At 44.8% G+C, this 54,590-nt stretch overlaps 3 protein-coding genes and 1 long non-coding RNA gene across 7 annotated transcripts; 2 read left to right on the forward strand and 2 right to left on the reverse strand.

The window, feature by feature from the left end:
• Positions 1–14,837: 14,837 nt before the first annotated feature.
• On the forward strand, positions 14,838–17,096 carry LOC136509407 (mitochondrial import inner membrane translocase subunit Tim9-like). 2 transcript variants are annotated; one of them, XM_066504216.1, is made up of 3 exons: positions 14,838–14,989; positions 15,108–15,228; positions 16,610–17,096. In XM_066504216.1, the coding sequence occupies exons 2-3, from the start codon at positions 15,134–15,136 to the stop codon at positions 16,794–16,796; spliced, it is 282 nt and encodes a 93-aa protein (XP_066360313.1). In that variant the 5' UTR covers positions 14,838–14,989; positions 15,108–15,133; the 3' UTR covers positions 16,797–17,096. The 2 variants fall into 2 exon arrangements, with proteins under 2 accessions (XP_066360313.1, XP_066360318.1); XM_066504221.1 differs by having other exon boundaries at positions 14,888–15,032.
• A 13,881-nt stretch (positions 17,097–30,977) lies between these two features.
• Positions 30,978–32,845, forward strand: LOC136509423 (AAA-ATPase At2g46620-like). The gene has a single exon (XM_066504228.1). The coding sequence runs from the start codon at positions 31,056–31,058 to the stop codon at positions 32,649–32,651; it is 1,596 nt and encodes a 531-aa protein (XP_066360325.1). The 5' UTR covers positions 30,978–31,055; the 3' UTR covers positions 32,652–32,845.
• A 2,062-nt stretch (positions 32,846–34,907) lies between these two features.
• Positions 34,908–40,131, reverse strand: LOC136509434 (uncharacterized). The gene is made up of 3 exons (XR_010772353.1): positions 37,500–40,131; positions 35,287–35,350; positions 34,908–35,171 (listed from the first exon to the last, which is right to left on the reverse strand). It is a non-coding gene; the product is annotated as an uncharacterized lncRNA (long non-coding RNA).
• Positions 40,132–43,464: 3,333 nt separating this feature from the next.
• LOC136450552 (uncharacterized) lies at positions 43,465–52,040 on the reverse strand. 3 transcript variants are annotated; one of them, XM_066451050.1, is made up of 22 exons: positions 51,681–52,040; positions 50,770–51,024; positions 50,577–50,701; positions 50,427–50,471; positions 49,945–50,026; positions 49,372–49,440; positions 49,027–49,197; positions 48,876–48,941; positions 47,932–48,000; positions 47,760–47,828; positions 47,238–47,296; positions 46,792–47,070; positions 46,341–46,543; positions 46,103–46,197; positions 45,985–46,029; positions 45,833–45,892; positions 45,531–45,632; positions 45,401–45,452; positions 45,285–45,322; positions 45,130–45,194; positions 44,446–44,497; positions 43,465–44,108 (listed from the first exon to the last, which is right to left on the reverse strand). In XM_066451050.1, the coding sequence occupies exons 1-22, from the start codon at positions 51,888–51,890 to the stop codon at positions 44,031–44,033; spliced, it is 2,289 nt and encodes a 762-aa protein (XP_066307147.1). In that variant the 5' UTR covers positions 51,891–52,040; the 3' UTR covers positions 43,465–44,030. The 3 variants fall into 3 exon arrangements, with proteins under 3 accessions (XP_066307147.1, XP_066307139.1, XP_066307156.1); XM_066451042.1 differs by having other exon boundaries at positions 45,285–45,325; XM_066451059.1 differs by lacking the exon at positions 45,833–45,892 and having other exon boundaries at positions 45,285–45,325.
• Positions 52,041–54,590: the final 2,550 nt, after the last annotated feature.

Consider the following 54,590-nt stretch of genomic DNA (forward strand, 5'->3'; position numbering starts at 1 on the left):
GATCGACGACGATCTGCGAGTCGCCCCGGATGTCGAGACGCTGTACTCCAAGTTCGATGGCGATCTGTAAGCCGTTGACGAGGGCCTCATATTCGGCTACGTTGTTGGAGGCGGCGAAATGGAGCCGAACCATGTAGCGCATGTGTACTCCGAGGGGCGATATGAAGAGCAGACCCGCGCCTGACCCGGTCTTCATTAGGGACCCGTCGAAGTATAGGGTCCAGCACTCTGTCTGAATTTGAGCTGGTGGCAGCTGGGTGTCGGTCCACTCTGCTACAAAAACGGCCAAGACCTGAGACTTTATTGCTTTTCGAGGCGCAAAGGTCAGGGCTTCCCCCATGAGCTCGATGGCCCACTTGGCTATCCTACCTGAAGCCTCCCGGTTATGGATTATCTCTCCTAAGGGAAAAGATGACACCACGGTCACTGGGTGAGACTCGAAGTAGTGGCGCAGCTTGCACCGGGCCAAGACTATGGTGTAGATCAACTTCTAGATGTGGGGTATCATGTTTTGGTCTTGGAAAGCACTTCGCTGATGAAGTAGACAGGTCGTTGGATGGGTAGGGCATGCCCCTCTTCTTGCCTCTCTACCACTACGGCAACGCTGACCACTTGGGTCGTTGCGGCGACGTAGAGTAAGAGGGCCTCGTCCCTAACCGGCGGTACTAGGACGAGAGGATTGGTGAGCAGTGCTTTGAGCTTGGCGAGGGCTTCTTCGGCCTCGGGGGTCTAAGAAAAGCGTTCAGATTTTCTCAAGAGGTGGTACAGAGGCAAGCCTTTTTCGCCGAGGCACGAGATGAAGCGGCTCAGGGCCATGAGGCATCCCATGACCCTCTGCACTCCCTTGAGGTCTCGGACTGGTCCCATGCTAGTCACGGCCGAGACCTTCTCCGGGTTGACCTCGATGCCATGTTCTGAGACTATGAATCCCAAGAGCATGCCCCGGGGGACTCCGAACACATACTTCTCAGGATTGAGTTTGATGCCCTTCCCTCTAAGGCATTTGAAGGCTATCTTTAGGTCGTTGATGAGATCCTCGGCTTTTCTGGACTTGACCATGATGTCGTCCACATAGGCTGTGACTGTTCACCCAATGTGGTCGCCAAAGACCTAAGTCATGCACCGCTGGTACGTGGCCCATGCGTTTCTAAGGCCAAAAGGCATAGTCACGTAGCAGTACATGCCGAATGGGGTGATGAAAGAAGTCGCGAGCTGATCGAACTCTTTCATCTTGATCTGATGGTAGCCAGAATACGCATCAAGGAAAGACAGGGTCTCACACCCCGAAGTGGAGTCAACGATTTGATCGATTCGAGGTAATGGGAAGGGGACTTTTGGACAAGCTTTATTCAAACCGGTGTAGTCTACACACATTCTCCATTTCCCATTTTTCTTCTTGACCAACACGGGGTAGCCAACCACTCTGGGTGGGACACTTCCTTGATGAACCTAGCCGCTAAGAGTTTCTGCACCTCCTCGCCGATGGCCCTACGCTTTTCCTCGTCGAATCAACGTAGGCGTTGCCTCACCGGTCTGGAGCCAGCCCGGATGTCCAAGGCGTGCTCGGCGACCTCCCTCGGTATGCCCGGCATGTCCGAGGGACACCATGCAAACATGTCGGCATTCGCACGGAGGAAGTCGACGAGCACAGCCTCCTATTTGATGTCGAGGGTGGCACTGATCCTCAGTGCTCGGTCGTCGGGGTAGGCGGGGTCGACCGGGACGAGCTTGATGGCCTCCGTGGGCTCGAACGCCCCCGCACGATGCTTGGAGTCAGGCGCCTTGCCACCGAGTCGGTCGAGGTTGGCGATGAGGGTCTCGGCCTTCGCGAGAGCCTCAGCGTACTCGATGCACTCGATGTCGTAGTCGTATGCATGTTCGTACATGGACTTAATCATGATGACGCCGTTGGGACCCGGCATCTTGAGCTTGAGGTAGGTGTAGATGGGGACTGCCATGAACTTGGCGTAGCACGGCCGCCCTAGGATGGCGTGGTAGGTTCCCCTGAATCCGACCACCTCGAAGGTAAGGACCTCCTTGCAGTAGTTGGAGGGGGTGCCGAAGCAAATGGGAAGGTCGATGCGTCCAAGGGGTCATGTGTGTTTCCCTAGCACGATGCCGTGGAAAGGTGCGGCGTCGCCCCGGAGCCTTGATCAGTCAATCTCTAGGAGCTCTAGGGTGCTGGCATAGAGGATGTTGATACCGCTGCCTCCGTCCATCAACACCTTGGTGAGCCGAGTGTTGCCCACGATCGGGTCGACAACGAGCGGGTACTGCCCAGGATTTGGGACATGGTTGGGGTGGTCCTCTCGATCAAAGGTGATTGCCTCCCGAGACCAGTCGAAGTATCGGGGAGTGGCCACCTTGACCGAGAAGACCTCTCAGCATTCCCTCTTTCGCTGACGAGCCATAAGGCACACCAAGGGTCCTGCCAAAGATCATGAAGGCGTTGTGCACCTCGGGGAACCCGTCGTCCTTGTCATCGTCCTGGTCACCTGGTGCCTTTCTAGCTTAGCGTCGTCGTCGAGGAGCCCGAGCCTAGCAGTACTAACACCGTAGCATAGAGTAATCCTCGAGGGTGTGCTTACCGGGCCCTGGTGGTATGGGCAGGGTTTCTTAAGCATGTCATAAAAGGGCCTAGGGGCCCCTAGGGCCTCGGGGATTCTTGCATTCTAGCGGCCATGACCAGATCGGCCATCGAGGACGGCCTACTTCCCCTAGCGACCCTTTTTCTTTCTTTTAGGGAGGTCGGGAACCGAGGCCTAGGGGCCTCATCCCTCCTGCTTCCCCTTGGCGTCATTCTCGGGGAAGATGGCCCCAACAGCCTCTTTCGCCTGAGGCGAAGTTGGTGGTGATGTCGAGGAGCGCGGCAGCCGAGCGCGGCACATTCTAGCCTAACTCTCGGACCAAGTCTCGGTAGGTGGTGCCAGGAGAGGAAAGCCTAGACTGATTTCTGAGTCACCGATGCTGGGCAACTCGATGCACTATTTAGAGAAGCACCGACTGAAGTCTCAGAGAGACTCGTCCAGGTTTCTGGCGACAGCTCTTAAGGTCCCAGGAGTTTCTAGGGCGCACGTATGTGCCCTGGAAATTCCTGACGAAGATCCTAACCAAGTCGCACCAGTCGTGTATCTGAGAGGGAGGAAGGTGCTCGAGCCAGGCTCGCGTCGAGTCTGACAAGAGCAAGGGGAGGTTGCGGATGATGAGTAGGTCATCGTCCTGTGCCACCTAGCTGACAAGCCAGACAGGTAATTAGCAAGCCAGAGTTCGGGATTGGTCTCGCTGCTATACTTCGTGAGGTTGGTTGGTTGTCGAAACCGGGCCAGGAAATGTACAGCGCGGATGGCTCTGCTGAAGACCCGAGGACTAGGTGGTTCAGGAGAGGGACTACTGGTCCTCTTCACTGTCATAGCGGCCACCTCAGGTGTGGATGGTAGCCTCGGGCGGGCCCTTCATTGTCGTGGTGTCGTCGCCTGCTGACCACCTCATGGTCTCCCTGCACCTCGCGTTGGTTGCCGAGGCGGTCGAGCTGCAAGGGGACCCTGTGGGCTATTGGAGCCTGAGCGAGCTCGGGATGAACCGAGGCCTCCCTATACTGCCGATGCGGTGCCGAGGGGAGGTCTGAGGCAGCCCCACGTCGCTGGGAGGTAGACCTCTTGGCCTGCTGCACCGCGGCGGTCTCGAGGAGATCCCGGAGCTCACCATGAACTCGTCGCCCTTCCATGGTAGAGGGCTCAGGCATCGCGCGCACTAGCATCGCCGCGGCCGTGACATTCTGGCTAGCGCAATTGAAGATTGGGGGACAATCGTCCCCTTCATTGTTGTTGATGCGGTGGTGCATGTCGCGAGCCCGCCGCCGAGCTCCTCTGCCATCACCGTGGCCCTGTTGCTCCTACTCGAGAGTGCTTCAGAGCTATTGCAGAAGAAGTCGATCTTGCTCGACCTTGGCCTGAAGCTCACGGAGCTGCTCCAAGTCTGGGCGTCGAAATTGTCCAAGGACAAGGTTCTCGTTCCATGCTACCGGTGGGACAATGCGTGAGGGCATGGCATCGCCTGTTCCCTAATGAAGCGGGGTACGATTGCCTACCCCCTCGTCCTCCTTGCCCGTGCTTGGCATCCCAAGTCCGACGTGGAAGCACTCACGAGAGGGATCGTAAGTATCTTCATCGTCAGAATTAGAGTAGCCAAAGCAATAGTCACTCGCGGCCAAGAAGCGGCGCATGGTTTCACGGTCGTGGAGGTCGGAGAAATTCGCTCTAGCCCATGCCTCATCCTCCTTCGAGGAGTCGGCGTGGGTGTGGGTCGACGTGGTGGTGTCGAAGTCGAGAGCGAAGCACTAGCGGCGTCCTGAGGGATCCGCGTGAGCGGAAGCGTAGGCGTAAGCATAAGAGGCGGCGGCATTTCTCAACCCGAAGGGGTATGGGGATGGTGCCGTCGCCGGGCTTTGCTCCGCCAGAGTTGGCTCCTCAGGGAGTGGTGGAGCGGAGCTTGGTGATAGGGCGTCGCCACGTGCCACCGGTGTTTTTCCCTTGTCCAGGCTCAGGCTAGATAGGTCCCCAACCAGGGACCTTGTGCCTACAGCTGGTCATAGGATACCGGTGGAGAGCGGCGAGTCGCCCTGGGTTCGCGTAGCGTCGGGGTGATCCTACTCGCGTCGTGCCTAGCGAGCACGGTGAGAGCGGCCGCCCGGGCGCCACTTGCGCCTGGGCTACCGGTGCGTGACATCGTCGTCGGTCGGTGGGGCTTAGGGCATGAGGAGTACCATGTCGTACTCATGCCCTAGAGACATGAACTCTAGGCTCCCAAACCAGATCACCATGCCAAGATGTAGCAGTCGTATGGGGTCTACCATCCGAAACTTGTTGGGATGACAAAACTGACACGCAGATACCCCTACCTGGCGCGCCAACTATCGGTGTTTCGGACCGAGGGGGTCCTCAACCAACCAGTGAATTTGTACTACGTGTTCCCAATCCCGGATGGTGATGCAAAGAGACACAAGGCTTATACTGGTTCAGGCAATCAGCGCCCTACGTCCAGTCTGAGAGATCGATCTTGTATTCCTTGCATCAGAGTGCTTGTAGTAGGGGGTTACAAGCTAGGTGAGAGAGAGAGCTAGTCCCAGGTCTCGGCGTGGAGTGGTGTGGGCCGCTTGAGACGTTGCTCTCATGCAGTGGAAAAGTGTGCGTGTTACAGAGTGTTGCTTGTGCACGCGTCCTCTCCCCTATAACTGGCCCAGGTTCTTTCCTTTTATAGTTGAAGGGGGGACAAGGATAGTACGTGTGCTAACTATATGGCATCGTGTGAACGGAGGCGACGTGTCCGAGCCCTGTAGAATGTTCCTGTGGTGGCATGCCGTCGGAGTGGTCCGTCCTTGAAGTACTAGGGCGACGTGCTAGTCATATCCGATCCTGTGCGTCATGGGAGCTCCAGGGCTACCTCGAAGCGAGCATGGCGGTCGACGTGCGGGTCACTGTAGATGACTACACGCAAAGCCGAGGCTCGGTTGTTGCCTGGGCCAGACCATCGTGGGGGGTCTCGGCAGACGTGTATCCCGAGGTAGCCGAGGCCCTGACGTAAAGTGCCGAGGCTCGGAGGAAGCGATTGATCTTGTGCGCTGATTCTGAGGCGATGATGACCCAGACTAGACTTCCCATGCCACATTGTCTTTGGGGCAGGGGTTACGGGGCACAGTGTAGTGCAGGCACTGATCGTGGGCACAGCGCCAGAACACAGTGGCCGGTAATCCCCGCCACACCTTGTCCTAGCCGGTATGGCATTGATGCGACTCCTTGTCCCGTCGGCCATTCCGTGGTGTCAAGCCATCGTCCGGCTGAGATCGCGGGAGTGGTTGACATATTAATTGGACATGACGTGCTATTGGGAAGACTGGTCGAGGCGGGAGCGACGGGTTATTGCTGAGCCAGCCTCGAGCGATATGGAGAATCGCTGTCTCGTTCGAGGCTGTACGCATGGGACCTCGGGCGAGACGGAGATTGGGCTCCTTGTCGAGGCCTCGCGCGATAGGCCTTGCACTGAGGCGGAGATTCGTCAGGGCGCCGAGACCTCCTGTGCGAGGCCTAAGGCGAGGTGGAGAGCCGGTGGGCTCGGACGGGATCGACGGTTAACCCACGGCTTACCTTCTGGCTATGTTGTTGATGGGGTTTAAGTGACTCTTTTGGTGTGCACTCAGGGGTACCCAGTTTTATGGTACCCGACAGATACCCATTCTGAATTCTGGATTCTGGAGTCTAGAGGTCAAAATAAGCCCAAATTAGCCCATCTCACCCACTGCCCCCTCACCCACTGCCCTCCGCCCGAACCTTTGTCCCCGACTCGGCACGGGAGCCGTTGCTGGGCACGGGAGCCACCGCCGCCACTCTCTCTCCCCGAGTGCACGAGAGCTACCGCCACCGCTCGCCCATGCTCAGGCACTACCGGAGCCCGAACCCTACCCCCACACTCGGCCACCGCTGCTCGCCCCTAAAAGGATCAAGATGCCCATGAGGGGGGGGGTTAATTGGGCTAATTCTAAATTTTCTTGCAATAATCAAATCCTATGGATAGCCCAATTAACCCCTTGTGCCTAGAAAAGTATTTCTATCAAATTAACACACAAAAGACTTGCAACCTATGTTCCAAACTTACTCTAGCATGGCAATTCTATGAATGTAAAGACAAGTATTGAATTGCTCAAAGTAAATACTTAAAGTAAATGCTCAAAGTAAATGGAGAGAGGAACACGGTGATGTTTTGCTGAGGTATCAGAGAGTCACCACTCCCCACTAGTCCTTGTTGGAGCACCCACGCAAGGGTGTAGCTCCCCCTTGATCCGCGCAAGGATCAAGTGCTCTCTACGGGTTGATTCTTCGACACTCCGTCGCGGCGAATCACCCAAAGCCGCTCACAACTTGAGTTGAGTCACCCACAAGCTCCGCTGGGTGAACACCAAGCTCCCAATCACCACCAAGCCATCTAGGTGATGGCAATCACCAAGAGTAACAAGCACGAACTCTCACTTGACCACGCGAAGCCTAATGAGAAGATGGATGCACACTTGTCTACTCTTGATTCACTAATGAGGTTTCACTCATGGATTCTCAAATCACAAACACCTCACTAGGACCTTGCTCTTCTTGGCACTCACAAATATGTTTCTCAGCTGTTGAAATGAGCAAAAGTGACTCCACACACGAGTGGAGCTTCTATTTATAAGGCAGCCTGAAAAACGAACCATTATGAGTTTCTGCGGGGTGACCGGATGCTCTGATCGTGTTGACCGGACGCTCCAGTCAGTTCAACCCACGAACCAGTAGTAATGAGTTGACCAGACGCTGGCAGGGTCCGGTCAGCACTGACCAGATGCGTCCGGTCGCATAAAACCCTTACTGGAACCTTACTGGACTCGACCGGATGCTGAACCCTCAGGGTCCGGTCAGTATTGACCGGACGCGTCTGGTCACACTTTCTCAAGTCTGGACCCTTACTGGAGTCGACCGGACGCTGGCCCTCAGCATCCGGTCATATTGACCTTCCAGCGTCCGGTCACACCAGACTTGTTCTCCTCGGTCAAATGAACTGACCAGACCCTGCGACCAGCGTCCGGTCGCACCGGAGCCAGCGTCCGATCAGTATTTGACCCTCCATTCACTTTCAACTCTTGATCATTTATGAATGAAGTTTGCTCCATGGGATCAAAGGACATCATAGGAGCTACCTAGAGCTAGTTTTAACAAGTGTGCACCACACCTAACTCACTAGACTCAACTAGGTCAAGCTACCCGTCCATACCCCCCTTAATAGTACGGCCAAAGGAAAAAACAAAGTCCTAAACTACTTTAAGTGTCTCTCCAACTCCAATCGACACTTAGAACTAGTCATCCTTAACCTTGTCGTCCATCCTTTGAAAACTGAAACGATTTCCATCGTAGGGGCATGACAACTTTGATTACCCGATTGATCTCCATTACCATGACCTAACTAAATTGCATCTGCAAAACACACGTTAGTCATAGTAATCTTGTATTGTCATTAATCATCGAAACCCAACTAGGGGCCTAGATACTTTCAGCCCCCACTCATCCGGAGCTCGAACCCTACCCTACCACCACCGCAGCAGCACAGGAGCCACCACCACCACCTCTTTCTACCCGCAGCACAGGAGTCGCCGTCGCTCTCCCACCGCCACCTCTCCTCCCCTGATCTACCCTCTCCTCCTCGGTTCCGGTTCTGAGCTTGCCGCATGGACGGGTACAACGGTGACGTCTTCTTCCACGGCGACGACAACGACCACGGTGATGGCCACAGCTACGGCAGCATCGACGCCACCAGGGACTTCCTGTCACAGCCGCTCCCCACCACCGGTAGCTATCAAGGCTACAGTCAGGCGTCCTTCACTGGCCCTGAATCCAGCCACTTCGCTTCTCCCTGTACGAGCATGGCGGCCCTCGACCTCAACTCATAGGGCAGCCAATGGCCGCCCATGGGAGGGTACCAGGGCCTCCTTCGCTTCGGTCTTCAAGGTGGAGATGTCGACGGGCCCAATGCCTCCCCTCTCGTTGGAGCCCACAGTGCAAGCCAAAGTGTTGGAGCTGGAGGTGTTGGCTTCCGTGCTCCTCGCAGCACTGGAGTTGGAGCTGGGTCCGGGTGCGCTACCTCGACATTCTCCGGTGGTGGATGTGGTAGTGGTGTGTCGGCTGTTGGTCATGGCGTGTCACAAAGAAGCCTCCACGGCCCACGACAGAAGTCTACCTCTAGCATGGCAGAAGGCTCCACGGCCCGCGATAGACGTCCTCGGGTGCCAGCCGTCGTAGAGGACAACTTCGCGTCCAACGCCTCCAACGACGGTGACGACGTCGAGATCCTACCCAACGCTCCAAGGGTATTTTTCTTAGCTATACCATTACATTCTTGCAATGTTGATATATGTGTAGTGTCTGCTCCTAGCTAGCTAGGTCATCATCAGGTGAGATATATGTGTAGTTTCTGATTTGATATATGCTCTTCTGTGGTTCACAATTTCACAGTACTAGTGTCGCCAACAATCAGAGTTAGTTGTTATCTGTTAGTGATTGTGCACAATGCCTGTAGCTAATCTTTCATTAGCTAATGCTGTATGCAGTCTCTCATGAACTGACAGTCTTTCATTGTAGCTAATACTGTGTCTAGTTATATATATTTCAGTCTATAATCCATGTATGGCTTGTAGCAATAGAGAAAAGAAGGGGAATACAGAGAGAGTGATTTTAATCTATAAGAGTGTCTAGTTATATATATTTCAGTCTATAAGAGTGTAGTGTTCTCTCACTGCTGTAATTAATGCTCTTAGTATGGTGGACTTATCTGGAAGAACTGGCATTGTTTTAGAATCATCACCTGGTGTATTCCTTCAGGTTGTTATGAAGTACATTATTGGAAAATACAGTCATTTAAGTCATTAGTTGTCTTGAGTAATGAAAGTGCTGCACATCTAAACATCCTGATCACTATCAATACATTCAATTTACTGAAAACCTTGTATTACTTACAACATGTCCTTATTGGGACCCTAACTACATCTGGGGTGATAAACCCAATAGTGTCCTGCCTTGATCAACCAGAAGAGCATCAATTACTATCGATCAGTTCATCAGTTCATCCATGCATATGTATGACTTTTGTGGTTGGCTAACACATATGCACACATATACATATATTTTAGGTTGAGTTCAATTTAAGATAATTCAGCCCTATTTATTTATTTTTTCCTGGAATAAAATAATCTAAACTGAAGGCTATGATTCTTCAGTATGATTCTTAGCTCAATTTTTCTTGTGCATGTTTTAGACTATTAAAAGTAGGGCTGATTGGAGTGAGGACAATACAGAGAAGCTGTGTATGATCTGGTGTAACCAGATTGACATTGGTAACTACACGAAAGGTATAATGACCAAGGCAGGAATGAGGGAGGTCATTAGGCAGTACACTAATGCTACTGGCAAAATGCACGATAGAGAACAGATAATGTTTAGGTACAGGCAGCTCAAGGCTCTGTGGCAATTTATAATGCAACTGAAGACTGACACAGGACTAGGCCATAACTCTGATGGGACTGTCATTACAGATGATGAGTGGTGGGAGTCAAAGACTAAGGTTATGCTCCAATCTTCTCTGTTCTTACTACACTATCCATGATGCTCCAATCTTCTCACACTACCAAGTGCTGTAGGGTAAGGTTGATTGGAAGAAGCTGAAACATGGATGGCCACATTACATGCCCCAGTTGGAGCAAATGTTTGAAGGTGTAGCAGTTGATGGTTCCACAGCTTATGTTCCTAGTGCAAGTGAAGAATTTGAGGAGGAGGAGCCATCACTAAATGTTCAGACCCCAGTCAGCAGTAATAGCAACAAGAGGGCCAGTACTGCTAGTACTTGTGCCTCTAGTCCCAACAAGTCCAAGTCCAAAAGCCAAGCTATCAAGCTAATGGACAAGGTTATCAGTGAGCAAACTAGGATTGGTGAAGACAGGAACAAGATAATGGAAAGACACGTTAAACTATAGGAAAGGAAGGCTGAAATGAAGGCAATCATGAAGAAAAGATGTAGGGAAGAAAAGAGAAAGGAAGAGGAAGATGAAGTTGAAATTGTGCAGCAGATGGCAAGGGACTGTGGTGTTCAACCAAATAATATAAGGCTATGGTACACTGTCCTGTAGATCTGCAAGGACAAGAAGACTATGACTTTCTTCAAGAAGATTGATCTAGATGCAAGGAAGAGGTTCATTGAATACTATTCCAATGTCAACAACTAGTCCTGTGTGTCAATGTCTATCATCCAGAGTCATGTGTGTGTCATTTTAACTATGTGATGTGTGTGTCATTTGAAATAAGTCATGTATGTGTGTGAACTAAGTGATGTGTGTGATTCGAAGTTATTCTGTGCTGTCAGTACTATGTGAACTAAGTCATGTATGTGATGTCAGTACTCACTATTTATTGAATACTTGCATGTATGTGATGTGTGTGTCATTTGAACTATGTGAATTAAGTCATGTATGGATGTCAGTACTCACTATTTATTGAATACTTACAGATTTAGTACTCGCTATTTATTCTGAGCTGCTTAAGTTATTTTGAATGGTGTCACTACTAACTATTTCATGTATTCAATTTGTCAGGTACTTGAAACAATAATGGATGTGAGCAGCTCAAGCAAGTCAAGTAGCTCCAGCAGTTCAAGTAGTTCCAGCAGCTCTGATTCAAGTGATGATGAAGTAACCAGCATGCTTGTGGATGATGAAGGTTCTCATTTAACTAGTGGCATGCTTCTTTTTGCTCTGCATACTGAAAAATATCTATCTAGATCAGAGTACAGAATACCATTGGTACCTGGGATAAAGTGGGTAGAGAGAAAGCTATCAAACAGAGAGAGCTGCTACAAAATGTTTAGGATGACCCCAACTTTGTTCTACAGACTCCATGAAAAGCTAGAGTCTTGTGGCCTGAAATTCACTAATAAGTGTTCCTCTATTGAAGCATTAGGAATGTTCTTGTGGATGGTTGAAGCACCACAGTCAGTTAGGCAGGCTGAGGATAGATTTGAGAGGCCACTAGGTACAATTCATAACAACTTCATGAAAGTGTTGAAATATGTTTGCAAGCTAGCTACAGAAATCATCTGCCCAAGGGACCCAAGTTTTAGTGATATGCATCCTAGATTGTAGAATCCTAGATTCTCTCCCTTTTTTAACAATTGTATTGGAGCAATAGATGGCACTCACATACTAGTAATCGTAGACAAGGATTTGATGGTTCAAGGTAACCGTCTGAGATACCTTGCACCGTTCAAGGGAACCAAATATCATCTTTCGGAGTACCGTGATGGCCTGGAGCCCAAAGGTAAAAATGAAATCTTCAACTTCACACATTCATCGCTTAGGAATGTGATAGAGAGGTGTTTTGGAGTACTGAAAATGAAATGGAGGATTCTGCTAGGGATCCCTGCTTATCCTCCACATGTCTAGACCAAAATAATTGTTGCTTGCATGGTACTACATAACTTCATTAGAGCTAGTGGATTATTGGATATGGACTTTGCACTTTGTGATCATGATGAGAATTACGTCCCACCTGAAGCGTCATACTCTCAGCCACAAACTACTCCAGCACCGTCAAGGGAAGATGCAGAAGTGATGAATGCGTTTCGTGAATCGATCGCTATTGGGCTATATAATCGTTCTTTGTAATCGCTCGCTGTTGCCACTTTGAACTTGGTCTGTTAGCTGTGTTTGTGAACTGTGAACTGTGTAAAACATGTGTAAACACATGTGAACTGTGAACTGGTTTGTGTAAAACTGTGAACTTTGAACTGTGAACTAGTTTATGAACAATTTAGTACATGTGAAATGTGAACTGTGTTTGTGAAATGCCCTTTGTGAACTGTTAAGCTGTGGTCGAATTTTATCAAAATTGTTTGATTTGTGGCATGGAAGAAGGCAACATCGACATTGTGAACTGTAGCTTTGTGAGCTGTTGATTGTTGACTTGCATGGAAGAAGCAGCATGCATGCTTGCATGGAAGAAGCAGCATGCAAGCCACTGTGAAGAAGCAGCGGCAACGTCCATGGTTAGAAGCAGCAGCATGCATGGTGCATGGGGATGAGGGCAAATCTGTAATATTTGTATTCTGAATTCTGGATTTTGGGTTGAACTAAACATGTGTATGAGATTTTTTGGATTCTGAAAATTGGATTGCCAAAAAAACAGAATTCTGGATTCTGGATTCCCACCGGAACTAAACAGGCCCTAAGCATAAATGCATCTGCCTATTCTAATCGATCAGTTCTGAAACTTAGAAAGTAAATAAACATATTGATACTTGGTTTCCAAACCTAATATTGCAAATGAAGTTATGCTTTGATGGATTTATCAGTCTCCCACACTTATGTGTCTCAGGACTTCAAAATGGGCAGTGTGACATTTCTGACGAGGCTGGCCACACAAATACTATGTACCAAACCATTTCCCATGGCACCAACCTGACATTGGAACTCTAGCAAATAGTTCCATCAAATCAAGCTACTTCCTTTTATTTACATTGCTCAGAAAAATTCCAGGTTAACAGACAGCAGCAGTGCAAACAAAGAACGATAGAATACAGATTATAGTCTAAAGTTGTCTCACCCTAATTCTGCCAGTTAAGTTAATAAGAAGTTCCAAACAAAGTATCAATATTTCTGATGGACAGAAAACATTATTTCGTATCTTAGTAAACATTTTGTCGATGTTCAGATCATCATTTTTTTTGAGGAACCATATACAGGTCCAGAACTCCATTTCAAAAGATGGAACCAAAAGTTATCATGCATAACTTATAAACTGATGTTACACACATGCATAAATTGGGGTAGCAAATGAAAAATAACTTATTTGTGAAGAAGATCCAAACATTAAAAATATCATGATGGTCCAAGTTCACAGCTAGGTGGCACTTAAAAATCACATCCTAGTTACCATTCAGTTCACTTACTTTTTGCCATGCACATATCATCCTTGCCTTCTCAATAAGATTATCCAGCTATGCATGCTGATCAAAGAGTTCTCTCTCTTTAAACATCCGACGAACATTAGAAGTGTACATTTGGTTTGTGAATTATGCTATCAAAAACTTGGTAGGTGTAAACGCACAGGCTTGCCAATGCCATCGACTTCCACAATACATAGCTACTTACTATAGTAGCAGTTTTTGTTATTCTTATTATCTCATGCTAGAAAGCTAGTGTCAGGTTTATAAACCCGAGGTCTCTCGCGGATCGACTTTCCAACAAAGGCTCGCCCCAAGCAGACAACACATAACTCATGGGCCGGTCCAAGTATCTAAACAACAGGCTAAAAGGGCGATCCAATCACCGACCGGAAGGTCTGGCCGGGAGGAGCGATGCCCGTTCTCCGACTCTGGTCCACCTCTCCGACCGGAGCGCTCACTTCGGTCTCTAGCCCGCCTCCGGACGGCCTCTCCGACTGTAAAGCCTGACCAAAGCACTACTTCTGACTCTGACCCCACATCTCTGACCGGGGTACGCCAAAACCCTGCTCACTGCTCTTCTCCGACTGGGACCAACCGACCGAGGACGCCCGCTCCGTAAGGACCAGGAAACGAACGAAGAAAGTAAGGCAGGGCGCACAAGTCAAACCGACCAGGGACCCCCACATGCCTCTGGGCATCGACAGTGTCGTGGGCGTCGGCTTTTGCCGTACCGGACGAACATAGTAAAACCCCTTGCATGCCTCCAGGTATCAACAGTGTGGCAGGTGCCGACGTCTGCCATACCCGAAAGAAGACAACACCACCTTCCACGTGCATCTGACATTCAACAGTATTATGGGCGCCTATCATCATCCTGTACCCACCGACGTGGGCAACAAAGCTAAGTAGCATACGTACTCTCTCTCTCTCACTTGTAAGGTCATTCCCTTTATCTATAAAAGGAGATGCGCTCTCTCCCAACAGGGTAAGTTGATTCAGATTCATCAGATCGATCAAGTTCATTAGTACACAACCACAGAACCGCCAGGTTTAAACCACAAGTACACGCTTGAACACTTAGCTCATAGCGGGGCTTCCGTTACTCTTGGCCTTTCCGACCGAAGCCTGACCGGACCTCTTGTACCCCCTCCCCTGTTTTTCTCTCTCTCTCGTTTGTAACGCCACTATAAACTTCGAGGACTCAGGAATCACCCTTCTTCGAATCAAACACACGCTTAAACTTTTTCATGCAGTAGCCATGCTTCGTGGTCGGGTGGCCATCGTGTCCGCCCGTTCCAGATCGCACGGGCCGCGGCGCCATCCAACCCCACGCGGCCCACCTGCAGCGACCTGTTCTCTCCGTTAGACCCTACCGCTGCTCGCGTCACCATCTCTCCGACTCACCCCTCTGTCCTCTCCGTGCGCCTGCGGCCGACGAATCTTCTGCCCTCCCCGGCGTCGGGTTCGGGTCGTCGTCGTCGGCCAGGTAAATCTGCCTGCTCCGTCTCCTTACCCCCACCCTACTCCCGGTATGGATCTCGGCTCTCGACGAGTTTCAGTTGGGTTGTTCGTAAGATTTGCTAAGATCCGTGGCGTTTATTTAGGTGCTTGATCCGTGGAGGCGGCGGCCATGGACAAGAGCATGCTCGGCGACCTGGACGGCCTCCCCGAGGAGGACAAGATGCGGATGGCCGCCATGATCGACCAGCTCCAGATCCGCGACAGGTTCGTGCCATACGAACGCACCCTGAATCCTGATGTTTACCGGTCCCTGCTAGTCTAGTTTTCGGTTAAGTTGAAACAGAACGCGCCCCTGTTGCTCGCGCGTAATAAGATTTTGAAGCGTGAATTGGGCTTTGTGCTCTCCTACCGCTGGTTTTCACTTGTGCGGAAGCGTGAATTGGGCTTTGTGCTCTCCTACCGCTGGTTTTCACTTTTCAGTGAAAAGTATTGCAAGTGATTGGCACACTTATGCAGCGCATTGCAACAGAAGCGTTTCGATAGGTATCCACTAGATTTGTGATATTGCAGTTTGCACCTTGTACGTTGCAAATCATGCGAATCAGTATATGATTCAACGATTTCTTTTGGTTGATTGAAATATAAGCATTGGTTTTGTAGGCGTCTGGCTGTGTATGACAAGCTGCTCAGTGATAAATACTTTAGTTTGCCCCTGTATTATTGGGATGAGCAATCGTGGTTGGGAATGGGAAGGTTATTACCTAGTCGAGCAGTTGAATGGAAGCTAACTGCTTTCATTAGATTCGGAAGGTGCCAAACCGTCTGGTGGATTGGTGCCCAGAGTTTGTCGACTTAAAAAATTGAATTACTTGGTACCCTTAGCTACTCCGGCTGTAAACAAGGTTCATGTGGGTCAGAATCGATAGTTCCAAGGCTTCTCTTTATCCCTTTCGTTTGTCTGTGAAGTCGGTTTTGTATATTCTGTATGCTAAGTTCTGAGTTCTGACACATTGGATTTGTTGGTTGGTGGTTCTAGGCTCAAGCCAAAACCTTTTATCGGTGATTCGCAACTGTTGCACTCAAAAGTCAAAATTGCTCATTCATTGATTCTAGTTTACAGCATTTTAGATACCTGGAAAGGGATGAATTTTTTCAAGGTGCGGATGCTGGAGCCAGAAATGCTAGTGTTGATATTTTGTTGTTTAACGGTAGGAGTAGGACTAGGTGTCATAATGCGAAGCTATTCAAAAGGGTGGAGAAATAAGGATGTGATGGTGGAATAGGATAATATTTCCTGTAGAATTAATGGATGATCCTTGATTTTGATTGTAGCAAATATTGTAATGCGTGACTTAATTTAATTGGTGTTTCCTGGAAATACTGAAATGCTTGGCTTAATTTTAAGTGGTGTTTCCTAGTAAATTTAGTCTTGCCATTTGTCTAAAAACTCCTGCAGATCCTGTTATGCTTGACTTTTAATTTCAAGTGGTGTTTCCTCATAAATTTGGGTTTACCTTTTTGTCTAAGTAATTAAAACCTCCTGCAAATGCCTGATGGTTGGCTTCACTGGTCCTTCACGCCTTCCGCATATATCTGTCAAATTGCATATCAAGAATAATCACATCTTTGCTCTATCACTTTGCAGTCTAAGAATGTACAATTCCCTGGTGGAGAGGTGCTTCACAGACTGTGTGGACACATTCCGCCGCAAGACCCTGGACAAGCAAGAGGAGTTATGCGTCCGCCGCTGCGCAGAGAAGTTCCTGAAGCACTCCATGAGGGTTGGCATGAGATTCGCCGAGCTTAACCAGGGTGTGGCCACGCCTGACTAACTGTGGCGGTTTCGTTGCGCCTACCAAGTTTCTAACCTTGGGGATTTTGTTAGCACAGATTTGTAATCCTAAAAAGATTTCGGCACTTCACTACCTGAGACATGCGGCCGAGTTAGGTTGCGTCTTGAACCAAATGCTGGGTATCAGATTGAATAAAATTGCCTTGAGTCACTGTATCCAAGGTAGATGCTGCATATCGTGGCTGATTCTGTATCCACTGATAGCTACATAGAAGTGTACTTCGTTTCATACTTGAGTCACCAGGTTTTTGAGCCACGTAAGTGCGTATTATTGCTTGTATGGTCAGATATTCTTTGTTGTGTAGGCATCATGATGCAAGATTTGTAGAGGCACGTTTCTTCATGCCGACTCTTTAGACACCTGCTTTCTTTGACAATGACAGCAAAGAATGCAGGGCTACTATGCACATGAGCTCAGCATGCCATTATCGGTGCAAGTTTCATGTAGTAAATGCTTTTGGCTGCCATGTAAAACCGAGAGATAAACTGCAGTGAAAGATCTTGTTTTGTTCATCAATCTAAACCGCGTAAATGAAACACTCTACTCCACTAAGAATATCCTCATGTCATGAACTGCTGCACATGGAATTGGAATTTAGATAGAAGAGCATAAGGACCTCCTGTAAGGAACCTTGTCATGATCTCATAGCAAGCTGCCACCGAGATGGTTGAGATGCGGACACTCCTACTCCAAACAACATTGCATGAAACGGCCGATGTAAGGAACCCCCTGCCTACCACACGGCAAATTCGACTCCGGCGGCTTATATAGGCTGCTGAAATTCAGAGATGGTAACCCCCTGCCGGCTGCCAGTTTTGTTTGTGGCAGCTGTACCCCCAAAAAGGCTTCAATTGTTCATTTGGCTGCTCATGAAAAGGATAATATTTCCTGCTGCGGAAACAGATTATCGACAGTGCTGTATGCGAAGTCTGTGAGCAAGAGGATGAATCCGCAGATCATGTGATCGTGGGATGTCCATTTGCAAAGGAGTTCTTGGCTAAACTTGGCATTGATCTGCCTATGGACACTTCCAACGTGGCAAGCGACCTGCACAACATTCAGCGCCCTGCAACCATCCCTCGGAAACACTTGAGCACCTTCATAGCGCTATGCTGTTGGCAGCTTTGGAAGCGAAGAAACAGGGAGGGTGGTTTTCAGGTCGGAGCGAACAAGCAAGCATCCGTCAGATGTCGACAGCGTGCGTCACTGATGCGAACCTTTGGAAGCTGCGGCTCCCGAAGAAGGAAAGAGCAATTGCTGAAATTTGGTCTGGTGTTTTCGGAGCAGCTATGTATGTAATACAAAAGTAAGAAGAACGAGTCGCAAAATGATGTAATTTGTGGGCATGTTGGCCTTCGGCCACCTTGTGCTCACTAGTCACTACCTGCTGCGTTCTCCGAGGCGTAGTGCCATGGGCGAAGCAGCGAAGGTGCAGGACTGCAGGTCGGTGCTGTCGGTAGCACTGTAGCCTAACCTACTGAAGCCGCTGCTTGTGTTTGGTTCAGACTTCAGAACTCACAAAAACGGCCTCGTGCCTCGTCGACGCGTCAGCCGTCAGTACAATGTTTGGTCGAGCATCATGTCGTCGTATGCCATGATGTGCGCAGAGAGCATCTTGAGCTCTTTTTACTTGTTTTTTTTTGCTCTTTGATCACTAGTGTTGGCATCAAGATTCGCATCTTGTCATCATAGTCAAAAGGCTGAAAAGCACAGCTCATCTTGAAGCAACGATAGGAATCAAGTTCAGTCGTTCGGTGTGGGCGATTGACAAATGCTCCCCCAACAAATTTCAGCTTCGATGAGATTTGTTGCAAGTGTTTTGTAATCAGGAGGTGAAGTGAAGCAAGGATAGGATAGGAGTCAAGTTCAGTTCAGTCAGTGTGGACGATCGACGCAGCCTGCCGGCGAGGCGAACAGGATGTTGGTTGGGTAGCGACGGAGCAGCAGCTAGCAGCTGTTTTTCTACCAAGCACCAAGCACCAAGCACCAAGCACCCACAAGCCACCAGGAGGTGAATCCGCCGACGAGAGTGTCAGGCTGCGGTACAGCAGCCTGCATGCATCAAGTGATCTGAAGAGGGTTCAGTTCTTAAAGCATGCATGCGCTCTCTTCCTCTTCCTCAAGTGTCAGACGAATTCAGCATCGAATGCTAGGACAGAGTGACAACAGACAAGAAAACGCTTGGCGTCGATCTAAGCCTTCCATTTTTTTCTGAAAAAATGCTGGCTGATTTCTTGAAATTTAAGTAAGGTTCAAAGATGCTCTACTGCTGCTGTTGTTGGAGCCTAGGGGATGGATGTGGCGCTGTCAGCACTCAGCACCCAACTAAAGCACACTGAATGACTGAAATGAATCGAAGCATGATGAAGACAGGCAATTCAGTATCTGCATACATGTATGTATAGATGAGCTCTGCTTCGTCTTGGTGCTCATCGAATAAGGTAGCAAGTAGCATGTCTCGATCGTATGGCGTTTGCAAAGGGATTCCAACTTGACGCTGTGTGCCCTCCCCCCTCATGACATGACAGCAACCGCCTTGCCATCTTGGCGGCAGCTCATTCAGTCAAACCTCGTGCCGAACCTTCTAATCCGTGTGACCGTGTTTCTGACCCTGTAATAAAAGCCATTCGCTAGATCTGCTTTATTATACTAGTAGTATCATCTGACTGGGGAATTCCAGGCGTGCGTGCTTGAATAGAACTAGGACGTCCAGGGCGCTCCGCCGCGCCCGCATAGGCTGAGCGCGGGTAATGACACGCTGAAAACCTCTTTTCTTGTTTTGTCTGTGTTCGGTGACTGGGTCTGAAACTAACAATTCCAAAGTATCTGTGAAGCCTACATCTAAAACATCAAAAATTTAGACAAAATTAGGCACTGCTTAGAAGATTTTATACGGCCTAAGATTAGAATCACAACAGAAGGCTCACTAAATATTATACTGAAATAAGTATACATACACAAAAGGTTGGTGTTTTGACACCTCAACATGGTGCACACCTAAGGTTATGTTTTGTCATAAGCAAACAGTAACAGCTTTTGTTTTCATCTAAGAAGAAATAGCATGTCTCCTTTTGAAAAGCCCGAAAGTTTTGACTTCATTCTTCCGCTCGCTTTAGATAATAGGAGGCGACGGAAGACTACAGGTCACTATGCCAGCTGAACCACCTGCAGATTAATTCCAGAGGCATAACTCAGTCGTTCAGAACTCAACTGCAAAAAGAACACCAAGTGCTTTGAGCCTGTAGGATATTACTATAGGCATGAAAGCAAAAGAGTAGCAGCTAGGCTGTGCTATGAAAACAATCACAGGCATGCACAGGTGTGTGTAAACAGAAAGGAAGGGAGTATACATGTATACATGTGTATTTATCATGCTTTGTGTTTCTTAACTCTAAGTCACTGCCAACAAATATCAAACAAATACCATCTAATCAGAGCAGGGTTATCAACTGTCATTTTTAACATGCATATTAAAAAAAATTCAATCAATCAACTGTCTGTATGGTCAGGATTAGAGAGAAATAACCACGAAAGTAAACGGCAATCCCCTGGATGAAACCAAAAATTTAATTCACCTAATCGACAGTGTGGCTTAGCTACATTTCATCAGTAGAAGCCAAAAGGCAAAGCATAAGCTGCTATATTCATCCAGCGAACAGCCGAACATCATATGTTCTCCAAAAACATAATAGTTTATTCATCCAGTGAAATTATACATGGTTTCGCTGAGAAAGGTGTAGTGTAGTTAACCAGAAAATTGAATAAAGGGAATGAACAACCACCTGTACCGCTGAGGACAGAGAGCATCAAGAAGCAAAGCTGAAAGAAACAACAGATGTGCGCAGGTGGAACCAAACCTGGGCAAAAAGATCTGAGATCAAAGAAAGAACAGGCACGACTGCACATTTGAGCATGTTGTAGTTGCCAGATTTATCTGGGCATAACTCAGTCCTATATGGGATACGCCATTAGGAATGGTAAAACCAATGGATTGTGAAAAGACAACATATGGAAGGAATGAACAATATTGTAGCACTGTATAAACATTTTTTGTGATCTAAAAAGGGGGGAAAACTGAGGCTGCAAATAGTAGTGAACATATTTTCATTATTTAATCTGCATTGGTGACTACATCATGAGAAATATTAGTTTGTTACAAAACACTCAGATCTATTATCTTAACAGGAGATGAAACATATAGGCTAGCTGGGTCCAGGTGTCCCTTGGCTACCTTACTGAACAAAAGGGAAAACAACCAAACTTGACCTCCTTGATAAGAGGTGTACAATGTGTTCTTAGATAAGGTAATGTTATGCTGTTCAAATTAGTTATACATGTCTAGTGCTGCACCCTGCTGAAATAAATGTTCGAAGGCCGATAGACATGACTATAAAATTGTAAAGTATTAGGATGGTAAAAACCTTGGCTCACATCAAAGAATATGTAAGCTCTGACAAAGCAAGATAGAAGATAAAACAACGTATTTGCTTACATTTCTGACATTTTTTATGCTTGTGAAGTGCCATCACCCAAAAGAGCACTGAATAGTACAAAAGTCATGGACCACAAAATAAGCACAAAGATTAATTCCTGAAAGCAAAGGAGGATGGCTAGGGTTCGTGAGAGAAAGACACGGGACTTCAACCAAGTTAAGTGCATTAAGGATGAAAGGGAGCATCTCTTGGTAAAGGAGGATGAGATCCGACATCGATGGCAAGAGTATTTTGACAAATTGTTCAATGGTGAGAATATGGACACAACCTTTCAGTTTGGATGACTCTTTTGATGACACCAATAGGCGCTTTGTGCGGAGAATCCAAGAATCTGAGGTCAGAGAGGCGTTGAAAAGGATGAAAGGAGGTAAGGCGATGGGACCGGATGGTATCCCAATCGAGGTGTGGAGATGCCTCGGGGACATAGCTGTAGTATGGTTAACCAAGCTGTTCAACCATATTTTTCGATCGAACAAGATGCCTGATGAGTGGAGGAGAAGTATATTGGTACCGATCTACAAGAATAAAGGGGATATTCAAAGTTGTATAAATTATCGGGGAATTAAGTTGATGAGCCATACTATGAAGCTATGGGAGAGAGTTATCGAGCATCGCTTGAGAGCAATAACGCGGGTCTCTATGAACCAATTTGGTTTCATGCCCGGAAGGTCAACCATGGAAGCCATTTTCTTAATAAGACAAGTTATGCAGCGGTATAGGGAGAAGAAGAAGGACCTACACATGGTTTTTATTGACTTGGAGAAGGCTTATGATAAAATACCAAGGAATGTTATGTGGTGGGCTTTGGACAAACATAAAGTCCCAACGAAGTACATCGGGCTCATTAAGGACATGTACAGCAATGTTGTGACTAGAGTTCGAACAAGTGATGGAGACACGGATGACTTCCCGATTAGGATAGGACTACATCAAAGGTCAGCTTTGAGCCCTTATTTGTTTGCTTTAGTGATGGATGAGGTCACAAGGGACATACAAGGGGACATCCCTTGGTGTATGTTTTTCGCGGACGATGTAGTGCTAGTTGATGAAAGCCGGACAGGAGTGAATCAGAAACTGGAGTTATGGCGAGAGACTTTGGAGTCCAAAGGTTTTAGAGTTAGTAGAACTAAAACTGAGTATATGAGATGTGACTTCGGCACTACTACTCGGGAGGAGGAAGATGTTAGTTTGGAAGGTCAAGTAGTGCATAGAAAGGATACCTTTCGATATTTATGATCAATGCTACAGAGGGACAGGGATATTGATAAAGATGGTAGCCATAGAATCAAAGCAGGGTGGATGAAGTGACGGCAAGCGTCTGGTGTCCTATGTGACAAAAGGGTACCACAGAAACTAAAAGGCAAGTTTTATAGGACGGCGATTAGACCTGCTATGTTGTATGGTGCAGAATATTGGCCTACGAAAAGACGACATATTAGACCTGCTATGTTGCGTTAGATTTACGGTCATACAAGAAGGGATCGAGTTCGGAACGATGATATACGTGAGAGATTAGGGGTAGCGCCAATTGAAGAAAAGCTTGTCCAACACTGGTTGAGATGGTTTGGACATGTGCAACGGAGACCTCCAGATGCACCGGTGCATAGTGGAATCCTAAGTCAGGATAGTAACGTGAAGAAAGGCAGAGGAAGACCGAAGTTGACTTGGGTAGAGGCAATAAAAGGAGACTTGAAAGGATGGAATATACCCAAAGACTTAGCCTTAGATAGAAGTGCTTGGAAGACAGCTATTCACGTGCCTGAACCTTGATTGCTTCTGTTGGGTTTCAACTCTAGCCTACCCCAACTTGTTTGGGACTTAAAGGCTTTGTTGTTGTTGTTGTTGTTATTAATTCCAGAAAGCCTAGATCTTCATATTGAAACATAAAAATATTTTTAACTCAGTTCATGCATGAAGGTTAAATATAAAATATCAGATGACTAAATGGCCTGTTGTAACAACAAAAATGGCTAAAAACAAACATGAAAGAGATTTTAATTCAGTTCGTATGTCAGATATATATATATCCTAAAAATATCTGAAACCATTGGGCAAAAGCTTTCCTTACATGTATGGCACTATTACAGTGCTAACCCTGATTGGTCAGAATCATAAAGAAACCTTCAGGTATTTGAAATTTGGAACATGGCAAATAGATTATGTCGTAGAATATTCGATAAGGATGCCAGCAATAGGGGAAAAGCAATGCTAATCACCTGCCAGCATAACTGTTTGAAGCCCGTGAACCTCATGAAAGTACACATAGTGACATAGCTCATCTCTGCTAACAAAGAAGAAGATTTGCTTTAAGGAAACAGTTTCAGTGGCATCAGTAAGTACCATAAGCATGGAACAATAGGCCCATAGCCAAATAACACAAGCATGGAATAGTATCTAACAGATCTGCAGGAAAAAAAAGCGGGAGGAAGGATCTGAGAAAAAGAATTTTTTAGTGACCCACCGGATGACCTCCGAACACGTACGATGCTGGGGCTGCAGAGATCAAGGAGTCGATGATGCAGCGGAGGAATCCGGCCAGGAAGAGCGGCGGCGTTGCAGACCTGCAGGAGAAGAATACGGCTGGAGGTGTAGGAATCGCGCTGGCAGCAGCCCGGCGCTGTTGATGCGGACCTATGGTAGGTCTGGGAGAGGCGTGGTCGTCGCCGCCTCTTCGTTCTGGCACAGGCAGGTGCCAGCAGTGCCGGCCGCCGCGTCCGCGGCCGCAGCTACCGGCAGGGTTGCGCGCGGCATCAGCGCGCCGTGGCCAGGGAAGAGTAAGCGCGGCCACTGGGAGCGAAGAAGAGGCGAACGGAGAGAGGTGTTGGGCAGACAATTTATTTACCACAGACTGTTAATTTTTTTTCGCAGGAAGCGGCAGGCAAGCGCGTCGTGCTGACGCGACCGGGGCGGAGTCGACAGGGTGCACTCCGAAACCCGTAGGACTGACCGGTTACATACGGTAAAATCTGCCAGGCGTGAAAACTTGACAGGACGAATCCAGGAGGATGGGCTCGTTGGTCTCCGTTTTAGTCACGGTTGAAGATCATCTAATCTAATTCACAGCGGCCAGATTAGACTTGCTTGTGTCACATTCTCCCCTATTTGATTACGAATACGTCCCTGAATATATTGTCCTCAGTCAAACTAGCTGATGTTTAAGCAAATTATAGAAAAAAGCATGGATATTGTAAAACAAATAAGCATATTATGAAAATATATTTTAGAATGAATTTAACGGAACTAATTTGGTGTTATAAATCTTTGTGCATTTTTTCTCGTTAATAATATAATGAGGACATCCGTCCATTTGGAGGCGCCCACTCAAAAAAGGAACTCCCCATATGTGGTTGTCCACTCGTCCCACTCCGCCTCTCGCCACATGTCCCAATTTGCGCCGCGCCGCGCCCACTCCGCAGCCGATATCCCTCATGGCGCCTCTATCCCGCGCCGTGCCTCAGTCTGGCGCGCCGCCACCGCCATCCCTCGCGGCGCCTTCGTCCCCCGTTGTGCCCCGTCCTCCGCCGCGCCCAGGCCAGGCAGCTAGGAGAGGGGGCCGCCGCTAGCCGGGCCCAGGCCACGCGCAAGCGCAGCTGACCACTGTCGGGCTGAGCCACCATCCTTGGCCGTCAGCTAGCCAGAACCGGTTGTCCCCCCACTCTGCGCTGCGTCATACAGATGAAGAAGGGTGAAAAACGCATGTTGCAAGTCTATGTTTTAGTGTTTCAGATGTGTCATAGGTATGTTGTGATTGTTTTATATGGATGATGCAAAAGTAGATCAGTATGTTGCGTGTGTTGCAATTGTTGTACACATATGTTGTAAGCTTATGTTCCAACGTTTTATCTATTTTTTAGACGTACGTTGCAAGTACGTTTATTTGGATGTTGCATATATTTCACACATATGTTGCAAGTGTTTCATCTGGATGTTGCGTATGTTTTACAATGGTTTTAAGATGTTTTACAAGTGTTTCGGATGCATGTTTCAAGTGTTTCATCTGTCTTCAAACGTATGTTGCAAGTGTTGCATCTGGATGTTTCAAAAGTAGATTGGGTGTTGTATCCCTCTCCTCGTCTTCTGTTGTCTCGCCTCGGTGTCTCCTCCTCCTCCCAACGCCGGCTGGGCATCTAAAGTAGAGGCGCAGACAGGTGCCGCCCCCTCCCCCTCTTCTTGACGCCGGTGACGTTCGGGACGGCGCGGACCCCCGCCTAGGGCGCGCAAAACAGAGTGTAAGTGCGGGCGTTCGTGCGGACGTCCGAGTGCTAGCACTGTCGTTTTTAATTTCTTGATGGAAATTAACTTAAAATAACTCTTGAAATTGACTTACTCAATAATAAAATTGGTTTATTAGTTACGGAGGTAAAATCGTGCTTTGCCCTATGATCGAGTGCTAATTACTCTCTCTAGTCCATTTTACAAGGCATAGTTTAAGACATGGTCTTCCAACTTACACTTACACTGTTTATTTATTTTATACTCTCAGTTATAAACTATGAGTCGTTCCGCTGTTTTTAAATACATAGTGTATCTAGAAAAACAAAAACGACTTGTAATTTGAAACAAAAAAAGTATTCTCTTATATTATTTATGATTATTAGATAGCACACATGATTAGAAGTCTACAGTATCAAGCAAGTTTGTACTCCATCCGTTCACAGAGGGATACATTTTTCGTTTTTCGAGGAGTAAAAGATTAAACTTTGCTTAAAGTAATGTATAAAAAGTACTAATATTCATGATACAAAATAAGTAATATTAGATTAATTATTAAATATATAGCAAATTTTATTAGAGACATAAATGTTAGTACTATTTATTATAAACTTAATCAAACTTAAATTATTTTGACCGACACAAATTTTGCAGTAGTATTTTTTACGGACGGAGGAAGTATTATAAAATTATCAAATTTGAATCTTAATATGTCTGTGCAGCTTATGAACCAGCATCGGAGGGAGTTGGCATTACCATGCTCCTTGCTACAGAAACTGGTACGTACGTCGTCCAATCTGGCGGCGCTAAAGCAATGCGCCGCCGTGGCGGGCAGGGGCACGCATCTGCCTCTGCTACTGTGCACCAGCGTTGGCACGCCGCTGCGGCTACGACAGGTGGTCCCGGCCGTTGGCTAATCAAATGGCTTCGGCTTCCCTTCCTCGTGACGATACGGCACGGCGGTAACAGGCCGGCGCCGGCGCCGGCGGGCCATCGATTGTCCTCCGACATCGACATCGACGTCGTTGGGGTGGTGGGGTGGGGGGGACCTCCGATCCGGCGTCGATCGCAGGCTCTGTTCGGCTGGTGTATAAAGCGCTTGTACTGATTTGTACAGCTAAATTGTTGGAAGAGAAAAATACTATATCATGGTTTATAAGTCGGCTTATAATGGCAGCCGAACAGAGCCACAATCGCAACGCTGCTGCACACTAGCAGAGGCTAGTGCGTTGATTTTATGCATATCGCGATGCGGCCATGCCCACGGTCGGAGGAGGAGGCGACGACGACGTCCATTATTCTCCGTCTCCGGCAACGTGCCGAGCCGACGACCGATGCTTCTGATGTGATGGTGGCGTCGTCGTCCTGTTCGCTTGAACTTATCAACCGTATTATTTTAGCAAAATAACAGTATTTTTCTCTCACAATAAATCAGCGTCAGATTGACGTTTTTTCCAACTGACGAACCGGACGCAAAACGTCAACCAGCAGCAGCTCATCAATTGCACAGCGCGTGAAGTATTGGTAATCCTCACCCTCCGTGAATGATGTATGTCGTACTCTCCCTTCGTACATACAAAAAGAAAAGATACAGTTAGTTTAAAATTTAACCAAATTTATATAAAAATATTAAAATTTATAGTACTAAATAAATATTATTAATGCAGTATATTTATTTAGTGTCGTAAATGTTAATAGTATTTTCTATAAATTTAGTTAAAATTTTAGAAATTTGGGCCAGTACATACAAAACTAGAATTATATACTGTATCTTTTAGTGACGGAGGTGGTAACACGGTAGTGCTCATTCCATTTTCCTGGGCGTGACAAGTGACAAAGCTAGCGGGAAATGGCATATCTCCATCATCTAGATGTGCCAATGTCAATGCATTTTTGCATAACAAATATTAATTAAAGTCAGCAGCACATTGTTGGAGACCGGAAGACGACTGCTCCTATCCTACCTACCTGATGGCCGATGCCAAAAGCCAAAGCGGCTGGCTACTCTATCTCAAGTCTGAACGGCATGTCACTCATGTCATAATCAACAAACGTATTCATTAAGGTCTTGTTTAGATATAGGATCCCGTTCGCTTCTATTATTATCCGTCTTTTTTAACTTATTTCTTTTAGCCAGAATAGTATTTTTCTCTCATAACAAATCAGTCGGAATAATATTTTAGTTTATTTTTTCAGCGAAACGAATGGGACCATAGGATATAAAGTTTTAGGGTGTCACATCATATGTTATATGGGTGTCTAATGGGTTATTGTGATAGTAATAAAAAAAATCAGACCGTTCCCATCGAGGACGGTTCATGTAATTTCCCGGACGCCATCTTCATGTCCTTTCTTCTCGCATCTTCCGCCATCAATTGGCAAAGGGCCTGTTTAGATGGCAAATTTTTTTGCAAAATGCACTGTAGCATTTTTCGTTGTTATTTGGCAATTAGTGTCAGTCATAGTCTAATTAGGCTTAAAAGATTCGTCTCGTGAATTTCGTCTAAACTATGTAATTAGTTTTATTTTTTATTTATATTTAATGCTTCATGCATCCAAAGATTTGATGTGACGAAAAATCTTAAAAAATTTGGTAAAATTTTTTTGAACTAAACTGGACCAAACTCCAGTGCCACGGCCATATTGATGATTGATCCATCAGTCTCTCTGAGTCTCTGTACCGAAAGCTGCTCTTCTATTTGCGACTGTTCTGTGACCAGCAAGTAGAAAAAAAATAATTAAAAATGCGTGACTCTTGGAAAAATAAAAGTGTCATTCTTTCTGGTACGGAGGCAGCTAGTTGCTGATAACTGCCACCATGAAGGCCTAGATCATCATACCGGCTGTCCGGAACTGCATGTGGGTGCCTGCTTAGTTGCACTTCATTTTGCAAAATTTTTCAAGATTTCCCATTACATCGAATCTTTGGACGCATGCATGAAATATTAAATATAAATAAAAAATAAAACTAATTACATAGTTTAGATGAAATTCATGAGGCGAATCTTTTAAGCCTAATTAGACTATGATCGAACACTAATTGTCAAATAACAACGAAAGTGCTACAGTATTATTTTCTAAAAAAATTCGTCAACTAAACACGGCCCGGGTATGCCCTATTCGGCTGTTGATTCCTGTGTTGCGCAGCAGCCACGCTACAGTATATTCCTGTGATGACAGAAATAATGGTAACAGCATACAAGTGCCGGTACCGGTAGCAGGTTAATTAGTTGCTGATTACACTTGGCTGCGACTTAATTTCCTTGAGAGCTTGCAGTTCTTGTTGACTTGCACAACCATGGCTAGCGGCACCCTGCTGTGAAAAACATTGAACGGAGGAAGAGAATGGATAGATACAGAGATAGATGGATATGGATAGCAACGCCAACGCGATCAGAAAAGGGAGAAGGAAGAATCTGTCATCTGTGCCAGCACCCAGCAGCCAAGCACGGAAGAGAAGAGGTCCAGGTCCAGCCTGACGACCAGGCCAGGCAGCCTTTGTTTGAAGGGGAACTGATGTCAAGCTCGCCGAGTCCCATAACAGATGCGCGGCAGATGCCTTCCAATTAATCCATCCAAATCTCCGGACTTCCCACATAAAACAAACATGCATATGAATGGCTTGCTTGTTTCAAGTTGCACCCTCCACCTCCAGCAGGATGATGTAATAATAATGTAGCGTTTCAAAATGGAACTTTGATCGATATTTTCTGATTATGTATTTGTGATACGCAGAAAAGTATATTTTTTTTTTGGTAAAGGAAGCTTTTATTAAAACCCCGGAAGCAATACATTGAGTTGATACAAAGTCGAAGAGGACAACTTCCGGTCTCTGCATAACATGAGGCACGCAACCAAAGAAAGAGAAGATACTTGACACAATCTAGTGACTATCAATTCATAAACTAGACCGTCACCAATATGCTTGGGAGAAAAAGTCCTTAGCCACCTGCGTCAACTGTTGTGATACCGCTACAACTGTATCCTGTAAATCCGGCTTCTGCAGAAAAGTATAATACACGTCGTATATATATGGAACTATTTTTCGTGGTTAAATTATTACAGTATATGTAGTTTCCAAACATATATAGACTAAACACAGTAAATTTAAGTAGTTTTTGTAATCAATTTCTGTCATGCATTAATTGTTACCTTCATACAAGAAATAAAACATCCTAATTAATAATTCGTGATTGAGGGAGGAAAAAGGATATTTTACCTACCACAAAACCAAGAGGAACTTTAAGTTCACTATCAGCCTGTTTCCTTTGGCTGTGGCTTGTCGTAAACGATCCTAAATTTTTAATCAGAACAGTATTTTTCTCTCACATAAACCAACCAACAGTACTTCTTCACGAACCAGCCAACCGAACAGGTTGTATATATGTTGCCCTCTTATATTAATTAGTACTACCTCCGGTTTCACATGTAAAGATTGTGCACCTAGGTAGCTTTGCCCTAGGTCAATCAGATTTGACGAAACAATTTTACCACAGTTGCTTTCATAGAACAAAAAAAAATCTTGATTCATGGTTATTGGAGGGACGGAAAAACATGGAAGGGGGAAAAACATATGGTTTATAAGTCAAACGAACATGACGTACACACGACATGGAAGGGGGAAATGGGTATGCGGAAATTGTGTGGTTGGTTTCCAACAAAATCCATGGGTTTGAGTACACGACATGAGCTAAAGTTCGGGCCCCGTGGCTCCGTCCACGGTGTCTCATCAAAAATGTGTCGGGGTTGTTGCTGTCAAGGGACTGTTTCCGTCCAACTGTCTTCTCCACACCCTGCGGTTAGTCGGTTACAGATCACGTTCAACGCAAAAAAAAACTCCTTGAAGGCTTGAACTTTTTTTAGGGAACATGTCTTAGCACGTGCTGCCTCCATCTTTCTATCTAGATTTTTAGCAAAAAACGACACTCTTTTAGGACGGAGGGAGAATTTCATTAAGAGAATATTGAAAGGCTTGAGCTCAAATTTTTTTTGGTTAACATGATAAAAAAATTACCACATCATCAAAACTTTGAAACTGTAATTAGTAGTAGAACTATACACCGCATTATTAGGTAGACCAACCCAAATCATTGTATCAGGGCGAGGCTTGTCTACAGTCGACTTCACCGTGAATTTTTATCACCGACGGATAAAAAAAAATCTGCATCTTTTTGTCAATTTTGCGACACGAAGTCTAACGAACGGTACGAAATTTTTAAATCAGTTTTCTGCTGTTCCATTTTGGGCCGGTTTCATTCATGGAACTGAAATCGAAAGCCTGAAACGCCGGCCCCAATGGTCTGTGAAGTGAATGAAACGCAGGCTGCTAGCCTGTCAAGCTTTGCCGCGCCTTTTTCTATCCACCTTCTTTGACCGCCATTGCTCTCGTCAAACAGCGTTTCCATTTCCCCCTCCTAAAAAACCCTGCCTCTCCTCTCACATCGGCAACAGGACGAGCCGACGAGGGCTGGGCAGCAACAGCCAACAGTGCATCCGCGACACGGACTCGCGCCGTCACACACAGAGAGCCGCCATGCCACTGCACGCCGCGAGCGCCGCCGGCGTGTTGGCCTACGCCGCCCTCGCGCTCGCGGCGCTGCGGCTGCTGCTGTCCTACAAGTCGGCGCTCTACGCGCTGCGCCGCCTGTGGCGGTGCGCCGACGAGTGGGCGCAGGCGTACCAGTACCACGAGGTGCCGCGCTTCGCCGCGTGCGACGGCGCCGAGAACCCGCTGTTCCCCAAGGCCGCCGCGTACGTGGCGGCGCTGCCGTCGCTGGAGGACGCGGACGCCGCGTGCGTGGTGTCCTCGGCGTCCCGGACCAACGGCGGGCTGTCCCTGCAGCTCGGCCCGGGCCACACCGCGCGGGACGCGTTCCTCGGCGCGCGGCTCGCGTGGACAAGCACGGGCGGCGCCGGCGACGCCGGTGGCGGACCCGAGCGCCTGGTGCTGCGCGTGCGCCGCCACGACCGCTCCCGAGTGCTGCGGCCTTACCTGCAGCACGTGGAGTCCGTGGCCGACGAGATGGAGCAGCGCCGGCGCGAGCTGCGGCTCTTCGCCAACGCCGGCACCGACGCGGCCACTGGCGCGCCGCGCTGGGCGTCGGCGCCCTTCACCCACCCGGCCACGCTCGACGACGTAGCCATGGACCCGGATCTCAAGGCCCGCGTCCGCGCCGACCTCGAGAGCTTCCTCAAGGGCCGCGCCTACTACCACCGCCTCGGCCGCGTCTGGCGCCGGAGCTACCTCCTATACGGCCCGCCGGGCACCGGCAAGTCCACGTTCGCGGCGGCCATGGCCAGGTTCCTGGGCTACGACGTCTACGACGTCGACCTGTCCCGCGCCGCCGCCGCCGGCGACGACCTCCGCGCGCTGCTCCTGCACACCACCCCGCGCTCGGTCGTCCTCGTCGAGGACCTGGACCGGTATCTGCAGGGCGGCGGCGGGGGTGGCGACGGGGAGGCGCGCGCGGCCAGGGTGCTGAGCTTCATGGACGGCGTCGCGTCCTGCTGCGGCGAGGAGCGCATCATGGTGTTCACCATGCGCGGGGGCAAGGACGCCGTCGACGCCGCGGTGCTGCGCCCCGGCCGGCTGGACGTGCACATCCAGTTCACGCTCTGCGACTTCGAGGCGTTCAAGGCGCTGGCCAGCAACTACCTGGGGCTCAAGGACCACAAGCTGTACCCGCAAGTGGAGGAGGGGTTCCACGCCGCCGGCGCCCGCCTCAGCCCCGCCGAGCTCGGCGAGATCATGCTGGCCAACCGCGCGTCCCCGAGCCGCGCGCTCCGCAGTGTGATCACCAAGCTCCAGCACGTCGCGTCCGGAGGCGGCGCGCCGCCGCGGAACCCGTCGCACAGGCGGAATACGAGCTGGTCCGGCGCGGGGCACCAGTGGGAGGACCAGGCCCAGTCGGCGCGAGCCAGCGCGGACTCCGCGCAGGGCGACGACGAGACGGCTGCCGGGGCCCCGGCGACGTGCGGGGTGTTCGGCAAGGAGGCGCCGATGAGGGAGTTCAAGAAGCTGTACGGGCTGATCAAGATCAGGAGCCGGAGGGAGGGCTCCGGCGTCGTGCCACTGGAAGGCGACGCGCACGGACCGCCGACGCCGGGCAACCACGACAGGGACCGGTGATCGTTCGCGCTGGGCTTCTGGAGGGTAGAATTGTAGTGGCCAGCAAAAAGAAAGTATTTTTATTTCCTTTTTTTCTTATTATTATTACAGTTTGTTGTTACGCTACTCTAGGTGTTAGTGACCGGATGGAAGAAGTAGAATTGGAGGAAGATAACTGCTCTGTTAGATTGGGTGATAAGCTGGAGTATGACTGAAAGTACTTAATATTGTTTGTTTACTGAAAAAATACGGTTTATAAGAGCAAAGCGAACAATGGAGGACTGTAAGTGATGTACATGAGAGGCATTGTTGTGTGGTCTCAATCTCTAGAAAGCAACCATTTGCACTGCGTCAGAGTGAAAGACTAAAAAATTAAACAAAATGGGATAAATCGAATAAGGGGGTGTTTGGTTTTTTCGACGCTCGTAAAATTCATATCACATCGAATATTTAGATATTAACAAAAAGCATTAAATATAAATTAATTATAAAACTAAATACATAGATGGGGCTAATTTACGAGACGATTTTTTAAACCTAATTAATTCGCCATTAGCACGTGATTACTGTAGCACCACGATGTCAAATCATGAACTAATTAGGCTCAAAAGATTCGTCTCGCAAATTAGTCGCAAGTTGTGTAATTAGTTTCGTAATTAGTCTATATTTAATACTCTATGCATGTGCCTAACCATTCGATGTGACAGAAACTTTAAGAGCGTCCGTAGAAATCAAACCGGGCCTAAGTCGATGAAATTCGCACAAAATTTGTGCCTGGAGATTTACCAGTTGGTAGGGCATCTCACATCCTTTGCATCAAAGATCCAATGAGTATGGCAATGGCTGGCATGCAGTTAGGCCCGGTCGGAGCGGCCGACGCCTCCGGGCTCCGTGGGGGCCGCAACTTGCCCGCCGATCCGACGGCGACGACTCCGCGGCGTCCAGCGCCGATCACTTCAGTGCGTTGTCTTTTCTGCTGGGACCATGCTAATAACAACGCGCGGAATGGACACTCGTCACGCGCGCACCTCGCCGTCGCCGTCGCCGCTCCCTGCCCGGCGGCACCGCGCGCACGCCGAACCTGAGCTGCATGGGTATTATTTTTTTTTGTTTTGTGAGTGCATGATTGCGCAGCCATCTGCACAAGGATTCCCTTCCCTCCGTGTATTTAGCAAGTTGCTTGTTTATGATTGCGCATGTATGGGTATGGGCGAAGCAGTTTAGCTGTGTCCAGCAGATCTTGAAGCTTTGCTCCTGATCTGGAAAAGCTCGCTGTGCTTGCACCAGCTCAAGAAAGCGGTGCAGAGCATGATCTGTATGTCATGTTTGCACGTGATGACATGAAACGGAAGCCTTAAAATTTTGTCAGCAAGCTGCATTTATATACCACAAAAAAGTAATACAGTTACGATGACACGATAAAAAAATTGTTGCACCTGATATCACCTGACTAAGTGACCATATTGAAATCAGTCCCTCCTTTTAAGGTCTGTTTGGATATAAATGGCGTTTAAATTTGTATGGGTCGGTGTACTGTTCAAGGTCTGTTTGGATCGTTTGGGTTTAATCGTTGTTCCCTCCGTTTTTTCACGTGTCACGTTTGCCCTAAATCAAATATTACTATCTTTGACCGACCATTTTAAAAAATCTTATAATTTCATAACATATCAATGGTGAATCTAAAAGCATAAATCTTATTACATGAATCTTTATAGTTTTTTTAATCAATAGTTAAAGGTACAAATGTTTTACTTAGAACCAAGCTAATACGACCTCTAATAAAGGAGCAGAGGGAGTAGTTGTAGTGCACCCGTTAATCCCTTTGTCTGGATGGTCTAGTACTCAACGTTAGGAGGAATTGAGCCAGTTAACTATTAGTTAGTGTTGTTTGGATTCCTGACTAACAGGTGCATACCCTCCATAGCAATTAGTAGCTCAACTATTAATCCTTGTTACCAGTTGTGCTTGTCTAATAGATTAATAACTAGCCAATGGTTAGCTAATTTTCCGTTTAAAGTGCTTGTTTAGATTCAACTAGAAACCTGGGGCGCGGCGTTGCCGCGCCATCCCTGAGCTGATCAGTAGTGATTTCAAACGAGAGGATATTGATGCAGAGGCGGCAAGAAGGGGGGCAAGTGGGGATCATACAAATATTAAAGTTTTCAGTTGATACCCTCTTGTTATTACACTAATCAATGTATTTAAGTGAATTGTCCTTGTTTTTCTTTAGTAGATGAAATGCTGCAAGTATTGTTATCTTTGGTAAAATAGAGTTTATGTATGCATATAATTCTCAAAATTTTGTTGTTGTTGTTTACAATGGTCCTACTACACTATCTCATCATTTAAGATATACTCTGTTCACCCACGCGCTTATAGTAAAATAAAAGACCAAATCGTCAGGTGAAATAACATCTCATCTATTCAAGACATGTCAGGTTTCATTGTTAAACATAAGCAAAAACAAAAGTGATAGAGGCACAAAGTCGATTAGCGTCTATCTATAATTTTCCTCTGATATATATTATGGCCTTTTGTATCCTGCAGGCAGTAAAAGTCGAGAATATCAAACATGTGGTTTTACCAAAAGAAAATACAAGGATATCTAGTGTGTTTCTTTCAATTAAAAATAAATTGTAAAAATACAAATTTGTACCTTTCTTTTAGGTCACGGCTCCAATTTGACTATTTGGTGTATAACTCTTTGAAGATTTATGCCTCTAGAGTAAAGATAAAATAGTTGCAAATTAGCTTAACATAGATAATTCAAGATAAAAGCAGAGGCAGAGTTGAACAGAATAACCTGGTTTATTGATCTTACCTAATTTTATCACATAGGTGATATAGTAATGTTACAAGGAAAAAGTCTAGATCACCCCCTCACCTATAATAAGAAGTCTAGTTACCACCCTCAACTATAAAACCAGATTTTCTACCCCCTGAACTTTCCAAAATCGGTCAAATAACCCCCCAAGCGGTTTTGGACGGTGGTTTGCTACAGTGGCGGTGGTTTTGTCTTTTTCTTTTTTATTTATTTCTGCTGAATCTTTGAAAAATCATAAAATGGAAAATCCAATTTTGTTGGACTCCACATGAGTAGATCTACACAGTGAACATATAATATGGTATACTTTGGTACAAAGTTTTTGCTGTAACTTTAGATCTATGCTTTTCTATAATTAATTTAAATAATTCATAGATGCAGCTTCTATGGTCCAATTGTGGTGAAATTTTTATGGTGGGCTAATTATTGTATGATTGAACTGTAGTCAAAATTTCATACTCATTGGATCATGTATAACTTAGTTATAGATTTATTTAGGTTTATTCTTGTTAAATCTATAATTTCATTGGACTATTCAAGTTAACAAGAATAAACCTAAATAAATCTATAACTAAGTTATACATGATCCAATGAGTATGAAATTTTTACTACAGTTCAATCATACAATAATTAGCCCACCATAAAAATTTCACCACAATTGGACCATAGAAGCTGCATCTATGAATTATTTAAATTAATTATAGAAAAACATAGATCTAAAGCTACAGCAAAAACTTTGTACCAAAGCATACCATATTATATGTTCACTGTGTAGATCTACTCATGTGGAGTCCAACAAAATTGGATTTTCCATTTTATGATTTTTCTGTGATTTACTATAATTTTTCAAAGATTCAGTAGAAATAAATAAAAAAGAAAAAGACAAAACCACCGTCACTGTAGCAAACCACCGTACAAAACCGCTTGGGGGGGTTATTTGACCGGTTTTGAAAAGTTCAGGGGTTAGAAAATTCGGTTTTATAGTTGAGGGTGGTAACTAGACTTCTTGTTATAGGTGAGGGGATGATCTAGACTTTTTCTAATGTTACAAGTAATAATACCTACAAAGCAAGTTTTCCTTTGAAGGTGTAAGCATCAATGGTGGCAAATTTTCTGCCTCTAGAACAGTGAGGTTGATCCAACTAATAGGCTTCATTTGACATAAGTTTCTTTCTAAAATTTGCTTAAATTGACAAACTGTTTATAAGTTTAGAATTGACACCGTATGTAAGATAGAGATTGCCTAAATTTACTAAATGAAGCATAAAAACGTGTCCTGAACATATATGTTTTATATTAGGGAAAATTGTGTTCTTGCCCCTTACACAGATGCGCAATTGTGATTTTGCCCTTGTTTTTCTAACTTTGTGATTTTGCCCTTAACTGTTCACAAGTCAACGCGAATTTGCCCCTGGTCAACGCGAATTTGCCCCTGGTCAACGCGAATTTGCCCCTGTTTTTTCCGTTGACCAGGGGCAAAATCACGTTGACTTGTGAACAGTTAAGGGCAAAATCACAAAGTTAAAAAAAGCGAGGGCAAAATCACAATTGCACATCAAAGTAAGGGCAAGAACACAAGAGACCCTTTATATTATGTATACCTTTGCATACATAGAAGGGATATGTAGTTATCTGACTGTGATCTTCTAGACTGCTAGTAAGCATTTATTGGGTGGTAATCAAATCACACATGTTTTGATATGTAAAGAAATTAACTTCCCCAATTTGTTGTAAGCATTTATATGTAGTACAAAGCTTGAATAAGGCTCCAGTTCAAAAAAGATATACTCAGCTATTAAAGACACCATTACTGAATAAGAGAATCTTTGCTATCTGCATGGTGGATCTACTCAGGTAAACCTTGGAAGAAATAATCCTAGGTATATGTAAGCATCTTTATTTTTAATAAGCTTCACATTAGAGGTTACTGAGAAACCTTTCAAATATTTATCCAAGATGATGCAAGTAAACATCTTTTATATTTGTTCAGAAGATAAAATCATAGCTTACTACAAAAAGTTATAAATAACAGTGAATGAACTTACACGATAGAGAGCATATTTTGACTAATTGGAAGCACAAGCAAAGTGCAAACAGTTCATCGGAGGGAACCGGCCCACGGATCTCTATCGCCTTCCAGATTGGGTGTTGGGTGAGACGTCTTTTTTTGTCCTGCAGGCTGCAGCTCATTTCTCTTGTAGTACAAGACGGATAATTGTGTACAACATACACTTGAAGGTTCTTAAACTGAACATATATACACAGAGAAATGAGTATAAAACTGTTAGATTAACACAATAAATTTGAACTCCTGAATATAACAACTGCAGGGTGTAGTTTAAGTGCAAACAAGCATCAGAGTCTAAACCCTAAAATAATAATTTTGGCGGGCCCCTTTTTTACATGGCTCACTGAAGCTAGAGTTACTAATTTCTGTACATTAAATTATTTTATATGTGTAGGTACCATCATCTGAAAACTGCAATACTTGAAAGAATCATGGAAACCTGAATCGCCATGCTTGTACTCCAATCTGTAAACTTGAATGGGAAGTGAAGTAACAAGGGTTTCAACTGCAACAATAATTTTTGGATACTCAACCCACTAGAAGCCGGTGTGAACAATGTCATATGCACTCTAAAACTCTGAGACTGAATGAATAAATTTGGAAGATCCCTCTTTTACTTGGTTCATTTATGCTGGAATTATTAATATAAATTGAAGTGGTAAATTATATGTAGGTACTGACAGAACACTTTAGTCACATGAAAAAATTCTTGGAAATTGAAAATAAGCACCTTTTAGCTAAGTTTCTACTCGAATATGCAAATCTGACTGGAACGTGATGCAACAAGGGTTTTATATGCAAGAATAATACAGTGCATACCATAGGTTGTATAAAGATTTTATGAGAACATGTAACTGCCTGATTAATACCAATTTGTTTTTCCATTAGACCAACCTTCTATTTTCAGTGCAACAGCCTGAAGCCCAGGGTTGAGCTTGCTGAACTTTAGTAAGGATACACCTAGATGTATAATAAAGAGACCATTTATACTATTAAATAAGCATGCCTCTGGTAGATAAATATAATTATGTGTTAGAAATGCTTATTTGTAACCATAATATGGATTTAGCTATCATAATAAAACCTAATCTGGTTAGACACAACTTTTAAATGTCGGTATATTTCTAGTTTCGAATAAATTGTGATTAGGAATAAACACCATCTCAAGTATTGATTACACCCTGTTAGCAAGCAAAAACTTATACTGAAATCTAAGCTACCTAGATGTAACTATACAAGGTATTTCTCTAGCTATATGACAATCAAATACTTGTTCTGAAATTAAGCCCACACCTATCCCACAGTAATTTTAGAATTGGGGAGTCACAACCAATAATCTGGTAGTATTTTGTGCTAAAAAGGAACAGCGTTCATTTGGGAAGGCACCTATGAAAATCTAGGACAATGTTGGAACTCAACCTGTGTTCGTTTCATGTTGAGAAATTCCAACTGAAGGATCAGTAGCTTTGCCTACAAGCGTGATATAATCAATCATATATCCTCCAGAATTATGGTAAATATGCATAATCAGCAGCAAACTACAAAAGTGAGCTCTGAACACTTCAACTATTATATCACCATATATGCAGTAGGTAAGATTGAACAGAATACCAGAGGTCTGATAGACATTGTATTATCTGCATAGCTTATATGCTGAATCATGTCGTTCCTGGTGTGGCATTTTATCGACCAAGTGGGTTGCATGATCCCTAACATGTCTATGCAGTAACGAAGTGGTGTCTCTCTGGCCTGAAATCAGTACATGGGATAACAATAAAGAGCAGAGGAGGCGCACACGGCACATCACATCAACCCAAACATAATCAAAAGGAGGGCAAAAGGTGGAAGCAAAGGGTAGGTTCACTAGAAGAGAAAGCTTTGGCAAGGATGCGGACGGACTTCACCAGCCTCGAGTCCTCCACTGAAGGGAGCTCGCTGTGGCAGTATGTCGCGAGGTGGGGGACAAGGCGATGGCCGCAGCGAGGGGAAGGGAGTCGAGGTTAGGTTGACGAGGTAGATGGGCGGCACATCACCGGCGATGTCATCCGTAATAATGGTAAATATGTAAATGCCCCCGACAACGGACGTGGGCTGTGCAGCAGGCGCGAAACCGTGCAGGAGCTGGGGCAGGCGGATGATGGAGTCCGGAGGACGATGCTTTCTCCCTACTTGCAACACGGAGGGGATGAGCTCGTCAGTTGAATGGGTTCGCGAAAATTCACGAACGTCCACCACGGATCAAGGGCAGGGAGGAGGGCGGTGTGATGCGGAGGGGACGAGAGCGGGCGACCAACCGCCAGGATTCGCAGTTTACGCGCTGGTGGAGCTGTCGTGTGTCGAGGGCACACCTAGCTCACGCCGGCGGAGTTGCGTGCGCCCGGGGGCCGGCCGTGCACGCACCGTGGAGCCGGCCACATCCCGCGTCGGGGAGCCGGCCGCGCCCGTGCTGGGGAGCAACCGCGCCGGGGGCCAGGGCTACCGCGCTGCCGTGCCGAGGGACGGGTCTGCCCCGCCATGGCCGGGGCTAGTGCCACCTCGCCCCCACTGCGGTGCGGGGGCCTCTGCGCCGCCGCCATGAGAGAGAGAGGGTGAGGTTTCACGCGCGAGAGAGAGGAGGGTACGGAGAGAGAATGGATGTGTGGACGGCTCGATCGAGATCAGTACGTGAATCGAACGGTCGAGAAATTTCAGATGACGTGGACAAATCTGGTGCCAGAGCTTGAACTCTGGTTTCGAAAGGTAAAGATACTTAGCGGAAAATTGTTTAAATTCATATACTAATATGTTGCTGATACTAAGTGGTTGGTAATAACCTCTACTCCACCCGTCCCTAAATGACTGTCGTTTTTTTCTCCATGTCGTAAGTTTGACTATATTTGTAGAAAATACGTGTATCATCTGTATCTCTAAATAAATTTATTATAAAATAGATTCAAAGGTCTATCTAATGATATTAATTATGTACCAAAAATATTAATTTTTTATATAAAATTAGTCAAAGTCGTTTTGCGAGAATGATAATTATTTAGAGATGAAGAGAGTCGCTAGTTAGTTGATCTATTAGTAAGTATATTTAAATATACGGCATGTTCGCTGGTTGGATTCTGGGCTGGTTTAGGCTGGCTGGTGCTGGTTTGTTGTGAGAGGAAAACACCGTTACCTGACTGGTTTGGACTGGCTGAAACCAACAAGCTAACAGGCTGATATACTCATACAAATTCAGCTGCTAACTATTAACAATAGCGGATCCAATCATATCCTAAATATGGAAGATTATTGAAGTGCTGCCGGTAGAACGCGTGCCAAAAAGCAAAGCATAGAGTTCCGTAGGCTGCACTAGCCCACATAACCATCCAAGGTAGCCCTTTTGGGGAACAGAAATCACCTTCGATGACCATGACCAGACATGGGGGCCGCCTGACGGGTCACGAAATTTGAGGAATCCTTTTTCACCGAAGGAAGCCACGCGGACGCGGTAACCTTTTTCGCGTCGTGCTACACTGCTACTGCTCCTGCTGCTGCCTACAGTGCTTCTCCTGCTGCTGCTACAAGTGTAGTCTGTTTCAGCTGTAACTCTAGAATTGCTGTCATACATACATGAATTATTAAATATAGATTAATTAAAAAATTAATTACACAACTTACAACTAATTTACGAGACGAATTTTTTAAACCTAATTAGCCACGAGTTGACACCGTGGTGCTATAATAAACATATGCTAATGATAGATTAATTAGACTTAAAAATTTATCTCTCAAATTAGCCTTCATCTATGTAATTAATTTTATAATTAATCTATATTTAATAATTTTTATTAATATCTAAATATTTGATGTGACATAAATTTTATGAGCCACTAAATAACCAAACACCAGACGATCCTCTTCTGGATTTCTGATCTCTGAAATCGGCATGGAGACAATCTACTGTACTGAAACCTGAAAAGGCGCGAACGCAAGGATTGCTTGGCATGGCAGGCACACCAATCCCTATCCTCCTCGTCTTCTTTCACAGCTTTCCACAACCCTTTTGTCCTCGATGATGAGTGCTGCTGCTGGATCCCTCGTCCCTGCACTGCATGCCTATTCCTAGCTACTCGTAGGGTGCACAGCAGCAGCGCAGGTTTAGATGGTAAGTTTTTTCGCTCTTTTTTTATCACATTAAATTTTTAGACACATGCATAGAGTATTAAATATAGATAAAAATAACTAATTTCATAGTTTGATTGTAAATTACGAGACGAATCTTTTGAGCCTAGTTAGGCCATGATTAGACAATAATTATCAAATACAAACGAAAATGCTACTGTGCCAAATATTGATTCCTAACCCCAATCTAGGCCTTGTTTAGATTGCAATTTTTTGCAATCTGGACACTGTAGCACGTGTTTGTATTTGACAAACTTTGTCCGATCATGGATTAACTAGGCTCAAAAGATTCATCTCGTAATTTACAACTAAACTGTACAATTAGTTATTTTTTTACCTATATTTAATGTTCCATGCATGCGTCCAAAAATTGATGTAATGGAGAGAGAGTAAAAATGCTCCATGCATGCGTCCAAAAATTAATATAATGAAGAGAGAGTAAAAAAACTTGGAATTTAGAGGTGATCTAAATAAGGCCCTAAACAAGGTCCTGTCAGGATTCAGAAATCAGACCGGGTCAGGGAGCCGGACCATGACGAACATTTTTTTTTCAAACTCAGGCCGCGTTTAGTTCGGCCGCGGATTCGGCGCCGCCGGAATCCGGTGCACTGTAGCAACACTGTTGCGCACTGTAGCGTTTTGTTTTTATTGGGTAATAATTGTCCCATCGTTGACTAATTAGACTCAAAACGTTCGTCTCGCAGAGTACAACCAAACTGTGTAATTAGTTTTTGATTTCGTCAACATTTAGTACTCCATACATATACCGCAAGTTTGATGTGACAGGGAATCTTTTTTTTGCATAGTGCCAAAATCTGTAAAATGAGGGAACTAAACAAGGCCTCAATTCAATGCCATGGATGGGTTTGGACCGGAGTTAGGTGTTGAAATTTGTTGCCTGACCGCTCTCAGCTGCACGTTGAAGCCTTGGAGGAATAGGTTAACTATAGCGCCCGTACCCCCTCGGCCCCTCCTAATCAATGGCCATGGCCATGGTTTACTACTGCTCAGACACAAAGGCTGGATTTTTAAACGAAGTTACCAGTGCTAGCGTCACAGATCACAGGAGCATGTAATCCTTCTGTAGCCGGGTTCTATCCGGCTGAACCGCCCCGCCAATCATGGTATCCCTGTTTGCTTGATGACCTGGTCTGGGAGTGCCGGCTAGGCAGCTCGATCTAGTCCCAGACTCCGGAAAGGCCGAAACCAACGCATGGGATCGCTACCTACTCCCTCCGTCCCACAGTATCTATCGTTCTCGTTTTCCGAGAAACAACTTTAACAAAATATATATTAAAAAATATTATTATTTATAATATATAATTAGTATCATTGAAAAGATCTTTGAATCTAGTTTTTTAACAAATTTATTTGAAGACACAAATGTTGTACATATTTTATACAAATTGAGTCAAAGTCATGGCACGAACACCGAAAACGACAGTTAAATTAGGACAAAGAAAGTACGTTAACCGGGCAACCAGTCCCAGACTCACGAAATCGACGCCTTGGATCACCACCTGAACCAGGCAAGCTTTCCGGTTCACAAAGCAAACAAGCCCTAAGGCGATGTTTGGTTGCCCCCTTGCAATAAATATGAACCACCAAGGACTCAAAATTGTGGGCTTGGATTGCAGCCTGGTGAGGCAAAATTGCCTGAGCAACAAACAGCCCCTAAATGCTCTGTCTCGGCTAGAAGTGTTAGATATGTTTTTTTAAAAAAAACTATGCTTGTATTATTATTAAAACGTCATTAAAAAGGTTATTTTTAAAACAAATAATCATGGCCTTGATGACGATCAAAAAAGCTGATAACGAGGCAGAGTCTAGCTCAGGGCCCCAGCCAAAAAGGCTCGATGCTGGGACAGTCCCTTGTATACAGTGCTACACATGCATCCCGCTGTCTATAGACGCGATGCAATTATTGTTGCAGTCTTTCTGACTTTTGAGGTACAAGTACAATGGTACTATACGGCTATATACCTATTACTATAATTAGAGCCTGGCGTCATATCCATCTTAATGATAGATGCGAATGTGATAAAAACGAATACACATCGCAAGACGCCTAAAAACTCACTGAACAAACCAAACGCGAATCCGAATGGAACGGGTCGACAGAAAATACATAACAGTTCAATCCGAGGCCAACGACCATAAACCCCGTAGAGGCAATAGGTCTTCCAGCTCCTTCAAACTCACTGCAGGTTCTTCGATTGCGCTCGGAGATGGTTGGCTCAGCACAAAAATGATCCACCAAGTCCTTGTACGCAGCCAGTTAGCCAAGCCTCAATTGCATGGGCCCGGGGCATGTGGCTATTAGGCCCCCTGTAGTAAGAAAAAGGGAGGCTTGACCACATCATGCTTCTTCGTTTTCGTCCTCTCTCACGTCGACGATTTCTTCTTGGCAGTACAGCGCATTTAGCTCTTCTTGCAGCTGATAGCAACACAGGGGATCATAAGTGAGACAAGTACACAATTGCCTAAGTTAATCACTTATCATGGTGATGAAAGCATGTTTCTGCGAGCCATTGCAAGGATGCAATATCTTACTAGTATGGGAAAAGATTCTCTAGAAGCAACTGCAGCCCACAGCAAAATAATACAGTAAAATAACCCCAGGTTCTAAGAGTTATAGTGTTAATAGTTAGTATCACTATGTTTTTCTTGAGGGGGCTATTACATAATGCAAGTAAAATAATATGAACCTACTCTATGTGTTTCCAAGTGCCAACACAGTGAAGAAGGGTAGCTAGAAATGGCGAGATACAGACCTGAACATGTTTAAGCTTTGTTGCAATTAATTCGTCAGTTAAAGAAATCATCCTGCAAGGGGAGAAAACATTACCATCTTTGACCACAAATAATCATTACTCCCTCCATTCCAAACTATAAGACGTTTTGGCTTTTCTAAATACATTACTTTTACTATGTATCTAGACAAAGTGTATATCTAAGTGCATAGCAAAAGCTACATATCTAGAAAAACCAAAACGTCTTATAATTTGGAGGGAAGAGAGCACTATACAGTAAAAACAATGAAATGACACGGAGTTAGTAAAGAAAAAAACATATAAATAAAATATTAGAGCTTCTAGAGCATAACAAACTCAAAAGTCAAAAACAAGAAAATCCATGGGTCCTAGTATTTGTAGAGTATGATAGTTGTCACTATCAAAGTCTCAAAGACCTTTGAGGACAAATTTTTTGAGGCAATTTGATCCATTTTACTATGAAATCAGTTCAAGATACAAGTCCCAATCTATTCAAGTTCACACGATTCCAAATGCAGATAAAATAGAAAATTACCCACTATATCTCAGCTAGATATCAATCAAGATGTCATGAGACATTAACAACAGATACAGACAGAAAACTATTCTTCCAAACATGAGGGAGGTATTCAAATTTGAATTCTTGAAGATGCAATTACCACCTTATAAACAGAACGGACCTACCTAGATTGTAACTCAAAAATTTTAACAAGTAACGAGTGTTCTCTCTCAGCAGTAGCAGCTTCAACCTGCCAAAATATTCATGAATAGATTTATAAGATTGCCATCAATTTTTTCCATGAGGGAGAATTCTGATATTAAGCTGAGCTTGTACTTACCATTGTATCACTCCCCGTGCTCTGAACTCTTGACTGAGCTGCTGGATAAAATCAATAGTTTTAATAATAGTTGAAAAAAGAAAAGTGCATTCAGCAGCACAGGAGAAAATTTGTACCATCGACTCTCCCATTTTGCTGCAAGCTACTTAGTAGGTTCGTAATCAGATCCTGTAGCAAGGAAATTTGAAACCGTCACAAGGCTATAAATAAATCGACATGTTTAAATATATTGAGTTTGTTGCATACTTGCTGGAATGCAGTCTGCTTCACAAGGTTTTGAAGATGGGGAATCAGAATTGATGTAGATACAGAGCTATTGCAGAGTTCCTTCCGTTGATGATTAGTAGACTGCAAATAACAAAATTCCCAGTGACAAAACTGTGTGCTGTTTCTTCAAGAGCAAGGAAGCAGTTTTGCTTCCAGAAATAAAAAATCCCAACAACATTGTTTCTGAGATAAACTCAAAATTTAGCATTTAAATCTGTTAGCACAAAAAGTAATTTAGAAGTTTTAGTCTGTAATAAGCACAATTCGAGAAGATAGCTTACCGTTGTCTTATCATTCACTGACCAATCACCAACACTAGCTGATTTTCTCAGTGAAGGCCCCTGAAAGCCCCAGTAGTGGTTATGATCAATGGATATATCTGAGTAGAGTGTAACAGTGCCTTATGAACAACGGACCATGGAAAAATTCTTACCTCTTGGAATTTACGTGGGGCACTGCTCCCTGGAATTTCTTGAACCTGTGAAATAGATTTTAGATTATTTGGCTGAAGTGATCTACTGATCTTGTTCAGTTAAGGGAGGGCTACCCACCTTTGCAAGATCCACATTCTCAGATGTCACTGAGAAGCGGCCTTTAATTTCCACCATAGTGCGCTTAGGCTTATCACCCAAAGAGCCTACATAACCTGTAATAGCCAACAGGATATCATCCCTTCTCAATGCAGAAATAAATAGAGCAAGTGGCATAATAAATGCTACATTAACAACAATGTACAAGCAAGTCTATACATAGATAAAAGGAAACAGCAATTGAAGGTTTAAATCTGACCTGCAGACGATCGAATAGGAGCAGAAAGACTATTTGCAGAAGCGCGAGTTGAAAGTGACAGAGGACCACTAAGATTATTGGTTCTTGAAAGAGAGAGACTATTTGCAGAAGCACGAGTTGGAAGTGACAGAGGACCACTAAGATTATTGGCTCTTCTTGTACCATTCTTTTGTTTATCAGATACAGATTGAACTCCTGCATCCCTGCCATGAGTAATATTGATGGTAAAGAATCTTGGAATATACAATGCATAGGCTCATGTCAACTTTTATTTTTCAAGAACTCAGAAATCAAAATGATGTTTAGTCCTTGGACACATGTATCCAAATTCTGTGATGCTTCTTCAGAAGCCAAGAATTATTGAAGAGTTTTTATTAACAGAAGGTAAGTCAGATTAAAGTAAATTGGATAATTAAAATGGAACACGTTAAGTAAATTTTGTTAGGCACACCTTTCAATAATGGGGCCCCTTTCAGTCATCGAACTATTATGCGGACCAGATTGCAGAACTGGACCTGAGTATGTCCTTTGTTTTTGTCCGACTTCACTTCTACAATCTTTCCCATCAGGATCATGCTTCGATGTAGAGGGCAATGAATCATTTTCTGATCCTGGGTTTTTAGGTCCATCAGCCTTCCTTTCACTATAGGCACTCCCAATGTTGGAAGACAATACTTCGCTTGTTTTGGGGCCATTTTGACATGGATTTGCTGCCGCAGAAGAACGCTCACTGAAACATAACAGAAAACTATAAACGAACTACCCTACGGCAACTGAAATATGCATGGAGGCCCACTCCACTGGTCCCTCTGTATTCAAGATATCAAATATGGATAATGAAAAAACAGAAAACTATTGGGAACCAAAGGATGCTAAAACGTTATAGATTCACTCGACCTGCAGTTATTTCCATTCGATGGTGTTGGCTTTCCAAAATAACCATCAGAAGATGTATCCTGGTAATAGCGCATTCAGAATTACTTGCACATCAACCATACACTTTTCTCTTGCTATAAAAACACACACAGAGCAAGCAGATGTCTTTTGCAATTTCAAAATTCAAATAGTGAAAAACTGTGAAATATAAAACAAAAGGATTGCATATCTTTTTTTTTCAAGAACCCAGTGGAGTGAATCCAGAAATGCATCCACAGATCTACACACAGCATTTCGGCCCCGCTGAAACATGTCTTACTGTCTGAATCCAACATATGGTGATCTATTTTCTCTTCTTTTTTGAAAACCACATGGTAACATTTTCCATAGTGAATATATACATATGATAGATGATACTGTTATGTATGATTTCTTCAATCACTCTGTAGCTTTCTTGTGAAGCTTACATCAAATTTATGTCATTATTCCTAGTAGATAGGGCTAAGGTATTTCTTAACATAAAGGAAAAGGAGTCAAGCAAACCTTATCAATGTCAGTTATTCTACAAGTGTCATCGTCTTCTTTTATTTCAGGTGGATCATCATCACAAATCTGCAAAGTTATACAGCTTACTTGTAAGGCAAAAACACCGCCAACTTCAGCACATCAAGCAAGGTATCGCAGCGATAAAAGATAAGAAAACCTATTGCTTTACCAGTGATGCCTGAGCCTTTAGATCCTCAATATCGAAGTTCCATGCACTGACACCTCGTTGGTACTCACTCTGTCACATAAACCATCGAACCTTCAGAAATAGTCGCATAGATGGATTGAAGGACGGAAGTAAATAGTGCGTCTATGCCTATGAAAATACATGATGGTGTGCTAACGAAACAATACAGTAAGCGAAATACATCTTGTGAGTAGTCATGGTATTATCTAAGCAACTAAACATAATGTTAGTTGATTGTTTATATATGAAATGAATAGTTGATAGTCATGTGAGTGTCATATCCATATACTGGAGTCGCACAGATCTTGCCATCTTGGGTGTCCAAGGGCTTAGCTTTCAGAATCCACCCTTGGTTTGTGCTTTCAAATTTCTGCAGCTCTGAAGAGGTACACATAGTAGGGAATAGAAACGCCTCCCTAGAACAAAAGATGTTTGCAGCTTCCTGACGAGCTAAATAGATACTTCATATGAACCATTGCTTCTGCTAAAACATGTTTTAGCAGTCATCTACTTTACCACAAAAAGTCACATCATATAGCTTAGGTGCCATCGTTTTATAGCATCAATTTTATCCCTAAGAAACTAACATCGTATGGGTTGTGAAATGAGTCTTATTTTGTACCTTAGTTCCTAATTGCTCTCCCCTAGTCCTTGTTCAACCAATGAACATTAGGAAATACTAGCATACTCAGGCATTGACATAATACTCACACAATCTAAATACTTTTTTCAATAAATCAACCATTTTCCTCATACATATTCCTACCATATTTATGAAATTTGTTTTCAAGCTGCATCTTTAATGTTAACATGGTCCAAATAAAATGAAGCATAAGATTCACCAATATGAAGGATACATCTACCCTGCTTCAGAGAAAAAAAAAAGTTCGAGTAGAGAAAAATAGGCAAAGTACACTTTCACGAACCATAGAAAGTGCTTCTTGTTCTGAAGAAGGCATTCTCTTCAAAGCTAGCTGTGCAGCATCCTTTAACTGGAAATACAGAGTCATTCACTAAGAAACACAATCACAAGCATTGTGAAAAGGACAAATAAGGAAAAAAAACATAGAAACAAACCTGGAGTGCCTTTACACGGTCCCAAAGAGGGGGCAAATCAGTTAAAATGCTCTTAACAGTTAGCTCCGGAGGTTTTGCATTCTTGAAAAAAGAATGCTTAAGTAATTTTTCGGCTGTTGGCCTCTTTGTTTGATCTTTCACCAAGCACATCGCAACCATTTCCTTGAAGGACTGGTTACAACTTAAAAACTTTCATTAGAAGAGCAACCACAATGATCTAACCTAATGCCCAGACTCTGTACAAATAACGACTGAAACAGCATTTTAGAACAGAAAGATTGTGACAGAAAACTATAATCAGAAAGAATTCACTGCCCAAGAATTAACCAAAAGGACTAGTACTACCTTTGAGAATCTTTTATCACGGTCATAGTCAAGACCAGGAGGAGTATTTTGGAGCGTCATGAGAAGAACCTGAGCCACCAAGGAAGTCACCAGTTAACACTGAATTCACACCACATGATTAGGTGAACTTCGTGAAATAGTTATTGAGCCGGAAAGTTTGTAAAGTTGGATAGCTAACTTCATGGATAAGACTATCTGACACCTATAATAGTTTTACAAGCTGGTGGCAATCAGCAAGTCTAAATAAGTATTCACAAAAGAATGTGTGCCCATGGGAGAATCTCTAGGTTTTCTCTATATTTCTAGCGTGTCCTGTGAGGATTAATGTGGAGGCTACAAAAAAAGTCTCTAATTAGTAATTTGTATGATTGGATAGCAAAATGATTAAGACCACATATGCTTGCACTGTAACTTTCAAAATAAGGTACTTCATGAAATTTCAAAAAAAAAAAGATGCAATCAATCATCAAGCATTCACGCTCCCTGGGAACTATTATTACATTGCTCTATTCCATAAGAGAAAAAGGAAGAAAGATTTAAGTTCTTAATTTGCAAAGGATAATGACTCGTTACCTTCATAGGAGGGTACTTCGAAAAGGGAGCATGTCCATGTGCCAGCTCCAGTGCAGTTATTCCAAATGACCATATATCAGCTCTGTACAAAGGAGTCGATAGTTGTTAGAAGATGTAGCTTACAATAGCAACCAAGAAAATTAAAAGTACACATAAAAAAGCTACGATGCGTTAAACGAACATGATTATTACATCAGTACAATCATAAGCAGTATAATTGAAAACCAATAATAGGGAAGTTTTCCCAGAAACCTCAAACTAGAACCAACAGAACCTAGTGACACCTGTCTGGGAAGAGTTCCAACTTGATGATGTGCTGCACTCATATTTAAAAACATGACAAGAAAAACCAAATTCCAATGTAGTATTTGCTCGATCTTAGGTTTATTAAGCAATTGTCAAGCAGAACTAAGCATGTGAGCGTAGAAAACATCTTCTAACAAGAAAAACTTCTGGAAATTATATTGATATTCAGCACGTACTTGAAATTATATCCAGTTCCAGGCTGGAGAACTTCTGGAGCCATCCTAAACACCAAGTAAAATAAGAAAATCATGTCAAATTATGCATAAAATAATTAATTTCTATTGAACCACTAGCCGAAGAAATTTATAGAAAAGAAACATAGTTACCAGCATGGTGTTCCAACAAATGTATTCCTAGCCCTTTGCCTATCACCCCTATCAAACATGCAAGCAGAGACACCAAAGTCCCCAAGCTTGACTACACCGGGATTATCAATAAGGATATTACCTGCCTGCAACAATGATACGTTGAGAAAAAGCACTGCCAAAACTAATCTCAAATGAATCGTACAGAGCTAACCTTCACATCACGATGAATATGTCCTTGCCTATGGAGGTAGTCTAGAGCTTTGAGTGTTTCCTTTAAAATAGTGGCGATAACTGGCTCCTCAAAACCATCGGGATATGCAACCTTCATTAGGTGTAAACATGAACCCTCTGACATGAACGGCATTACCACCCAAAGATTATGACCCACAACAAATGAGCAGTAAGACCTGATGACATTAGGGTGATCTATCAAGCTCATAGTTTGAGTCTCCTTTCTTACATCATCCTGCATACAATAGATATATATATACTACAGTGAGGCATTGATTATAGTGTTCATTTTACAAAGGGGCAGAGCAAGAGAATCAAAATTGGCTTAAAACAGTACATGTGCTTATTTATTAATTCTCAAAACTGTTTTCATGTACAAGTTCTGGTGATGTTAGGCTCACTAACACAAGATGCTGCTACTAACCACACCAATGGGTAATCAATTTTTTTTTCGTAAATAAAAGCTACATTAAAAAAGGATATAGCATCTTTGTAGCACAACTAATCGAGATCACTAAGAAAGTAACTGCTTCCCATCCTAGAAGCCCTAAGGTAGCTGCAGGCGTAATTGCAAGTGGCTACTGGCCAGCATCAACTGTGCAAGCGAACCAACTGAGACTGATAACAAAACTAAGAATTGAAGCGGTAAAGTTTCCTGATTATCCCCAACTCCGCAAACGAGCAACGACAGTGAACTAGTGAAGAGCCCGATTGTTGAGCTAATCGCTTCGGCAACACAAACATGCTACAATTACATTGATCATTCAACTAATCGCATCAACATCCGGTGCTTATAACGCACCTCTGCATCCATCATCAGCAAAAACCAACAATCACTATCGAACCCTAGGAATCGAGCGACGAAGCAATGAAGTTTCCAGAGGAGCTCACGAGGTTACTGTTGACCCGATCGAGATCCAGGCACTTCACAGCGACCGTCCGGCTGGTGGGAATGAACTCCGCGCGGTAGACGACGGCGTTAGCGCCGTAGCCCACTTCCTCCAGCAGCCGGTAGTCGGCGGGAGACACGGTGAACGCCGGCGCCGCCGCCCGGGTGGGCGTGGGCGCCGAGGACCGCCGCATGCTCCCGCCCCTCACCATGGTACCGCGCGGAGCGCGCTCGGCAGCACCGGCACCGAGCTCCGGCGATCGCCGGCGGCGGCGGCTAGGAGCTTGACCCGTGTCGTGTCGCGCGCTGGGGACTGGAGAGAGAAGCGAGGGAGGGGGAGACTGGGGGAGCCGGGAGATGAGTTGAGAGGAGAAAAGGGAGTGGGGATTTTGGGAAACAGAGGGAGGGGTAATTATTTTGGCGTGACGTGGCCGGCGTGGGACCCGAGAGGCGGGTCTAATTGGTTGGCTTACCTGCGGTCAATACGATGATGTGTGGGTCCGGACGTGTGGGGTTCATGATGGCAGTCTCAGCGGTGGGTGGTGGCTCTGATAGATTGGAGATGCAGCCGACTGTCTGAGAGATCTCCGCCTCCCGATATTGGTCTGTGATCAGGATCGTGTGCGGGGTGCCTTTCTGTGGCTGAAAATGTTTTCTTTTTCATTATTGTCTCCTGGCCCGTCGTTTGGCAAAAGGAAAGGACGCTGAGCTCCAAAAATACTACTAAAATTATTTTTTTTCAGACACATAATAGAACTGGCCGATATATGTATATATATGCTCATCTGTTCATCCAAGTAAATCCACTCGTACACATCCTATGCCTATAATCATCTTCAAAAGATTATACAGGCACACTGTTTTCTTAAAAATCCATATACTCATGTTTACACAGCAAACAATAGCATGTGAAAGTTGGCCAAGTCATTATGACTGCAATGGCAATAGCGTCAAAGATAGCTAATAGTAGCCAAAGGATAGATAGGATCAGCGGCGGAGCGTGAAGTAAAAAGAAGCAGGGGCGAGTCGCTTGTGCCCTTTGAACTGGGCAATTAGCTTGTGCCATTTTGATCATAGGCCGTTAGCTTGTGGCGTTTTAACTTGGCAATTAGTGTTTTCCTGTGAGGCCCCGTTTAGATCCAAAAATTTTTGGATTTCGGCTACTGTAGCGCTTTTGTTTGTATTTGGCAATTAGTGTCTAATTATGGACTAATTAGGTTCAAAAGTTTCGTCTCGTGATTTCTCACCCTACTGTGCAATTAGTTTTTTTTTTGTCTACATTTAGTGCTCCATACATGTGCCGCAAGATTCGATGTGATGGATACTGTAAAAAAAAATTTGGCAACTAAACAGGCCCTGAGCGCTGCAAGCCTACCGATGGACGAACTAGCGGCTGCTAAACTTGGTGTTCAAAAAACATTTAGATGGGGGGAGGGGCCTCTATGAGGCTCTGCCACTAGATAGGATATATATGATAGATGAGATATCCGGCAAAGATGTGTAAGGATAGAAATCAAGCTCTCGGATATACAAGGGCGAATATTGAAAATCTTATCATCGCAGACTAAGCACCAATTAAAAAAGCGATACCAAGTCAAAAAAGACATATATTAGAAGATTATTTATAGTAACATTGAGAGGTAAACATAAAAGTAGTCGTTAACGTGGACGTAAGTTTCATATTTTTCATAGATGCTAACATGTTCCGTGATTTAAACCTTTACTTTTGAATTATGTAATATAGGCCTTGTTCGCTTATCTTATAATCTATCTTTTCAGCTTGTTTTTTTTTTCAGTCGGAACAATATTTTTTTCTTACACCAAATCAGCCGGAATAGTGTTTCGGTTTGTTTTTTCAGCGAAGCGAACGAGGCCATATTATACACAAAACATTGACCATGTCTGAGTATATGTTTAATTTATTGAGGGTTCGGTTCTCTTTTTTTTTGTTACGATAAAGTGATTTATGCGGAAGCTCTCGACTTGCGGCTTGCCCACATTCGGCTGGCTGGCCAGTTTTTTTTTTCTAGCCGGAGCAGTGTTTTTTTCTCACAGAGAATTAGCTACTATAGTGTTTTTTAGCTGCTATGCTACAGCGCGAAATTAATGCCAGCAGAACAGCTTCGTGGTCTAGACGTCTAGTAAGAATGGCTTGTTGCCCACCTCTATGCAAAGACCGAGACGCCAAGGTGAAAATTGTGCGCAGGAACGGAGCAACAGGAAAGGCTAGTGTGGCCCTGTTTAGATCCAAATTTTTTTGGATTTTGGTTCACTGCAGCGTTTCATTTGTATTTGGTAATTAGTGTCTAATTATGGACTAATTAGGTTTAAAAGTTTCGTCTCACGATTTCTCATCTAACTGTGCAATTAGTTTTTTTTTTCGTCTACATTTAGTACTCCATGCATATGTCACAAGATTCGATGTAACAGGTACTGCGTAAAATTTTTTGGCCACGAGTAGCATCTGGTGCGCGGCTGGGACACAGAGCGGCTACCAGGTCGCCATTGGCGGACCCAAGCCTAAGGCCGCTAGGGTCGTGGCCCTAGTCATGGCACGGTAACCCCTGCATAGCCAGCTTGGGAACGCAAACCAGGCCTCCACCAAGGGACAGTCACATCGCAAGCAACTGTGCCAAGCGTGTCAATCGATTCAGCCCTAAGCGCTCCCGCGCGGCTGCTTGCCGGTGGCCCGATCCCACTGAGCTGGGAGCTCGATCTCTTCTGGTTCGTTCTTGTCCCTAATTTCCAAATTCTAACCCTTCTTATAATTGTAGTTTCCACACAATTATTAATGAATTAATTAATTGAAAGTTAAAATTACAGATTAGGTTTTTAGTATAAAATGACGAGGACATCCAGGTTGTAAGCTTAGTTTTTGTTTGTTCCTTCTTTTATTAACTTTTCCATCTTAT

Source organism: Miscanthus floridulus, chromosome 1, assembly GCF_019320115.1.
Source record: "Miscanthus floridulus cultivar M001 chromosome 1, ASM1932011v1, whole genome shotgun sequence".
NCBI lineage: Eukaryota > Viridiplantae > Streptophyta > Magnoliopsida > Poales > Poaceae > Miscanthus > Miscanthus floridulus.

Bases quoted from the DNA above. Each gene is read 5' to 3' on its own strand.
- LOC136450552 (XM_066451042.1), bottom strand. From the start codon at position 51,890: ATGGTGAGGGGCGGGAGCATGCGGCGGTCCTCGGCGCCCACGCCCACC. The intron at 47,297-47,759 runs GTTTGCTTGACT...CGCTATTACCAG, and splicing joins GAATAACTGACATTGATAAG to GATACATCTTCTGATGGTTA. The intron at 44,109-44,445 runs GTCTGTATCTCG...TGTTGCTATCAG, and splicing joins CAAAGCTTAAACATGTTCAG to CTGCAAGAAGAGCTAAATGC.
- LOC136509423 (XM_066504228.1), top strand. From the start codon at position 31,056: ATGCCACTGCACGCCGCGAGCGCCGCCGGCGTGTTGGCCTACGCCGCC.
- LOC136509407 (XM_066504216.1), top strand. From the start codon at position 15,134: ATGGACAAGAGCATGCTCGGCGACCTGGACGGCCTCCCCGAGGAGGAC. The intron at 15,229-16,609 runs GTTCGTGCCATA...ATCACTTTGCAG, and splicing joins CAGCTCCAGATCCGCGACAG to TCTAAGAATGTACAATTCCC.